Source organism: Nicotiana tabacum, chromosome 3, assembly GCF_000715075.1.
Source record: "Nicotiana tabacum cultivar K326 chromosome 3, ASM71507v2, whole genome shotgun sequence".
Classification (NCBI taxonomy): domain Eukaryota; kingdom Viridiplantae; phylum Streptophyta; class Magnoliopsida; order Solanales; family Solanaceae; genus Nicotiana; species Nicotiana tabacum.
In genome coordinates, this window is record NC_134082.1 from 211,532,889 (window position 1) to 211,604,977 (window position 72,089).

Here is a 72,089-nt window from a genome sequence, read left to right on the forward strand (position 1 = left end):
ATTCTCAAGCCCTAAATCCCCAAATTTCTAGCTCAAATCCCTAATTAGATGATGAATAAAGCCATAGATTCATGAAATTTGTACCACTATGGGTTAGAATCACTTACCCTAACGTTGCTCCTTGAAATCCTTCGAAAAATCGCCTCTCTCCCGAGTTCCTCAAGTCCAAAATTGAAAATGGAGAACCAGACCTCGAGCTGGGGTTTTTCTGCCCAGCAAAACCGCAGTTGCGGTCCTATTTCCGCACCTGCGGAACCGCATTTGCAAAGAGGGCTCCGTTTCTGCGGAATTTCATTAAAAAAAACAGACTCCGCTTCTGCGACCACCTGACCGCATCTGCGGTCATCGCAGATGTGGGGACCAAGCCGCACCTACGATCCAACTGCGCGCCTGCGCCTCAAAATCCGCTTCTGCAACCTCGCACCTGCCGTTCCCACTCCGTAGGTGCAGAAACACCAGCAACAACAGCTTCAGCTGCATTTTTCCAACTCCAAACACTCCGATCACTATCCAAAATCACCCCGAGGCCCTCGGGACCTCAACCAAACATACCAACATATCCAACAACATCATACAAACTTAGTCGAGCTTTCAGATTACTCAAAATAACATCAAAATGCCAAAATACCCTCGTATTCAACCTTAAGAACCTCTAAACTTCTGAATTCCACAAACGATGTCGAAACCCACCAAAACACACCTGAATGACCTCAAACTTTGCACACAAACACCACGGACCTACTCCAACTTCCAGAAATCCAATCCGACCCCGATATCAAAATTTTCATTGCTGACCAAAGTGGCCAAAATTCTAATTTTTGCCAATTCAAACTTAATTCTACTACGGACCTCCAAATCACATTCTAGACGCGCTCCTAAGTCCAAAATCACCTAATGGAACTAACAGAACCATCAAAATTCAAATCCGAGGTCGTTTACACATAAATCAACATCCGGTCAACTCTTCCAACTTAAACCTTCTCATAAGAGACTAATTATCTCAATTCACTCCAAAATCACTCCGGACCCTGAACCAACTAACGGTAAGTCAAAATACAGCTGAAGAACACAAAAGAAGTAGAAAATGGAGGAAACGGGGCTATAACTCTCAAAACGACCAACTGGGTCGTTACATCCTCCCCCTCTTAAACAAGCGTTCGTCCTCGAACGGGTCTAGAAACATACCTAAAGTCTCAAATAGGTATGGGTATCTGCTCCGCATCTCCTGCTCGGTCTCCCAAGTAGCCTCCTCTATGGGCTGACCTCTCTACTGCACTTTTACTGAAGCTATATCCTTTGATCTCAACTTCCGGACCTGATGCTCCAAAATAGCCACCGGCTCCACATCATAAGTCAAATCACCATCCAACTGAACCGTGCTAAAATCCAAAATATGAGACGGATCACCGATATACATCCGGAGCATAGAAATATGAAATACTGGATGCACACCTGATAGGCTAGGTGGCAAAGCAAGCTTATAGGCCACCTCCCCAATCCTCCAAAGCACCTCAAACGACCCAATAAATTGAGGACTCAACTTGCCCTTCTTTTCAAATCTCATAACACCCTTCATAGGTGAAACCTTCAGCAAAACCTTCTCCCCCACCATGTAAGACACATCACAGACCTTTCTGTCGGCATAACTCTTTTGTCTTGACTGCGTCGTGCGAAGCCGCTCCTGAATCAATTTCACCTTATCCAATGCATCCTGAACTAAGTCTATGCCAAAAAAGCCGAGAACTACACCGCCTCCCATATAAAGCCTCATACGGAGCCATCTGAATACTCGACTGATAATTGTTTTTGTAAGAAAACTCTGTGAGTGGCAGAAATTGGTCCTATGAACCCCCAAAATCAATGACACAAGCGCGTAGCATGTCCTCCAATATCTGAATAGTGTGCTCGGACTGTCCATCCGTCTGAGGGTGAAATATTGTGCTCAACTCAACCTGAGTGTCCAACTCTCGCTGCACGACCCTCTAGAACTACGATGTAAACTGCGCCTCTGTCTAAAATGATAGAAACAGGCACTCCACGAAAGCGAACAATCTCTCTGATGTAAATATCAGCCAACCGCTCTGAAGAATAGGTGGTGCTCACAGGAATGAAGTGCGCGAACTTGGTTAGCCGATCCACAATCATCCAAATAGCATCAAACTTCCTCGAAGTCCGTGGGATCCCAACTACGAAATCCATGGTGATCTGCTCCCACTTCCACTCTGGAATCTCTATCTGCTAAAGCAAACCACCCGGCCTCTGATGCTCATATATCACCTACTGACAATTGAGACACCAAGCTACAAACCCAACTATATCTTTCTTCATCCTTGATAACTAGGGATTCTATTCTATTTTATACTCTTTTTTTATTAAGTTTTGGATTAAAAGTGTGTACAAGTATTCCCAAAAACTAACTTATTGTGCTTGTTTGCAGTGTTTGGTCAAAAAAATACAAGAAAGTCAAAACCAACTAAAAAAAGGAGTGAAACCTGCACAAGTAAAAGCTGAGTCAACTGAGCGCTGACAGTGGAAAATCAATCGTGGATGCGGAGGGTCCACTACTGAGACGGTCTTGATCTCGTGGTTCGCGGTGGCATGGTTCAGAGAGCTACATTTTTGGAATTGCAAGTTACCGCTGCTCGTGGTGCTTTTGTGCTACAAAAGTGTCTTTACCGTGGCAGAGGTCCTTTTATCGCGGTCAGCAGAGGAGAGATTCAGAGAACTTATTCTGAAGCTAAAAGTTGAAGACCGCGGTCCGCGCTTGATTTTACACGGTCGCGGTAAGTCCAAGCGCTGCAACGGTCCATTTTCCGCTGTCACCGGTACCTCCGTAGGGGCATTTTTGTCCAAAAATTTAACTGTGTATAAATACTTCTTTTTTAGATTTTTAGGTCATCTACTATTTAGCTGAGCACTTGAAACCGCCGTTTTTACTTTTTTAAGTAATCTTAGAGCTTGTTTAACAATTAATCTTAGAGCCTCCCACTGCCATACCAGATCCTGCCTCCGGACCATCTACTTCTATGCCTTCATAAATTTCATCCTCCTCAGCATACCCATTGACTGCTCACAGGTTGAGCCAACACTCTCCAGCATCAACAACTGGATGCAGGCAGAACTTCTAAGGTGTCTGTGCTATCTAGTTCAGTGGCAGCCCAGTCAGTGCCCGCACAAGCCCAGGTCCCAGCTTTAGTAGAGAAGTCTCTCAAGGAGCTTCTGGACAACCAGAAAAAGCTCCTGGAGAACCAAAAGATTATCATGGATGCTCTTGCAGATCAAGGAAGAACACTAAAGGAGCTGAGCAAGCAGACAAAGAAGCTAACAAAGACTCGAGCCTCGAAGGAGTCTGTGAAGGAATTGAGGGTAGTTGGTCTGTAATGATGATACTATTTTTTTTCTTTATGCTTATTTTTCACTTTTGGTATGTATATAACTTTACCATTTATTTTACTTTTCGTTATATTTTCAATCATGGTATGTATATAAAGTTACTCTCTCATGTATATATTCATTCCCTCTTATGTATATTCATCTAAATCCCATATTGTACATATTTAGTTTACTTTCCACATTTTACTTCATATTTTATTTTGAAACTTTCCTTAATAGTATAGCTTCTTATGTCATTTAGTAGCTTCTTTTTTGTGGTTCATAGCTTTTTATTTTACAAGTTTTTTGCGATCAATAGGCCTTTGATTTTTTTAATGCCACGTTTCTTTCCAAATGTGGAGTTCGTGTGAATCGGGTGGCTCTTCCCGATGATGGATGACATGACAACCTTCTTAAGGGTTTGAGTCTGTTTTTCTTTTCGTTTTTATGTAAATAGTAGTTAGTGAGCAATGGTGCCTCAGACAAAGCTTCACTTGGGCCTGACAAATTTACCTTTAACCTTATGGTTAAAAACAAATTGTTGTGTATAGGATGATGATAGTGTGACCTTGAGACTCTTGTGTTGACTAAACAATCAACGAGTGGTTCCTTGGAACCATGTGTGTGCTTAAATCTTAGCTAAGGTTGTTGTGGGACCTCGACTCTGTCTCTTTAGCAATCATATAGCTTGTGTGGTGAGGTTTTGATTTGCAAGTCCAAGTCCCGTGCCAAAAGTCTAGAACTTGCCCTGAATGTTTGTCTAGGCGAAATCCTAAGTGTAGCTCGACTTGAGAAATGATTATAGGCTCTCCTTGATCCAAATTGAGACTTAAAAACATCCATATCCCACCAAGAATGATATCCCTAGTCAACCCTGTTGAGCAATAGATCTTATTCTTTCAATAACCATGATACAAGCCTTTATCCATTCTAAAATGATCCTTTCTTGGCACCCGATCTTTCCTTAACACAAGGCAAAAACATAAGTTTGGGGGGGGAGACGAGGAATAAAAAAGTTATAAAAGATACAAAATGAAGAAAAGGAAAGGAAAACAAAAAAAGTAAGAAAAAGCCAAAAAAAAATCAAAAAGAAAGTGAACAATGTAGAAGAAATGAAGGGATTCAATAAAAGCAAAAGATGAAAGGCTTGGATATATTAGAAAGGAGAAAAAGAATTGAAATGAACAAGAAAGAGTGACAATGTGTCTCTCTAACCCCAAAGGAAGAAGTAAATGACTCAAAGAGTCAAGAAAATGTGAGCCAAAATGAAGAAAATGAAGTGATTAAGGAAAGATGAAACCTTCATAGACCAATATATCATACCTTGAACCAAAAGCCTTCATTACAGTCCCGCAAAAGCCCTATATGATCTTGATTTGAGTGAGCTTACACTAGTGGTGACTCACTTAAGGGGCAAGCTTATGGTACTTAGAGTCAGACTTGTGACCTTCCTTTGAGAGAGATGAGTCTGTTTTCCACAATCCTCGTTCTGAGTGCTACAATTAAAAAGTGAGGTTTTCTTATAGAAAGTTGAGGAGTATGAGTTTGGGTTCCACAACGACCAATGTAACAGAAAGAGTTTCCTTGATAATTTAGGACAACTGAATTTTTCTTTCTTGTATCTTGAGGAGGTGGGAATTACTTTGTTTGCTTGAGGACAGACAAAAGCTTAAGTTTGGGAGAGTTGATAACTAGGGATTCTAGTATATTTTATGCTCCTTTTTTGCTTAAGTTTTGGATTAAAAGTGTGTACAAGTATTTCCAAAAGCTAACTTATTGTGCTTGTTTGCAGTGTTTGGTCAAAAAGAGACAAAAAAGTCAAAACCAGCTAAAAAAAGGAGTGAAGCCTGCGCAAGTCAAAGCTAAGTCAACTGAGCGCTGACAGCGGAAAATCAATCGCGGACGCAGAGGGTCCACCACTGAGGCGGTCTTGATCTCGTGGTTCGCAGTGGCAAGGTTTGGAGAGCTGCATTTTTGGGATTGCAAGTTCCTGCTGCCCGCGATGCTTTTGTGCGGCAGCAGTGTCTCTACCGCGACAGTCGTCCTTTTATCGCGGTCAGCGGACGAGAGATTCAGAGAACTTATTCTGGAGCTAAAAGTTGAAGACCGCGGTCCGCGTTTGATTTTACGTGGCCACGGTAAGTCCAAACGCTGCAGCGGTCCATTTTTCGCCGTCAGAGTACCTCCGTAGGGGAATTTTTGTCCGAAAAATTTAGATGTGTATAAATACTTCTTTTTCAGATTTTTAGGTCATCTTTTGTTTAGGTGAGCACGTGAAACCGCCATTTTTACTTTTTTTGAGTAATCTTAGAGCTTGTTTAACAATTAATCTTGGATTCTTATCTTGTAATTGCATTTTATGGCTTCTATTTCATCCCAATCTATGATTTCTTCTTCAATTATGAGTAGCTAAACCTATTATTTAGGGTTGTGGCTTAATCCTAGTGTGGGTATTTAATAGGTCTTCTATTTTAGCGCTTAAATATTTATGGGTGATTGATATTTGGCCTGATTTATGCTTTAAATGTTAAATTGGTGGTTGCAAATACTGATTTGTGCCTTTTTTACTTAGATTCTTCTTGAGAAAGAGAGACTAAGTCTAGGAAATTCAGGCCAACGAGGAATTGGGGTGCATTCAAGAGATTGATAGCCCCAATTAAAGGGTTAAACCTAGAGATAGTAATACCCGACTTGAGCCAACTTTGCTTGCACAATTTGAACACCCAATTGGGTTTGAGAAAGCCAATTAGGGAAAAGTCACTCAAACTACCGAGAGGTATAGAATGAGTAGCTACGTGCATTGGCGATATCATGATCCTAACTATAACAATATTGCCCTAAGTTTTAGATCTCGTTAGATACTCACCTAGGAGTAAGGCACTTCCCTAGTGCCTTTTTACCAATTTAGAAAACCTTACAAAAATATCTACTTAGCTTTATTTTGTGCATCATTAGTATTAAATTAGAAATAACAAATAAACAAAGAATAATTGAAAGTGCAATCAAGAGCACTACACATTGCTAGATTAGATAGGAATCCAACTCCAAATATATCTTAGCTCCCTGTAGATTCGATCCCCACCTTCTCGGGTAAAAGTTGCATCGACCGCTCTTGCCACTCTATAGTGGTGTAGGGTTGGTTTTGATCAATCCTCCTCCACCAATAGTGTTGTCTCAAATCCTGGTACATCTTCGCGACACTCAGATGGATGGAATACTGCGAGCTGTGGGCTTCCTCTAGAATCAACTTCCCAAGCCTATCTATATTGGGCACACATATCTGGCCTTGCATCCTTAATACCCCGTCATCACCAATAGTCACATCTCTAGCTTCATTATGCGAAACTTTGTCCTTGAAGACAAGCAGATGAGGATCATTATACTGGCGCTATCTGATATGATCAAACAAGAAAGACCGAGAAACCACACAAGCTAGGACCCGATTGGGCTCCGGAATATCCAATCTCACAAGCCGATTGGCCAAAGCCTGAACATCAACTGCAAGAGGTCTCTTCCCAACAAGCAGGAATGCAAGACTAACCATACTCACTACCTTCCTACTCAAGGTATCGGCCACCAGATTGGCCTTTCCCGGATGGTATAAAATGGTAATATCATAGTCCTTTAGCAACTCTAACCATCTCTGCTGCCTCAAATTGAGATCCTTCTGCTTGAACAAGTGTTGGAGGCTGCGATGATCAGTAAACACCTCACAAGACACACCATAGAGGGTAGCCAACTCCAAATCATGAATAGTGTAGTTCTTCTCATGGGGCTCAACCGACGTGAAGCATAAGCAATCACTCTACCCTCCTACATCAAAACACACCCGATACCGATCCGAGGCATCACAATATACTGAATAAGATCCAGAAGCTGATGACATAACTAACACTAAAGCTGTGGTCAAGACAGTCTTGAGCTTCTAAAAGCTCACCTCACACTTATCCGACCACTAGAAAGGAGCACCCTTTTGGGTCAATTTGGTCAAGGGTAATGCAATAGACAAGAAATCCTAAACGAACCGATGGTAATAACCTGCCAAACCAAGAAAGCTACAAATCTCTATAGCTGAGGACGGTCTGGGCCAAATCTGGATGCCTCTATCTTCTTCGGATCCACCTGAATACCCTCACTGGACACCACATGCCCTAAGAACACCACTGAACTGAGCCAAAACTCACACTAGGAGAACTTAGTTCAAAGCTTCTCCTCCCTCAATCGCTGCAACACAATCTGCAAATGCTGGGCATGCTCCTCCCGGCTACGAGAGTACACCAGGATATTATCAATGAATACAATAACAAACGAGTCGAGATAAGGCTGGAACACATTGTTCATCAAATGCATGAATGTTGTTGGGGCATTGGTCAGCCCAAAAGACATCACAAGGAATTCATAATGACCATATCGGGTCCTGAAAGTTGTCTTAAGAATGTCCAAGTCCCTAATCTTCCACTGGTGATACCCTGACCTCAAATTAATCTTGGAGAACACCCTCGCTCCCTGAAGCTGGTCAAATAAATCATCAATACGAGGTAAGAGATACTTGTTCTTGATTGTGACTTTGTTCAACTGCCTGTAATCAATGCACATTCTCATGGTGCCATCCTTCTTATTCACAAGTAGAACTGGTGCACCCCAAGGTGACATACTAGGCCGAATAAACCCCTTATCAAGGAGTTCCTGAAGTTATTCCTTCAATTCCTTTAACTCGTCCGGTGCCATACGATACGGTAGAATAGAAATGGGTTGAGTACCCGGCACCAAATCAATACCGAAGTCAATATCCTTGTCAAGCGACATGCTCGATAGGTCTGCAGGAAACACATCCAGAAAATCCCTCACCACTAGAACTGAATAAATAGAAGGAGTCTCGGTACTGACGTCCCTCACAAAAGCCAAATAAGAAAGACAACCCTTCCCAACCATCTACCGGGCCTTCCAGAATGAAATCACTCTACTGGGAACATAATCCGACGAACCTAACCACTCAATTCGTGGCACTCCCAGCATATCGAACATCACCGTCTTAGCGTGATAGTCTAGAATAGCATGACATGGAGACAACCAATCCATGCCAATATCACATCAAAGTCAACCATATTAAGCAGCAACAAATCCACTCTAGTCTTTAGTCCCCCAATAGTTACCACACATGACTAATATACACGATCCATAATAATAGTATCGCCCACCAGTGTAGATACATGAATAGATGAAACAAGAGAATCGCGAGGTGTATCCAAATAATGAGCAAAATACGATGACACATATGAAAAAGTGGAACTAGGATCAAATAATACAGAGGCATCCCTATGGCAAACTGAGATAATACGTGTGATCACAACATCTAAAGAAATACCATCTGGTTTGGAAGGCAGTGCATAAAAACGGGCATAACCGCCACTTGATTGGCCCCCCAGGGCAAACCCTAGGCGACTGACCTTCACCCCGAGCTGGCAGGGCGGGTGGTGAAGTAACTGGTGCTGAAGCCGAAGGATGACTCCTCTGCTGGGATGAACATCTCGTAAGGCGAGGACAAAACCTCTTGATATGACCCAGATCTCCACACTCAAAGCAACCTCTACCGGTCACTGGCAATGGGGACTGAATCACGTGCGGCCGCACTAGGGCTCTAAACTTAAATAAACGGCTCTCTGAAGTCGGGCAATGCGGACCGCACAGAATCGAGTGTGGTCGCAATGACTTCTATTGCGGTCCGCATGAAATGGAGCGCGGACCGCATTGGGCTTCAAACTTGGAACTGGCTACTCTCTGAACCTTGGCTCTGTGGACCACACTAAATCGAGTGTGGCCGCATTGATCCTAGTGCGAACCGCACAAAACCTCGTGCAGCCGCATTACCTTTTTACCTGAATAGCAGCCTCTCTGAACCTTATTTGTGGTGGCCGCACAGAATGGTGTGCGGCCGCACTGGCCCTATTTTGCCTGAGCTTTGTCTTGTCTTGATACTTGTGCAAGTTTCACTCCTTTTTGAGCTGATCTTTGACATCTTGTCACCTTGTTGATCAAACCTGCAATCAAGCACAACTTGTGAGCCTTTGGGACTATTTTGTACACATTTTTAATCAAAACTTAAGCATGAAAGAGTATAAAATGTATCAATCCCTAGTTATCAACTCCCCCAAACTTAAGCTTTTGCTTGTCCTCAAGCAAACAAAATAAGACCCACCCCTTAAGAGAAAATCCAAGAAAATTCAGTTGTCCTAAAGTGACCTCAGCTAGCATCAATTGGGACTAAAAATTGCCCTCAATACAAATGAATCATTAACAACATTTACTCTTTTAAACACCATGGATTAAGTGTGACACAAGAGCATGAAGAGTTGACTCAACACATCAAAGAACTCTTTCTATTATTTTGGTCATTATGGAACCCAAACTCACACATCCTCAACTCTCCATAAGCAAACCTCACCTTTAGGATAGTGGCACTCAGAACGAGGTTAATGGAAACACACTCATCTCTCTCAAGGAAAAGTCACAAGTCCGGCTCTAAGTACCATATGCTTGCCCCTTATGTGAGTCACCACTAATGTAAGCTTCATTCAACTCAAGATCATATAGGGCTTTTGTGGAGACATAGTGAAGGTTTTTGGTTCAGGGTAGGAAATGTTTGGTCTAAGTAGGTTCCATCTTCCCGTAGTACTTATTTTGTTTCATTTTGGCACATATTCACTTGACTTTTTGAGTCTTTTCACTTCTTTCTAAGGGGTTAGAGAGACACGCTGTCATTCTTTCTTATACATTTCAAATCTTTTCTTCTTTCTTAATTTTCCACACCTTTCATTCTTTGCTTTTCTTGAATCCCTTTTTATTCAATTCTACATTAAGCATTCTTTTTGTCTTTTTGCTTTTCTTTCTTTTTCATTGTCTTTCCTTTTCTTCATTTGTACCTTTTTATCATTTTGTTTCCATCCTCGTCTCTCCCCCCAAACTTATACTTTTGCCATGTGCTAAGGAAATATCGGTGCCAAGAGAGGGTATCTTTTAGAACGGGTAAAGGCATGTATCATGGTTCTTAAAGGAAAAAGGTCTAAGGCTCAAAAGGGTTGACTAGGGATTTTATCCTTGGTAGGCTATGGACGTGTTCGAGCTATCACTTGGATCAAGGAGAGCCTATAATCATGTCTCAAGTCTAAATTCACTTAGGATTTTGCCTTAACAAATATTCAGGGAAAGTTCTAGACCAATGGCTTGGGACTTGGACTTGCAATGCAATTTCTCACCACACAAGCTATGGGATCGCTAAAGACATAGAGTCGGGGCCCCACAACGACCTTAGATAAGATTTGAGCACACAATGGTCCCGAAAAACCACTTGATGATTATCGGTCAACACAAGAGTCTCAAGGTCACGACTTTCACCATCCTAAACACAACGTTTTGTTTTTGACCATAAGATCAAAGGTAAATGTGCTAGGCCCAAGTGAAGCTTTGCTTGAGGCACCCTTACCACTAACTACTAAAAGCAAAAAAAAAATGGACTCAAACTCTTAAGAAGGTTGTCACGCCATCCATCATTGGGAAGAGCCACCCGGTTCACACAAACTCTACCTTTGGAAAGAACCGTGACATTAAGAAAACCAAAGGCTTATTGCAACTCTTCAAAACAAGAAGCTACGAACATAAATAAGAAGCTACGGAAAAGAAAAATGCGGAAAGTAAAATGAATATTTACAAGAGAGGATTTACTCGAATATACAATAGAGGGGATGAATATTTACAATGTAACATAAACTTTATATACATGCCCAAAGTAAAAAGTACGAAAAATGTAAAAAAGTGCTAAAATTATATACATACCAAAGATGAAAAATAAAGAAAGCATAAAAACTGTCAAATATATACAATCATCCAACAAATCAATGTAGGGCCTACCCCCTCAAATGAAAGTTGGCATTATCCTTAATGCCAACTAAACCAAATAAGCACCAAAAATAAAAGGGAAAAGGATATAGAGACTCCCTATGGCCCGTCTGTCTGCATGGGATCCTGAGTGGTCCCTGGGTCCTCAATATGCTCGGGAACCTCAGATTGGTTCCCTATGGCCTTCTGCTTTGCTGCTGGGACCTGGGCCTGACCTGGACAATCTTGTGGGCTGTATCCTGTGGCTGATTGGAGGAGGTCTCCGGTGGGTCTGCCAACTGGATGACTGCATCATCTACTCGGGGAATCATCCTCTTCCTCTTGGGAGGCCTCTAGGACTGCTCTAGCTAGGGATGAGCTGCTGGCACAGGGTCCTGTAGCAATAAATCCAAAGGAAAATAATCTGCCTTCAACCTGTCAACCTCAACCCTCAACTCCTTCACGGACTCCTTGGAAGCCTGAGTTTTTCTCATCCTCTTGGCCTCCATAGCAAGCTATTTGAGAGCTTTTCCATGAGAACCCACAACCTCTGTAAGCACTTTCTAAGTGTCCAGGATCTTGTTCTAGTTGTCCAGGATATCCTTGAGGGCATCCTCAATAGACTGTGGGACCTGTGAAGGCGGAGGTGCCGACTGAGCTGCTACTGTAGATGTAAGGACAGACAACTTAGAGGAGTTGTCTGCATCTAGTTGTTGATGCTGAGAAGGGCTTGGCTCAGACAGTAGGTAGTCACTGGGTGGGCCGGGATAGAGGGTATGTCTGGAACTGCTGAAGTGGATGGACCAAGGGGCAAGTTTGCTGAGGTGGACGAAGGCTGAGTAGGAGCCACTACCGCTACTAGCTCTTTAGACTGGCCAGTTGCAGCAGTGGTTGTTCCCATGTAGTTCTTGCTTTTAGGGTTGTCATCACCCTGCATGCTATACCATGATAACAGGGCCTTTGCTTTCACTTTGATATCAAATGGCCGTTTTTCTACCTTTAGGTCCGTGAAGTACATGGTTAAGAAGGTGGGGAAGGGGTAGTTTCTGTCACCTTTACTGCCTACCTGTTTAATCACCCAAGACATCACATTCCCGATGTTAATCGAGTACCCCGCCATGATTGATGCTACCAATACTGCCCGGTAAAGAGGGAGTGAGTTGTCATGAGTAGTGGGGTCCAATCTTCTGCACACGGATGTTTCCCACCCATTGGCCTCGAAATTCAAACTTCTTCTCAAAATCTTCACTCCTGTATTCAACCAATCGGGGGTGGTACCTGGGATTGCCATATACTGTGCCAACCAAGGACAGACCTCCTCACCTAATTCCATCTTTGCCAAATATAACGACTCATCCTCCTCATCGAAGCCTAATTAGTCATTTTTTGTTTTCCCATCAAACAACACTTTCAAATTGCGCACCTTGGTCATTTTGGTGCCCTTCTTGATGTGGGCAACACTGGAATAGAATTACTTGACCAGGTGCTCGATTGCATCCTCACATTTGTTTAAGAAATACTCCCAGTCCACTCTCTCTCTAAAATGTCTTCTCACATTGGGGTTGTGACACAAGAGGTCTCGATCAACAAAACTCCTCTCCGGAATCAATTTCCTCACATGCCACCATTCTCAGAATTTATGGTAGGCAACCTCACTCACAAACCGGTCTTGCCACGCCTCCGATTACTAGTTCTAGCAATTCCTCCCACCCGAGGTTCACCCCCTTATCCTACTACCTCTTCTTCTCCTGCTGCCTCATCTTCTCCTACTGCACCCTCTCCGGATAATGAAGCTGTGGGAGAGGTAGAGTATTCATCCCCACTGCCTTCAGCTGAGCCCTCAGACGACCCAGAAGATACATTTACTGACACTTGGGCAGTGGGGGAAGGTGGAGGAGTGTCTCTTAATATGTTTCTCTCCGGCCAGTCAGGGATGTACTCTAGGATTGAGTCTGAAGATATATCCCGAGAGGGCTCGTATTCACTCCCAGACTGGTCAATGGCCCTATAAGCAGTTTTAATGAGCTTCCTCATGTTTTTAATGTTTTACCGGGCTCGGGGAGTCAATCTTAGCATCTTCTATTTCCCTCCCCAGGAGGATTCTCCTCTACCAACTTGTTTAGAACCCTTGCCTCTTTATTTTACCATATCTGCAAACATCATTCATTAAGCTTGTTAGTATCCAGAAAGACAGTGAAGTTCACAGTTGCAGGAAATAAAATATTGCAGACAATATCAAATGTTGCAGAGTGCGGACCGCATAAAATGTAGTGCGGCCGCACCGAGGCCAATGTGGATCGCACAAAATGCTAATGCGGTCCGCACAGAGGTGGGGTTCAAACTACCAACTCTCTGAACACTTGCTCCGCGGACCGCACAAAATGGTAATTATACCACGGTACTCGAAGATCAAGTTTCTAAACATTCTTCAATGCGGTCCACACAAAATGCCATTGCGGACCGCACAAATTCCTCCGCGGTCCGCACTGAGTACCCAAAAGCAACACTAACTTAGGGTTCAAGAAATTTTGATTTTAAGTCCAATTTTACACCTAAGAAAGGTCTGCAAGTGTTTGCCTAGTGACTTTAACTACCTAATTCTAACTTTAACAAGAAATTAACTACCCTAAGCTACCAAATTTAAAGAAATACGGGAAGAAAAAGAAAGAAACTAAGAAAACAAAAATTAAAAGACAATAATCAAATCAAACAATCAAAAAGAAGTAAAAGTTACCAGATGTGAGAGTTACTGATGATTAATCAAGGATATGCAGATGAATTTGTGCAAGATTAGTGATGAACAATGATTTTTTTAGGGTTCTGGGAGTTAAAAGATCGAAAAGTGTAAAAGGAGGGCCTTAGGTCCTATTTATAGAAAAGGACATAGGGCCTAGCTTACCTACCCCAATGTGGACCACACAAAATGCAATGCGGTCCGCACCACATAGTGTAATGCAAAACCACTACGGTCCGCACAAAATGTAATGCGTCGCAGTGGTCCACCGCGGACCGCACAAAATGTAATGCGGTCGTGGTGGCAAACTTTAGATAGCTGGTATTCTCATCCTTCATCAATGCGGTCCACACTGATTTTTTGCCCCCGCACTGAGTTTGTTGCGGCGGCACACAATGTAGTGCAGTCCGTATTGAAAACTTCAAAGACTTGAACAATTTTTCTACCATGTCCTGCACTATGTTAACACAAACCTATAACATCTCACAACCAGTCAGTCCAAAAATAAATCCTATCCTACAATGTAAATCAAAGAAAAACAAGAAGAAAAACACATGGGTTGCCTCCCAAGAAGCGCTTGATTTAACGTCGTGGCAAGACGCAGGTTACCATCAAATCATTTGAGACGAAGAAGTGCCACCACGTGGTTGTCATCAATCTTTCCCAAGTAGTGCTTGACCCTATGCCCATTCACTCTGAAAACTTCTCCATTTTTGTTCTTTAAATCAAGTGCACCAAACGGGGTCACACACACTACTTCAAAAGGTCCACTCTATTTGACTTAAGCTTTCTCGGAAACAGACGTAACCGAGAGTTGAACAAGAGAACCAAATCACCCACTTTGAACTCCTTGCTACGAGCATATCTATCATGAAGGTACTTCATCTTGTCCTTGTACAAGGAAGAACTGGAGTAGGCATGGAATCAGATTTCATCAAGTTCATTAAGCTGCTCCACACGAAGATTGGCGGTAACATCCCATTAAAGATTTAGCTTCCTCAAAGCCCATATGGCCTTGTGCTCTAACTCAACCGGTAGATGGAAAGTTTTACCAAACACCAACTGATATGGAGACATACCAATCGGAGTCTAGTAAGTAGTCCTATAAACCCATAGAGCATTATCCAACTTCTTTGACCAATCGGTTCTATTAGCATTGACCGTCTTTGACAATATACTTTTGATTTCCCTGTTGGAGACTTCAACTTGACCACTTGCTTGAGGATGATAGGGAGTAGAAACCTTGTGATACCATACTTCGCAAGCAAAGTGTCAAAAGCTCTATTGCAAAATTGAGACCCCCATCACTTATGATTGCACGAGGAGTACCAAACCTTGTAAAAATGCTCTTTTTGAGAAATGCAACAATACTCCGGGCCTCATTGTTGGGCAAAGCCACGACTTCAACCCACTTTGAAACATAGTCCACCGCTACAAGAATGTATGTGTTCCCACACGAGCTAACAAACAGGCCCATAAAATCAATGCCCACACACATAAAAAATATCAACCTCGAGGATGGTATTGAGAGGCATCTCATCTTTCTTCGAAATTCCACCCGCTCTTTGACATTCGTCACACCTCTTCACAAGTTCACTTGCATCTTTGTATAAAGTTGACCAATAAAACCCACAACTAAGAACTTTGGAAGCCGTCCTCGCCCCACCATGATGGCCACCATAGGGAGAGGAATGACAAACCTCCAAGATACTCAATTGCTCTTCCTCCGAGACACACCTTCAGATCACACCATCCGTGCAAATCTTGAACAAGTACGGCTCATCCCAATAGAAATCCAAACTATCCCGCTTGAGCTTCTTCCTTTGGTTAGAAGAGAGCTCACATGGGATTATACCAGTCACAAGGAAATTAGCAATATCCGCAAACCATGGCATATCATTCATCGACACTGAAGGGAGTTGTTCGTCGGGAAATGAATCATTGATCTCTAGGCCATCACAAGGCTTCCCTTCCTCCTCCAAGCGGGACAAGTGGTCCGCCACTTAGTTTTCACTACTCTTCCGATCCATAATCTCCAAATCAAACTCTTGAAGTAACAAGACCCATCACATCAGTCTACCTTTGGAATCCTTCTACGTCATCAAGTACCGGAGTGTGGCATGGTCGGTATGAATAATAACCTTAGCACCCATGAGATACGACTGAAATTTTTCCATTGCAAACACAATAGCCAAAAGTTCTTTCTCGGTCATTGTGTAGTTCACTTGAGCATCATTCATTGTCTTGCTCGCATAGTACACCGGATGAAACATTTTGTTCACTCTTTGACCCAAGACCGCCCCAACCGCAACATCGCTCGCATCACACATGAGCTCAAAGGGCAAGCTCCAATTAGGTGCAATAATGATATGAGTGGTGGTCAACTTATGCTTGAGAAGTTCAAAGGCATGCATATATTTTTCATCAAACACGAACTTGGCATCTTTTTCCAATAACTTGCACAAGGGATTCACCACCTTCGAAAAGTCTTTGATAAATCTTCGGTAGAACCCCGTATGCCCAAGAAAACTTCGAACTCCCTTGACAGATGTAGGGGGAGGGAGCCTTGAAATCGCATCAATTTTTTCTTTGTACACCTCAATACCATGCTTTGAAATTTTATGCCCAAGAACTATGCCCTCTTCCACCATAAAGTGGCATTTCTCCCAATTGAGAACAAGATTGGTTTCTTCACAACGGGCCAAAACTCTATCAAGATTCTTCAAGCATTCATCAAATGAGTCTCCCACAACACTAAAGTCGTCCATGAACACCTCCAAAATGTCTTCCACCATATCAGTGAAAATGGCCATCATACATCGCTGAAATGTAGCCGGTGCATTACACAATACAAAAGGCATCCTAGAGAAAGCAAATGTGCCATATGGACAAGTGAATATGGTCTTTTCCTGATCTTCCGGAGCAATCAAGATTTGGCTGTACCGAGAATACCCATCCAAGAAATAGTAGAAGGCACGCCCAACAAGTCGGTCTAACATCTGATCAAGAAAAGGCAAAGGAAAGTGATCCTTGCGGGTCACTTTATTCAACTTGCGGTAATCCATACATACCCTCCAACCGGTGACGGTTCTGGTAGGAATAAACTCATTTTGTGAATTTGCAACCACGATCATACCACCCTTCTTCGGTATACATTGTACCGGTGAAGTCCAAGAGCTATCAGAGATGGGGTACACAACCCCGACATCCAACCACAATCACCTCCTTTTTCACAGCTTCTTGCATTGCCTCGTTCAACCTCCTTTGATGCTCTAAGGAGGGTTTTGCATCATCTTCCAGAATAATTTTGTGCATACAGAATGCGGGGTTTATCCCCCGAATATCAACTAAAGTCCATCCAATTGCCTTTTTCCACTTCTGAAGCACCGCCAATATGGCATCAACCTGCATGTTAGTAAGGCAAGAGAAAAGAATAACTAGCAAAATAGAATTTGAGCCAAAGAACTCATACCTGATGTGTGGAGGCAGCGGTTTCAACTCCAACATCAAAGGCTCCTCAATTAAAGGTTTTGTTGGTAGAGTCTTACTATTTTCAAGGTCCAAAGATAATTTCCTAGGCTCATAAGAGTAAGATCCCATTCCATGTAAAGCGTTCACGCACTCCACTCGGCCCTCATCATCATTGACATTAAGATTCAACAATACAGCCTCCAATGGATCCTCCACATTAATTATTGCACTGGTGTCATCAACTATCACTGCTGTGACGAGTTCCACAAAAGAGCACACCTCGGTACTGTTGGGCTGCTTCATTTATTTGCAAACATGAAAGACCACTTTTTCATCACCCACCCTGGAAGGTGAGTTCCCCTGCTTCCACATCAACTAAGGCCTTCCCCGTAGCAAGAAAGGGTCTCCCAAAAATGATATGAACTTCATATCCACCTCACAATCCAAAATCACAAAGTCATCTGGCAAGATAAATTTGTCCACCCGAACAAGCACGTCATCAATAATACCCAATGGTCTCTTCATCGTTCTATCCGCCATTTGTAATCTCATGGAAGTCGGTCTAGGTTGCCCAATACCCAAAGTTTTGAAAACTGAGTAGGCAATCAAATTGATACTAGCCCCCAAGTCACATAGAGTCTTGGAAAAATTCGCACTCCCAATGGTGCAAGGAATGGTGAAAGCATCGAGATCTACAAGCTTCGGGGCCATTGAATGCACTATTGCACTAACTTGGTGAGTCATTTTTATAGTTTCACAATCCATAGACTGCTTCTTTGTCACCAAGTCCTTCATGAATTTAGCATAGTCCGACATTTGTTCAAGAGCCTCCACCAAAGGCTCATTAATGGATAAGCTCTTCATCATGCCAATGAACTTTTTAAACTGATTCTCATTTTTCTGCTTCGCGAGCCTTTGAGGATAAGGTGGAGGTGACCTTGGCAAAGGAGCCTTGGCTTTAGGCACAACCGGCTCCTGCATGTCTATTATGTGTTCCCTAGACGGGTTCACATCATTTTGAGTTTCCACCTCGGTATCTTGAATATCAATCCTCACTTCTTCATTCACATTGTCATCAATCATATTTTCAACCAACAAAGGAACTTCATTTTCTTGCAACTCAACATCATCACTCAAAAATTGCTTTTGTTTGGAGGCATTCACATCATCGCCTCATCCATTCCTTGTAGTTAACGCCATAACATGATTGTTCCCACCCTTCAGGTTTACTACCGCATCACTTGGTAGGGCACCCTTAGGTCGAGTGTTCAAGGACTGTGAAATTTGGCCCAACTGAACCTCCAAATTCCGAATCGAGGTATTGTGGGAAGAAAATGAGCATCGGAATCCGCACTCTTTTTCATCATCTGTTCGAACATCATTTCAATTCTCCCCATATCATTGCTAGAAGAACTGGGACCTTGAGTTAGAAAGGGGGTGGATTGTTCGGTTGTTGGTACATTGGGGGCCTTTGAAAGCCTTGCCCCTGATTTCCTTGGTTTCCATTATTCCATCCACCTTGATTGTTGTTGCCACCCCAATTGTTATTACCATTCCAATTTCCTTGATTATTTTGATTGTTGTTCTGATTACCCCAGTTGGAGTTGTGGTTGTTGTTCCCCCAATTACTATTGCCTTGTTGTTGTTGATTGCCCTAATTGTCTTGGAGTCTCCATTGTTGTTGGTTGGAAGAATTGCCCATTTGGCCTTGATAATTATTCAAGTATTGCACCTCTTCACTTTGTCCATCAAAACCATCATCTTGAAATCCACCACAATCATTGTCAAATTGCTCTGAATTCCCTTGGTTCTGTTGACCTCTTTGTCTTCTTTTGTTGACAAACATGTTAATACCCTCCATGACATTCACTTGGCGAGGATTTTGAACTTGTTGCAACTGTGTCTTTGCTAGTTGGTTAATTGTAGTTGTCAACTCAGCTATAACCTGCCCATGATCATGTAACTCTTTGTGCAAATGAGTGACTGTAGGGTCACCCTGGGGCACGTTGGCTCTACTTTGCCACGCAGAAGAAGTGTCAGTCATCTCGTCAAGAATGTCACAAGCCTCATCATAAGACAACTTCATAAAGTTGCCTCCAGCAAGTTGGTTCACTATGCATTGGTTTGTTGTGTTAATGCCCCGATAAAAGGTTTGTTGAATCATCGCCTCAGTCATATTATTGTTGGGATATTCCTTCACCATTGTTCTATAACGCTCCCAAATTTCATGCAAAAGTTCTGTGGGCTCTTGCTTGAACACCAAGATCTCATCTCTCAATGCAGCCATATGCCCCGATGAGAAAAATTTCGCAATGAACTTATCCGCCAACTCATCCCAAGTAGTGATGGAATGGTTTGGAAGTCACACAAGCCAATCAAATGCTCTCCCTCTAAGTGAAAATGGGAAGAGTCTCAACTGGAGAGCATCCTCGGACACGTTAGTTTGCTTGCTCCCCCAACATATATCCACGAACCCCTTGAGATGTTTGTAAGCATTTTGATTTGCAGCGCCCGTGAAATACCCATGTTGCTCTAGCAAAGTCAGCATCACATTGGTTATTTGAAAATTGCCCGCCCGGATTCGGGGTGGCACAATAGCACTTGCATAGCCCTGGTTCGGAAGCAGTCTAGGAGCCACTCTTGGAGTTGGCGGGGGAGGGTCTGGAATATTATCATTGGCCTGGCGGCCTCTCCTTTGTCCATGAGGCACAACAGGGACCTTATCTTCAACATTATCATCTACTTCCTCCCCGACGGGAGATCTCCAAGAGGTGCATTGTTTAAGTTTGCTGCCATTTTATACCTGAAGTTGTGACACAAACAAATTAGTAACAAAGAAGGAAAGAAGAACAATACACAAATCTATCTAGATAGATAGCCAAAACCGTTAGTTCCCCGGCAACGGCGCCAAAAAGTGATCGAAGTCAACCCTGCACTACTATTGAATATCGAGAGAGGTCGAAGCAACTTTTACCCGATTAAGGTCGGGATCGATTTCCACAGAGAGCTAGAAGTTGGAGTTGAGTGTCTATCTAAAGTGGAAATGTGTATTTGCTCTTACTTGCACTTCTAAACATTTTGGGTTTTGATTTACTTCTAATTGTATAGAACTACAATGATCAATTAAACTAAAATAAGCTAAGATTAAACTATTGCGAGTTGTTCAAATGGATAAAAGGCACTAGTGTAGTGACTTTCACCTAGGTGCTCAATTGACGGATACTTGAGTCTAAGACATGATTGTTACATTTGGGGAGTATGATATAACTATTGCACGATTCTACTCACTTTATACCTCTCGGTAGTTCGAGTGATTTTTCCCGAATTGATTTTCTCAAGACCAATTGGGTATGCAAATTTGCACAAGCAATCAAGGTTCAAGTCGGGTATTACTATCTCTAGGTTTAACCTTTTAATTGGGGCTATCAATCTCTTGAGCACGCCCCAATTCCTTGTTGGACAAATTTCAGAGACTTAGGCTCTCTTTCTCAAGAAGAGCCAAAATCAACTAAACAAAAGCTAGTGTTTGCAACTACTAATTCAGCAATCAAACATGAAATTAGTCCAAATATCAAACACCCATGGTCAATCAAGCCCTAAAACACAAGACCCATCAATTATCCACACTAGGGTTGAGCCACTACCCTAGCTTATGGGTCTAGCTACTCATAATTAGAGAAGAAAACAAAGAAATAGATGAAGAAAAACTCATATTAATTAATTGCTAAATTAAACTTGAAGATTCAATGTTGAAATGAAGCTAAAATTACTCAAAATAGCTATAAATATCGAAGTCACGAGCGCAGCCTTCAGTACAAACTATCTGATGACCTAAAAATGGGAAAAGAAGCTATTTATACTAAACTGAAAAATCTGGACAAAAATACCCATGCGGGGTTAGTGCGGACCGCACAAAATCACGTGCGGCCGCACTATGGCCCTGAATTTGAATAAACGGCTCTCTGAAGTCGGGCAATGCGGACCACACAAAATCGAGTGCGGCCATGATGACTTCTAGTGTAGTCCGCATGAAATGGAGCGCGGACCGCATTGGGCTTCAAACTTGGAACTGGCTATTCTCTGAACCTTGGCTCTGCGGACCGCACTAAATCGAGTGCGGCCGCATTGATCCCAGTGCGGACCGCACAAAACCTCGTGCGGCTGTATTGCCTTTTTGCCTGAATAGCAGCCTCTCCGAACCTCACTTGTGTGGGCCGCACAAGCCCTGTTTTGCCTCATCTTTGTCTTGTCTTGATACTTGTGCAAGTTTTACTCCTTTTTTGAGCTGATCTTTGACATCTTGTCACCTTGTTGATCAAACCTGCAATCAAGCATAACTTGTGAGCCTTTGAGATTATTTTGTACACATTTCTAATCAAAACTTAAGCATGAAGGAGTATAAAATGTATCAAAATCTCTAGTTATCAGGGCCCACGTCTCGAAATACGATAAAAGTTACAAAACCCAAAAGCCCATTCACTCACGAGTCTAACCATACCAAATTTATCAAAATCCGACCTCATTTAGTCACTCAAATCCTCAAAATTCATTCTCCAATTCTCAAGCCCTAAATCCCCAAATTTCTAGCTCAAATCCCTAATTAGATGATGAATAAAGCCATAGATTCATGAAATTTGTACCACTATGGGTTAGAATCACTTACCCCAATGTTGCTCCTTGAAATCCTTCGAAAAATTGCCTCTCTCCCGAGTTCCTCAAGTCCAAAATTAAAAATGGAGAACAAAACCTCGAGTTGGGGGTTTTCTGCCCAGTAAAACCGCACCTGCGGAACCGCATCTGCGAAAAGGGCTCCACTTATGCAGGATTTCATTAAAAAAAATAGACTCCGCTTCTGAGGTCGTCGCAGATGCGGGGACCAAGCCGCACCTGCGATCCAACTGCGCACCTGCGCCTCAAAATCCGCTTCTGCAACCTCGCACCTGCGATTCCCACTCCGCAAGTGCGGAAACACTAGCAATAGCAACTTCTGCTGCATTTTTCCAACTCCAAACACTCCGATCACTGCCTGAAATCACCCCGAGGCCCTCGGGACCTCAATCGAACATACCAACATATCCAACAACATCATACAAACTTAGTCGAACTTTCGGATCACTCAAAACAACATCGAAATTCCAAAATACCCTCAGATTCAAACTTAAGAACCTCTAAACTTCCGAATTCCACAAACGGTGCCGAAACCCACCAAAACACGCCCGAACGACCTCAAATTTTGCACACAAGTCAGAAATGACACCAGGGACCTACTAACTTCCAGAAATCTTATCCGACCCCGATATCAAAATTTTCACTGCCGACCAAAATCGCCAAAATTCTAACTTTCGCCAATTCGATCCTAATTCTACTATAGACCTCCAAATCAAATTTCGGACGCGCTCCTAAGTCCAAAATCACCTAACGGGACTAACAGAACCATCAAAATTTTAATCCGAGGTCGTTTACACATACGTGTCCCAATTCACTCCAAAACCACTCCGGACCTGAACCAACTAACCCGATAAGTCAAAATACAGTTGAAGAACACAAAAGAAGCAGAAAATAGGGGAACAGGGCTATAACTTTTAAAACGACCGGCTGGGTCGTTACATTTTGCTCCAAAATATATGTAATAACCGAGCATGCAATGGTGTCTATCTGAATTGATACTAACTTATATGGATCATTTTGTATTATTTGCAATTTATTATCAAAGCAAAGTTGACAGAAAATAATAGCTTCAATTTTTATAATATTGGGCCCGTGCTGGCACGAGCTACTATACCTCATAAACTAAATAAATTAAAGATGCAATATATTCAAACTTAGTTTGTTATCATTGTTTGATATGCTTTTTTTTTCCTTTTCAATAAACTAGTCAACGAAATGTACATATTCGATCTTTCACTAAAAGTGTATTTAAAGAAAAATTACAAGTAATAAGGGTCAAACTTTTCATACTGAACTTATACGCATCTCAAGTTCGATCGATACTCCTTAAAACCAAAGTGATTATCTTCTTATAAATTGTTGTCACTCAAATTACTGATTTACATAATAATAAATATTTTTATGTGATTTGAGTATATCCTGCTTTATTATTTCAATACAAAATTCTCATATCTAAAAAACCAGTTAGGGGTAGTCCGGGTTTTGCCCGGGCCCAATGTAAATAAAGCTATATTATTTTATTATACATTGTGATATCTTACGATTTTAATCGTACTATTCTATGAACTTTCACTTGTAAAAATATTTTACGAATTTTTTAAATTATTTGTCATTAGTTATAAGTACTAAAGTGAGATATAAAAAGTAGTGTCATTTTTATATAATGACAATAATAACTAAAACATTTCATATTTGCATCGCCAATTAGCTCTGCACCAATCCAAGGAAAACCAACATATTGGACTAAAACAGCATAAAGACACTCTTAATATGATGTGATATTGTTTAATTTTGTCCACGGTTGCATGATTTTCTCCAAAAAATCTCACATTATTAAGATTATTCAACTCTGCACTATCTTCATATTCGTCCCGTCAAATCATTCGCTCTAATACCAGTTGTTGAATTAAAACGGCCCAAAGATACTCATAACATGTGTGAATATTATCTGCTTTGGGATAAGCCCACACAGTTTTTTCCAAAATACCTCATCTACATAGTATGCTAAACAAAGGCACAGTAGTTTGTGGCGAAGCTTATGAAATGTTTAACACATATTTATAACTTAGAAATTTGGAAGCTATATAAACTCGATTCAAGTACTTTCCAATTTTCCCACTGTGGTTTAGTTTATGGCTCTAGGTGAAGCTTATGAAATGGTAAACACATATTTATTACTTAGAAATTTATAACTTATAATTACTCGCTAGTTCCCCGCCAATTCTTTGTTATTATTACTATTTGGAAATCAAAGTCATTTCTTTAACTATGTTTTCTCGGATCATTTTTAATTTTTTTTAACTATAATCTTGTTCTTGCTTTACTTGTGATAACTGTATAAATTAATTTATTTTGGGTCGAAACTCGAAATACCATAGGAGGATAAAATGATAGATGTAGGTGGTTTGAGGGGGTGATTGGGGGTAAATAGATTTGGCCTAATGTGGGTCCCATAGCTTGCACTGGTTTTGGTCTCTTATTTCCAATAGCCTAAGGTCAGGGGATCAAATTCCCTATCAACCTTTTGGTTTAATTTTTTTAAAAAAGGTAATGGTGAACCCATCCTCCGAAAATCCTGAATCCGCCTCTGGATTGTCATTGTTATCCGTAATGCTATACTTCTTTGGTTTGAAAGAAATTTATTTTTTATTTTTATTTCATATAGTGAGGAGGAAAAAATATATATTAATATTCAAAATAATTATTATTATAATTACTATATTCATATAATTTTTTAACACTCTTTATGACCATAAACTTAGAGATCTTGGTACTTGGTAGATACTAGGGATATGATTTGGTGCCTTTCAGAATTTTATTTTATTTTTTAGTTGTTTTTTTCGTAGAAAAGAGCCCCTCCAATTTAATGGGAAAAGGAAAAAAAAAAGGTCAAACGAGGGACTTAAAATTATAATCTGCAAGCTTCAGCATGGGTTGGACATAAGAACAAACTTAAGGAACTAAAAGCGAACATCCCAACTTCTAAATCTAACGTTCCCTTTTCCCCGCGTCGCCCCCGCGTGCGGTGTGAATCTAACAGCTATTAAATCCCGCCATGGCTAGGATTTCAAAGAATTGGCTCCAGAGGTGCGAATTTTTTTTTTGTATTGTTTCCTCCCATTTATTTTAGGTTTTGAATTACATAGTGTCTACTTCTTTTTTCAGTCTTAGGTCATTTTTCCGTTGCAGGTGGATGAAGATTTTGGTATGTGTTTGTAATGCAATTTCGAGAGAGTTCTTCATCGATGTCGTGAAAGGTTTAAACGTTTTTTAAAGTATCTTCCATAAGAAATAAGCTTGCGGTGAGTGATTGTTGCTTTTGTTTATGATTCAACTTGATAGGTAATTAAATGAATTAGGAGGATACAGTTTTACGCTGTTAATCACTAAATATGTTCCAATTTGGACACTCTATTGAATTTTGCTCTTATATTTTCCTAATTGGCATGTTTTATTTTATCTGCATTACAGAGTCATTGTTGCCTGTTGGTGAAAAAAAGAGAGTCATTGTTATGTTAGGGATCACGTGCTGTATTCTGTCCTTTTAGCTGGAGTTGTCTGTTGAAGTTGTGATACTTATAACAACAAACTAATGCTTGCGTAATGTTAAAACCTTGCTCTTTTTGAAATACCTTTAATCCGCTGTGCTTTCAAATGGCATTTGTTGGTTTAGAGCCCACCTGTATATTTTTCCGAATGGGAATTTTTTTTATTGTTTCTAGTAGAAAATGCAACTGGATAGAGCGGAGTGATTACATCGAATAGTAACCGACGCTAACTAATTTAGGATTGAGGCAGAGTTTGTCGTATAGTGGAAACACACTATAGCCTTTTAAGTTTGATTTGAGAGGTTATAAAAGAAGTTACTACAGTATACTTGAGGAAGCTTAGACCGTTTGTATTGATAGTTGTCTTGCTAGGAGAAACTGTTTCAGGTCTTCCTTCTTAGTGTTAACTGTGGGTCATGGAAAGTAAGTTATAAATTTTCTTTTGGTGGGGGGCAAACTAATACTTACTGTGTGGCGTAGTTGGGTTGGTTCAGTGCTCTGATCTTTATATTACTGGAGTTGTCATTGAGAAGTTGCCACCATGTATTTGATAATTAAAGAATCCCTAATACTGTAATACAATAAGATTTCACATTGTGGACAAACTTTTGTACATTATTGAGAACTTGAATTGCTGAAAAATCTTTTCACTTACTTTTCTCGAGAACTTATGACTTTGTATTATGTAAAGTCATGATCATCTTTTATCATCTTATTTGGGTGATGGTGGCTTGCTCTGAGAGGATTTACCAGTGATGGCTTTCTTCACCTTTGCAATTGAGTGCTTGACTTTTGATCCAACTCCTGACAATATATTCTGATGTTTCTTGTGAGGAACTCTGATATCAGCATCTCTCGAGACTTCTACAATGACTGGACCTTCAGAACATGACTCTTCTCTTGTTTGTTGACTTCCTTCCTCATCTTTGTCATTGTCTTTTTCCTTATCAGTTATTTCTTCTTCATCTTCAGACTCTTCAGTTTTGTGTGCCTGCAGGTCTTCTTTATTGATCATTACCGCTTTTTCTTCAGTCAAACTTTCCTCCATTTTTGATGTCTCTTTTACTGATTCATGCAGAAGGTCAGAAAGTGCGGCCTTAGCTTGTGTCTCTCTTGATCTGGATTCCTCTGGTGCTTCTTTTAAATCACATTCCACACCTTTCTCGTTTTTGTAATTTTCCTGATCCTCTTCTGTTTCTGAAGTTTTGCATTTTCCCTGCATGTGCTGGTTACTTTTGGCCATTGCACCCAGTTGCGCTAGTGGGGTAACGCTGTCTTTGGGCGTGCCATTGACATCCGTGCTGCCTGTTGGTTCAGTTTCCACCCTCTCCAATGCAAGTAAAGGATATGCTGCTTGCTCTTGTATCTGCTTAGTTACATTGCTCACCATGTTATCCGTTGCTATCTCCTTTTCGGAAACCTTAACGAATTCCAATGATGTGAAATGTTCTGTTATTTCTTCCCATTCATCTCTTGTTTTTTCCTCTTGTTCACATCCTACTTGGGCACTTGGAATATTTTCAGTCTTTTCTTCTTTCTCTGTTTCTTTTGTTCCATTGCTTGTTATCATCTCTTCAAGACCTGCTGCTGGTTTTTGTTCTGATCCAAAAGGTTTCAAAGTTCCTTTTTCAGGTTCACTTATTGTTGTTCCCTTCTCTTGTTGCACATGTGTTGTGTTGTTGCTTGAGGAATCTTTGCCAGTGCTCTCTCTTAAATCTTCTTGTTCCTCCTGTGAGTTCATATTTTACCGTCAGGAATCTTGATTGAATGTGTACATTGTAAAGTAAACAGGGAAGGAGGCAGGGGGGAGTAAGCAAAGATTGGAAGAATGTATTTTTGCTTGTACCTTTTAGCTTTTTTATTTTTTTAGTTTTGCCTTTTCCATCTTTGACATCCTGGACATCGGTTGGCTTCAGTAGACTTTTCTTTAGCCAGCTGTGGCAGATGGGGATTTCATCTTAGTGATCTTTCCTAGAGTAGTTTTATTGACTGTCCTTATAATGTCTGTATATTTTAAGTTAGTCTGTATCCAGCGAACAATTTACTATATATGATTCAAGTTTTTTATTTACATCAATACTTTGTTTTCTCTCGTTAACCTATGTGCTGAATATTTTATGCAGTTTGAGTTCAGTCATTTTCTGCCAGCAACCTCCTTACAGGAGGGAGTAAAACAGATCAAATCATGCAGGTAAAATATTGAAATGGAAGATAGATGCGCTATTTAATCTGACCTCTATAATTGGAGTCTTGATTTCCATCATAACACATTCGCCCTTTGATTCCTTAGCCTCTTCTGGGAGGTCTATCTCAGTACTTCCATGATTAACATTGTTGTTGTCATCGATATTAATTTTTCCCAGTTCTTCTAGTTTTTCGGATGTTTGTTTTCCAGCAGGTGAATCTTCAGTGTGCTCTTCTGTATTCATGACTGCACATATGTTGTACTTTATATGCTGCTTGTAATCATCCATTTCAGCTCCTTCTGACATCTACAGAAAAAACATTTTTTCTGATATAGGTAACTTCCACACATTTTTAAGAAGATGTATGATAAATGCATCCAGTTTCTAACCATTATGCTTTGGTTTTCCTCTCTCTTGTCAAAATTTTCATCTGTCTTCACTTCTGGATTTTCTTCCTGTTTTAACTTCTCCTGTTTGGTGCTGATGCTATTTTCTTCTTCAATGCAATCCGCACAGGAAACATCCTCTGTTTCTGATTTGTCAATAATCTGGAATTTGACCAGTCAACATTAGCAATTTTTTATGAAATACAGGAGAAAAAGGAAATGGTTAACATTTAATCAATTGATGCATGGTACAAAAAGCTTAATTACAATTTACCTCCTGAACAGGTGCACTGTAAGGCTTCTCATGGTCTGCAGACCTTTGTAAAGAATTGGTGTCTGCTATTCCCACTGCCTGTTTCTCTTCACATACCTCAGCTAACTGATGCTTCAGTTGTTCCTGTGGATCTGCACAGCTTTGTAACATATTGGTGTACGTAACTACTGCTGCTTCGTTATCTTCACAAATCTCAGCTGCCTGATGGATAAGTTCTTGTGTGGATTCAGATATCTTTTCACTGTTTCTTCCATTTGTTTCTTTTTCAACCGGAGTATCGAACATATGGCCAATATCTGTTTCTCTGTTTTGTATCTCAAGCTTATCTGCGGCTGTGTTGTCCTTATTATGATTTTGGAACCCAATATCAGAGCTTTCAACCTGTAGAATGAGTCATTTCTAATTTGGTTGGTATTCAGAAATAACTGAAAGGGTGAGGAAATAGAGAAATTTCTGGAGACTGCTAGCAGGATTGCATGACGCGACTTAACATGATTGCAGTGCATATGCTGCCAACTTGAGATAATTCGTAAGTTCTATTCATGCTTCTTTAATGGTTGTATTGGAGGGGGAAACATCAAGTTCTGTTTTGCTAGTTTTTCTATAACTTATTTCCTCTACTGTTATAATTTAGTTCCAACTTTTAAAATTTAGAATTGCTTGTTTCTTGTAGCAGGTTGCAAATCGACATTCATGTCATACTCTGCCTGCTTATATGAAATGTTTCATGCAGTTGTCTGTACATAGTGCTCTCACAGCAACATCTCCTCAATCCTCTCGTTGCAGAAGGGAACATAAACTGAGAATAATATATTCCTCTAGGGATTTGTGACATTAACTAACTTGGAGTTGTGGCTTAGTTGTTGTTGTTCTGAAAATATCATGCAGCAGGAAAATTTAACTTCTAGGCTCATAAGCATGCAACAAACTCATAGATTCCCAGTAGATGCTTATCGGCTAATTCCTTGTAAGATCTTGCTTGTTTACCTTTTCTGTAGAGTCCTCCACCCTCTTTTCTTCTGAAGGAAGTGCAATGAAGTTCTTTGCTCCACTCGTGTCTTTAACCTCTTCTGGGGTTAGATTGTCTTGCTGAAAGTTCTTCACAATTAAAAAAGAGCAATCCAGTGATTTTAGAAAAAAGAGAGAATCAAGCATTTTTATTTTACCTTGCTTGGGTTAGATATATGAATTTGAAACAGGCTTATGTGATCATAGATTCTCAGTAGGTGCTAATCAGCTAATCTATTGTAAGGTCTTGTTCATTTACCTTTTCAATAGAGTCCTCCACCCTCTTTTCTTCTGAAGAAAGTGCAATGAAGTTCTCTGCTCCATGCGTGTCTTTAACCTCTTCTGTTGTCAGATTGGCTTGCTGAGTGTTCTGCAGAAATTAAAAAGAGCAATCCAGTGATTTAGAAGAAAGAGAGAAAGCAAGCATTTCTGTTTTACCTTGGGGGTTAGATATATGAATTGGAAACAGGCTTGTGTGGTCACTTAACCTCTTGATTGGGGGTTTCTGAAACCACTTTGCCTTCTTCAAAGTTATTTGCTGCCATCTCTTCTTTGGCTGATTTTAGAAGCTCATCTGGAGTCGTTTCTTCTTTTCCTAGGACATTCTTATTTGTCCCATCACCAGCATTGACATCTTTAAGTTCTTTTATCTGTTTGTAGGAATAGGTTTTGTTATGACCAGTTTAGGCACGTGAAAGATTATCAAAGCATTGATAGAAGGCCACTTAATACCTCAGTTTCAACTTCTTCGCAAAGTCTCGTTGTTTCTTCGACAAACAATTCTGTCTGTTTTCCAATCAAAGCTTTTTCTTTCTCTACTATATGTGTTCCAGATTCATCAATTCTTTCTGTGGCAGCTTCAGTATCTTCCCTATTTTGTTCTTTGGGTTCTTCTCCAACTGGTGGTTCTTTAGGTTTCTCTTCAACTGCTTGGTCGTCGGGTTTTTCTTCAGTGGGTGCTTCTTCAGTTTTTTCCTTAACTGTTGGTTCTTCAGGTTTCTCTTCTACTGCTGCTTCTTCAAAATTTTCAACTGCCGATTCCTCAGGTATTTCTTCAACTGACGGTTCTTCACCTTTTTCATCAACAGCTGGTTCTTCAGGTTTCTGCTCAACTGTTGGTTCCTCAAGTTTTTTGTCAGCTACTGGTTCTTCAGGTTTCTCTTCAACTGCTAGTTCCTCAGGTGTCTCTTTCACCGCTGGTTCTTCAGGTGTTTCTTTCACTGCTGGTTCTTCGGGTTTCTCCTCAACCGCTGGTTCTTCCGGTTTCTCCTCAACTTTTGGTTCTTTAGGTTTTTCTTCAACTGCTGGTTCCTCATGTTTTTCTTCAACTTGTGGTTCTTCACGTTTTTCATCAACTTCTGGTTCTACATGGTTTTCTTTAACTGCTGGTTCTTCAGGTTTCTCCGCAACTGTTGGCTCTTCAAGTTCTTCATCAATTGTTGGTTCTTCAGGTTTCTTTTCAACTGTTGGTTCTTGAGGTTTCTCTTGAATTGCTGGTTCTTGAGGTTTCTCTTCAACCGTTGGTTGTTCAGGTGTTTCTTTCACTGCAGGTTCTTCAGGTGTCTCTTTAACCGCTGGTTTGTTAGGTTTCTCCTCAACTGCTGGTTCTTCGAGTTTCTCCTCAATGGCTGTTTCTTCCAGTTTCTCTTCAACGATCCATTCCTTGGGTTTCTCTTCAACTGCTGAATCATCGAGTTTTTCTGCAACTGCCGGATGGTCAGCAACATCATTGTTGGTATCGCATGAAATTTCACCGTCAGTCTTGTCATTCGAGTCTACAACTGGCATATTCTACAAGAAGAATTTAAAGTTTCACTTAGTCTTTCAATAGCTAAGTAGATGTGAATTCCTTACACATACGGAACTAATAGGATGGTGAAATTCTTTTGGTTTCATCTCGCATAGGATTACTACACATGCTCAACTGTTCTGCAACAATGATCGTGATTGCTCAGAATATTTTGAGTGCTACCATTGTTTAGTATGTTTCATACACTGGTGAGAAAAGGACAAGGAGTTATGCATTTAAGAATCATTCTAACGAGAGAAGAAGGTGTTCATATCTTAATCTCCAGGTGGTTTTAGTAATTGTCAACTGCCGAGCACTATATCAAGTTAACAGATATCTACATGATGAGGTTTGGGACTTATAATTTTAGCAAGATTCCTGTTTATAACTGAAATACAGTTACCGTGGCCTAGTGGTTTAAGTCCTTGGTTTCTAGCTTAACGTCATGTGAATTCTCTTAAGGTCATATTTTGGAATTTCTCCCAGAAAGAGTTTCCACTGCCTCTTCCTTTATTAACTGATAATTCTCCAAGAAGAATCTCTTTCTTTTTGTCAATGTTAAAGAGTCTGCCGAAGAAAACCAATAAAATGATTAGAATAAATGCATGAAGGCATCTAGCTGCAATATTTGAAATTTGCTTAAACCTTCCCTTGCAACTTATTGTTTCAAAGACTCAAAGGAATACTCGATTTGCAATGTCAATGGTCAGTTCTTTTTCAGAAAAATAAGTCATACCCATTTGTCAGCATTTGGCTAATTTTTGTTTCGGCTTATTTTTCAAAAGTCGCACATAAGAATCCCAATGATACTAGGATGTCTCACTTGTTACAGCCTCGAACAAAATAAATAAATAAACAAATAAAAGATCAAAGATGGTCTACATTTGTGCAATGGAATATACTCTATCAGCAGAGAATTAATTTTCTATTTCTTGTATATATCATCTTATCATGCATTGCTTCCCATTTTATGCAATAACTACAAAATAAACAAAAACTCTGGGAAAGGAAGTGAAGACTTATTTTGTTTTGTACGGAGAACTTTAAATTTATAGTAGTTAGTAGTTACTAAGAACTGTATACTTCGAATACTTTCAGACTTGAATTTCAATGTTTCTTCCAGAAAGACAAGGTGGCACGAGAATTCATATGCATGCAATAAACTTAAGACCCTCAGTGAATGGTTGCCATATGAATGCCTTGATGTTAATTGGCTGATTCATTCTCAGGTTCTCATTTCGTTTACCTTTTCAATAGAGCCTTCACAGCTAATTTCTTCTGAAGAAACTACCATGAAGTTCTCGATTCCACGCTCATCTTTCAATAAAGCTTCATCTCTGATTAAATTAGCTTGTTGAAAGTTCTGCAGATTTGAAAAAGAGGGTATTTAAGTGATTTTAGTAGAAAGAGAGGACGCATCTTTATATCTGCGAGTTACATATATGAATAAAGAACAGGCTTCTATGGTCACTTAACCTCTTGACTGGGAATCTCTGAAAGCACTTGGCCTTCTTCAGAGTTCTTGGTACCAATTTCTTCTTTGGTGGACGTCAGAATTTTGTCCAGGGTCTTTTCTTCTTTTTCCATAATGTTTTTATTTGTTCCATCACCAGCATTTATATCTTTAAGTTTGCTTATCTGTTTGAAGTTATAGTTTTGGCTATCATTAGTCTATGGACAGGAAAGATCAGAGTATTAATAGAAGCCAGATCATTTAATACCTCTGTTTCAACCTCTTCACAAGATCTCATTTTTTCTTCAACAAACAGTTCTTCCTGGTTGCGAACAGAATCTTCTTGCTTCTGTACTATACATTTCCCCCTTTCATCACTTTGTTTTGGTACTTCTGGTCCTTCTGGATGCTCGTTTACCTGCATAACCAAGTAGCTCATCAAGTTTAGAACAATAAGGATGAAGAGCAACTAAATTATTTGCTTAACCAAGTCTGCTTGATCCTTCTCTATTAGCAATATCACTTGCCTCACTTTCTGTTCCTTTACTTGAATTTGGATTTATCTCAGATTTTGTGCTTCCTGAAATTTCTTGCCTGATTAGATCCTCTTGACTATTAATGTGCACAGCTTCACCTTCAGCGAACATGTTCTTATTTAAGAAACTATCCCCTGTCGAAGTATTTTGATTTTCATCACCTGCAATATGTCGGTAGTAGATGTTAATACCACATCTAGTCATTATTGAAGTGACTAGAAATCTTTGAACCCCCAAAAAGGTGCTTGTTACATTCATATAGCAATTTACGACTTAATGAATGCTGCTAGTCCTAATATCTTAGCAACAGCATATCATAGGATTTCTTTATTATATCCATGTAGTAATAAATTAATTATGTTCATGTATGTAATGATAGATGATCATTATTGCTAAATACTGTGGATGTGCATTCTATTTTTTCAAGGTTTCTCCAAACCAGAAAGGCGCTTGTCTCTGGTGCTTCTCTCCATTTCAGCTTCCTTTTAGAGATTGGTTCCATTTTTATAATTGTTTTTTCTACTTTTTGCGAGTGATACTATGGTTAAATCTCTTGGATCTGTTCTCTAAAGAGTATCACCATTTTCCATTGCAAATAAAATCAATTGGATAGGGAAAGCATGTCTGTGAACTAGTATTACTCACTCTGTGGTGTAAACTTCTGCTCTTCAGTGAAAGAAGCCTCATCCTTCTGCTTTATGTTATCTTCATCTCTCTGCATTGCCTCATCAATTTCTGATATTTCTTGAGAATCTAGCTGTTGCACGTTTTTAGGTTTGTCAATACTAATTGGTTCTCCCAATATTGGGTTGGTCATTGTTGTCCCTTGAGCAGGCGGATGGCTTAGAATAGCTGTTGGCAGACTGCTGCTTGCTTCATTTGCATTCTGGTTAAGCTTTGCCTCTTTTATGGGAGCTTCAGTTACTTCCCTGCTTTGTTCTTCCGGCTTTTCTTTAACTAATGGTTCTTCAAGTTTCTCTTCAACCGCTAGTTCTTCAGCTTTTTTGTCAACTACTGGTTCCTCAAGTTTTTCTTCAACTGGTGTTTCCTCAGTGTTCTTTTCAACTGCTCGTTCCTCAAGTTTATCTTCAACTGCCAGTTTCTCAAGTTTTCCTTCCATTGCTGGTTCTTCAGGTTTTTCTTCAAGTTTTTCTTCAACTGGTGTTTCCTCAGTGTTCTTTTCAACTGCTCGTTCCTCAAGTTTATCTTCAACTGCCAGTTTCTCAAGTTTTCCTTCCATTGCTGGTTCCTCAGGTTTTTCTTCAACTGTTGGTTCTTCAGGTTTCTCCTCAACTTCTGGTTCTTCATCCTCAACTGCTGGATTATCAGCAACATCTTTATTGGTGTTGCATGTAATTTTACTGCCAGTCTTACCATTTGAGTCTACAACAGGCATATTCTACAAGAAGAATTTAAGGTTTCACTTAGTCTTTCAATAAATAAGCATATGTGAATTCCTTGCACATACAAACTATTAGGATTGGCAAACTTTGTGGTAGTGCTTGATCCTCACCTTTTCGCAGAAAGTTACCTTTTCAGGTTTCTCTTTTTCAGTTGCTGGTTTATCAAGTTTTTCTTCAACTACTACTTCTTCAGGTTTCTCTTCAACTGTTGGTTCTTCAGGTGTTTCTTCCAATGCTGGTTCTTCAAGTGTTTCTTCCCGTGCTGCTGGGTTTTCAGGCTTCTCTTCAACTAGTGTTTTTTCAGGTGTCTCCTCAACTGCTAGTTCTGCAGGTTTCTCCAATATAACTGCTGGTGGTTCTTCATATTTTTTTTCAACGGATAGTTCTTCAGGTTTTGCCTCAACTGCTGGATAGTCAGAAACATCATTGCTGGCATTGCATGGAATTTCACTGTTAATCTCGTCCTTTGTATCTACAACTGGCATATTCTGCAAGAAGAATTTAAAGTTTCACTAAATCTTTCAATAGATAAGTAGATGTAAATTCCTTGCACATATAGAGCAAGGAATCCCTGTGACAGTGGTTGATCACCTTTTCCAGGAGAGTTACGGCTTCAGGTTTCTCTTTTTCAGTTGCTGTTTTTTTAGATTTCTGTTCAATAGCTAGTTCTTCAACTGTCTCTTCAACTGCTGATTCGTCAGGTTTCTCTTCAACTGCTAGTGCTTCAGGTGTTTCCTCCCCTGCTCGCTCTTCAAGTATGTCTTCAGTTGCTAGTTTTTCAGATTTCTCCTCTATCACTGATTTTTCAGGTTTATCCTCAACATTCGGTTCTTCAAGTTTCTCCTTAGCCATTGGTTCTTCAGGTTTTTTCTCAATGGCTGGTTCTTCAGGTTTTTCCTCAACTGCTAGATAGTCAGCAACATCATTGTTGGTATTGCAAGGAGTTGAGCTGTCATTCTTCTCGTTTAACTCTATAATTGGTATATTCTGCAAGAAGAATTAAAGTTTAACTTAATCTTCCACCAGGCGGATGTGAATTGTTGCACATACATAACTAATAGGATGGATAAAATTTGTGATTGTGCTTGATCCTCACCTTTTCCAAGAGAGTTACTTTTTCATGTTTCTCTCCGACTGCTGTTTTTTCAGGGTTCTTTTCAACTGCTAGTTCTTCAGGTGTTTCTTCAACTGCTGGTTCTTCAGGTGTTTCTTCAACTGCTGGTTCTTCAGGTTTCTCTTCAAATGCTAGTTCTTTAGGTGTTTCTTCCCATGCTGGTCCTGCAGGTGTTTGTTCAACTACTGGTTCTTCTGATTTCTCTCCAACTGCTGGTTCGTCAAATTTCTCCTCGACTGCTGGTTCTTCAGGTATCTTTTCCACAGCTGGTTCTTCAGGTTTCTCTTGCACTGCTGGTTCATCAGCTTTTTCCTTAATTGCTGGTTCTTTAGGTTTCTCCGTAGCCACTGGTTCTTCAGGTTTCTTTCCCACAGCTGGTTCTTCAGGTTTCTCCTGCGCTGCTGGTTCATCAGCTTTTTCCTTAATTGCTGGTTCTTCAGGTTTCTCCGTAGCCACTGGTTCTTCAGGTTTCTTTTCCACAGCTGGTTCTTCAAGTTTTTCTTGCACTGCTGGTTCATCAGCTTTTTCCTTAATTGCTGGTTCTTCAGGCTTCTCTTCAATTGCTTGTTCTTCATGTTTTTCTTCAACTGCTAGTTCTTCAGGTTTATCTTCAACTTCTGGATAGTCAGCACCATCATTGTTGATATTGCCTGGACTTTCAATGTCAATCTTGTCCTTTGAGTCTACAATTGGCATATTCTGCAAGAAAAATTTAAAGTTTGACTTAGTCTTTCAATAGATTAGCATATGTGAGTTCCTTGCACATATAAAGCTAATAGGATGGATAAATTTTGTGACAATGTTTAATCCTGACCTTCGTTTGGAGAGCGTCTGTTTCAGGTTTCTCCTCTTCAACTGCTGGGTTTTCAGGTTTCTCTTCTATAACTAGTTCTGCAGGTGTCTCTTCAGTAATTGGTTCTTCTAGTTTCTCTTCAACTGCTAGTTCTTCATGTGTTTCCTCTCCTGCTAACTCTTCAAGTTTCTGCTCAATATTTGGTACTTCAGGTTTCTCCTTAATCGCTGGTACATCAGGTTTCTCTTCAACCACTGGTTCATCAGTTGTTTCCTCAATTGTTGTTTTTTCAAGATTTTCCTCAACTGCTGGATGGTAAGCAACATCATTGTTGGTGTTGCATGGAATTTCACAGTCAGTCTTGTCGATGGAGTCTACAACTTGCATATTCTGTAAGAAGAATTTAAAGTTTCATTTAGTTTTTCAATAAGCAGATCTGAAAGTCTTGCACGTATAAAACTATTAGGATGGACAAACTTTGTGACAGTGCTAGATCCTCACCTTTCCTAGGAGAGTTACCCTTTCAAGTTTCTCATCTTCATTTGTTGGTTCTTCAAGTTTCTCATCTTCAATTGTTGGTTCTTCAAGTCTCTCTTCAACGGTTTGTTCTTCAGGTTTCTCCTCAACTGCTGGTTCTTTAGGTTTCTTCTCAATTATTGGTTCTTCACGTTTCTCCTCAATTGCTGGTTTTTCAGGTTTCTCTTCAACCGCTAATTCTTCAGGTTTCTCCTCAACTGATGGTTCTTCAAGGTTTTCCTCAACTGCTACGTCTTCAGCAACATCGTCGTTGGTATTGCATGGAATTTCACTGTCAGTCGTATCATTGAAATCTACAACTGGTATATTCTGCAAGAAGAATTAAAGTTTCACTTAGTCTTTCAATGGATAATTAGATGTGAATTGTTGCACATACAGAACTAATATGATGGCAAAAATTTGTGACAGTGTTTGATGCTCACCTTTTCCAAAAGAGTTACCTTGTCAGTTTTTTCCTCTTCAACTGGTTCTTCAGGTTTCTCTGCTTGTTCTTTAGGTGTTACTTCCAGTGTTGGTTCTTCAGGTGTTTCTTCAATTACTGGTTTTCCAGGTTTCTCTTTAAGAGTTGGTTCTTCAAGTTTCTCCTCAGCAATTGGTTCTTCAGGTTTCTCTTCCGTTGCTGATTTTGCAGGTTCCTCATTAACTGCTGGTTCTTCAGGATTTTTCCTAACCGCTGGTTCTTCAGGCTTCTCTTCCACTGATGGTTCTTCAGGTTTTACCTCAACCGCTGGTTCTTCAGTTTTTTTCATAAATTCTGATTCTTCAGATTTCTCTTCAGTTGCCGGTTCTTCATGTTTTTCCTCAACTACTGGTTCTTCAGTTTTTTCCTTAACTGCTGCAGAGTCAGCAATATCATTGTTGTTATTGCAGGGAGTTGCATTGTCAGTCTTGTCGTTTGAGTCTGCAATTGGTAAATTCTGCAAGAAAAATTTAAAGTTTCACTTAGTCTTTCAGTGGATAAACAGATGTGAATTCATTGCATATGTAGAGCTAATAGGATGGATAAACTCTGTGACACTGCTTGTTTCTTACCTTTTCCTGGAGAGTTACTGTTTCAAGTTTATCCTCTTCATTTTCTGGGTTTTCAGGTTTATCTTCAAGAACTAGTTCTTCAACTGTTGGTTCTCTAAGTTTCTCTTCAAGTGCTAGTTCTTCAGTTGTTTCCTCCCCTGCTAGCTCTTTAAGTGATTCTTTAGCTGCTGGTTCTTCAGGTTTCTTTTCAGCCGCTGGTTGTTGAGATTTCTCCTCGACTAGTTCGTCAGATTTCTCCTCAATCATTGGTTCTTCAAGTTTCTCCTCAACCATTTGTTTTTCAGGTTTCTCAACCACTGGTACATCTGGTTTCTCTTCATCAACGGGTTCTTTAGGTTTTCCTTCAACTGCTGGTTCTTCAGGGTTTGCCTCAACTTCGGGAAAGTGGGCAGCATCTTTGTTGGTATTGCATGGAATTTCACTGTCAGTCTTGTCGTTCGAGTCTACAACTAGCATACTCTGCAAGAATTTTGAAGTTTCACTTAGTCTTTCAATAAGTAAGCAGATGTGAATCGTCGCACATACACAACTAATAAGATGGATAAACCTTTTGACAATGCTTGATCCTCACCTTTTCTAGGAAAGTTACCCTTTCAGATTTCTCCTCTTCAATTAGTGGTTCTTCTGGTTTCTCCTCAACTACTGGTTCTTCAGGTTTCTTCTCAACTATTGGTTCTTCATGTTTCTCCTCAATTGTTGGTTTTTCGGGTTTCTCTTCAACTGCTAGTTCTTCAGGTTTCTCCTCAACTGTTGGTTCTTCATGTTTTTCTTCAACTGCTGGTTCTTCAAGGTTTTCCTCAATTGCTACATATTCAGCAACATCATTGTTGGTATTGCATGGAATTTCACAGTCAGTCTTGTCGTTGAAATCTACAGCTGGCATATTCTGCAAGAAGAATTTAAAGTCTCATTTAGTCTTTCAATAGATAAGCAGATGTGAATCGTCGCACATACAGAAATAACAGGATGGATAAACTATGTGATAATGCTTGATACTCACCTCTTCCAAAAGAGATACCTTTTCAGGTTTCTCCTCTTCAACTGCTGGTTCTTCTGGTTGCTCTTCAAATGCTAGTTCTTTAGGTGTTTCTTTCCATATTGGTTCTTCAGGTGTTTCTTCAATCAGTGATTTTTCAGGTTTCTCTTCAACAGTTGGTTCTTCAAGTTTCTCCTCAACAATTGATTCTTCAGGGTTCTCTTCCATCGCTGATTTTTCAGGTTCCTCATTAACTGTTGGTTCTTCAACTTTTTCTTCCACTGCTGGTTCTTCAGGTTGTACCTTAACCACTGGTTTTTCAGGTTTCTCCATAACCGTTGATTCTTCAAATTTCTTTTCAATTGCAGGTTCTTCATGTTTTTCTTCAACTACCGGTTCTTCAGGTTTTTCCTCAACTGTTGCATAGTCAGCAATATCATTGTTGGTATCGCATGGAATTTCACGGTCAGTCTTGTCGTTGAAATCTACAGCTGGTATATTCTGCAAGAAGAATTTAAAGTCTCATTTAGACTTTCAATAGATAAGCAGATGTGAATCGATGCACATACAGAAATAACATGATGGATAAACTATGTGCTAATGCTTGATACTCACCTCTTCCAAAAGAGTTACCTTTTCAGGTTTCTCCTCTTCAACTGCTGGTTCTTCTGGTTTCTCTTCAAATGCTAGTTCTTTAGGTGTTTCTTCCCATATTGGTTCTTCAGGTGTTTCTTCAATCAGTGATTTTTCAGGTTTCTCTTCAACAGTTGGTTCTTCAAGTTTCTCCTCAACAATTGGTTCTTCAGGTTTCTCTTCCATCACTGATTTTTCAGGTTCCTCTTTAACTGTTGGTTCTTCAGGTTTTTCTTCCACTGCTGGTTCTTCAGGTTTCTCCATAACTGTTGATTCTTCAAATTTCTTTTCAATTGCAGGTTCTTCATGTTTTTCTTCAACTACTGTTTCTTCAGGTTTTTCCTCAACTGTTGCATAGTCAGCAATATCATTGTTGGTATCGCATGGAATTGCATTGTCAGTCTGGTCCTTTGAGTCTGCAATGGGCAAATTCTGCAAGAAAATTTGAATTTTCACTTAGTATTTCAATAGATAAACAGATATGAATTCGTTGCACATATAGAACTAATAGGATGGATAAACTCTGTGACACTGCTAAAGGAGAGTTACCGTTTCAGGTCTCTCCTCTTTATTTGGTGGTTTTTCAGTTTTATCTTCAACAACTAGTTCTTCATCTGTCTGTTCAATCGTTAGTTCTTCAGGTTTCTCTTCAAGCGCTAGTTCTTCAGCTGTTTCCTCCCCTACTAGCACTTGTTTTTCTTTAGTTGCTGGTTCTTCAGGTTTCTCTTCAGCTGTTGGTTCTTCAGGTTTCTCCTCAACTGGTTCTTCAGATTTCTCTTCAACTGTTGGTTCTTCAGGTTTCTCTTCAAGAACTGGTTTTTCAGTTTTTTCTTTTACTGCAGGTTCTTCAGGGTTTTCCTCAACTTCTGAAAAGTGAGCAGCATTATTGTTTGTAATGCTTGGAGTTTTACTTTCAGTTTTGTCGTTCGGGACTACAACTGGAATACTCTGCAAGAAGAACTTTAAAGTCTTACTTAGTCTTTCAGTAGGTAAGCATATGTAAATTGTATCGTATACACGACTAACAAGATGGATAAACTTTGTGACAATGCTTGATCCTCACCTTTTCCAGGAGAGTTATCCTTTCATGTTTCTCCTCTTCAATTGTTTGTTCTTCAGGTTTCTCCTCAATTATTGGTTCTTCAGGTTTCTTCTCAAATGCTGGTGTTTCACGTTTCTCCTCAATTGATGGTTCTTCAGGTTTCTTCTCAACCGTTGTTTCTTCAGGTTTTTCTTCAACTACCGGTTCTTCAAGGTTTGCCTCAACTGATACATAGTCGGCAACATCATTGTTGGTATTGCATGGAATTTCACTGTCAGTCTTCTCATTGAAATCTACAACTGACATATTCTGCAAGAAGAATTTAAAGTTTCACTTAATCTTTCAATTGATAAGTAGATACGAATCTTTGCACATACAGAACTAATAGGATGGATAAACTTTGTGATAGTGCTTGATCCTCACTTTTTCCAAGAGAGTTACCTTTTCAGACTTCTCCTCTTTAACCTCTGGTTTTTCAGATTTCTCTTCAACTACTAATTGTTCAGGTATTTCTTCAGCAGTTGGTTCTTCAGGTTTCTCTTCAAATTCTAGTTCTTCCGGTGTTGGTTCTTCAGCTTTTTCTTCAACTACTAGTTCTCTAGGTTTCTCTTCAGCTGCTGGTTTTTCATGTTTCTCCTCAACCTCTGGTTCTTCAAGTTTTTCTTCCACAGCTGGGTTTTCCTCAATCGCTGGTTCTTCATGTTTCTCCGTAACTGCTGGTTCTCTAGGTTTCTCTTCAACTGTTGGTTCTTCATGTTTTTCTTCAACTGCTGGTTCTTCAAGTTTTTCCTCAACTGCTAGATAGTCAACAGCGTCATGATTGGTATTGCATGAAATTTCATTGTTCGTCTTGTCGTTCGAGTCTACAACTGGCATATTCTGCAAGAAGAATTTAAAGTTTCACTTAGTTTTTCAATAGATAAGCAGATGTGAATTCCTTGCACATATAGAACTAATAGGACAGAATAATTATGTAACAATGCTTGATCCTCATCTTTTCCAGTAGAGTTACCTCTTCCTTATTGTCATCCATGTTGCATTTTCCCTTCAAACCACCATGGATATCTTCTGAACTGGTGGCTGTATCAAGCTTATGGTCGGATGTTGTCTCTATAAGTTCCCCGAAAGATGAGTTTCCAATCTCGTCACCAGTGACATGCAAGAGTTCAGTGAGATTCTTTTCCACTTCATTTTCCAAAAGGATGTCATTTGACTTGTTATCTTTTGGAATTTCAGCAATTTCCTGCCCTTCTGCTGCAATTTCTGATGCTTCGTCATCTCTACTTTCTCTTTTTGAGCCTTCTGGCATGTCCAGCTGGTCAGTTTTCCTTTGCACATTTTCCTTGCACGCTACCTGTGAATCATCAACAATTTGGACATGGTTTTTTTCAGACTCATTTGCTTTACTTGCTCTGCGATCAATTATAGCGGCATTCTCAAACATCTTGGTTTGGTTTTCTTCTTCATGCCGGCTCGTGTTGGTATCATTCTCTGAGACAGTTCTGATGACATCTCTTAATGGTGCAGAATTGGTATCTTCTTTGGGGGCTATGTCCTCTCTTTCTTCTGTAAACGAAGATACCAATATGTCTGAGCTCTGAATATCATCAATGTCCTTGGATGTTGTATTTATTATTATTTCGTTAAACTGATGTGCTTCTTGGTTTCCATTCTCAATTGAGTTGTCCCCATGTTTCCTGCTCGTATCTGATTCAGCATCATCTAACCTGGTTTCTTCTACAACATTAACAAATGGGTTAACAAGCAGATTCCTTGCACCCTCTCCATCTCCTGTCACTTTTTTCTCATCCTCTCCTGTTTGGCACTCTGTTTGGGGGGAGATGAAAATACTTCTATCATCATCGTAGTCTTTCTCATCTTTGAGTGCTTTCTCATCCTTCGTGTGACCAGGTGATTTTATTGCTTCAGCGTTTGTCCCTTCTGTTCTTTCTAAAATGGATGACATTGTCTCTTTTTCTTCTTTTCCTTCAATGATTGTTTCACATGAATCTCTTCCTTTGTCGGTATCAGGTACATGCTTTGTGCTGTCATCTTCATGACAAACTTTTTCTTTTTCTGTTGTATCCTCTAGTAAATGTCCTGTGGTACTCTCTTCATAGCTTAGCATGTGTACAATCTGACTTGAGATTGTCTTTGTCAAATGTCCATTGGGTTTTTCTTGTGTCATGCATCCCTCATCCTTGTCCGAGCTAGTTGCTGATTCTTTTACATTTTGTGTGTATCCGTCTGAAGAAATATTTTCATTTGAGCTGATTTCTACTTTTTGGTCTTCTGTTTTCTCCCCAAAGTGGAATGAAATCCCTGACATCTCTTCGCCTGACTTGTTTGGTGTATCGACTGACACATGGACTTCCATTGAACTGCTAATTTCTTCAACAGCCTTGGCAACTGAGGGTGATTCAAAAATATTTTCACCCTCAGCTTTTCCGTTGCTACCTTGAATGGGATCCTTAACATTTTCAACCTCTGAAGTTCTTTCAACCTCAGGTATTGGATGGACTTTGTTGTCTGCCTCCATGATCAGTTTGTCTGATACTACATATGCTTCGCCTAGCAAATTCTCTTCTTTTTTCTGCATGAAGTAAAAATGGTTTTGCTTTATTGTAGCTAAATTAAAAAAGAAATGTGTTTATCTAATATTGACAGAGCAGCACTCAAACATGAATTTTGTCAGGATAACCATAGCATATTAAACTGCATATATTAGCTGGATTCCTGTTTATAATTGAAACGGAGTTACTAACCCTGGCCTAGTGGTCAAATCCCTATTGCTCTAGCCTTTAAGTCCCAACGTATGACCTGCTCGCTGAACTTTCTTTGCCATGTTTGAGAATTCCCATAGAAGTAGTTGCTACTGCTACTCCCTTTATTAACCAATCAATATCCAACATGACCTATTTTCTCTTTGAATAATGTATCAGATATTTTTCTTTGATGAAGTGACTTCCATAGGAAACAATAAAACAATAGGAAATGCATGAAGACTTCTATATACGATATTTGAAGTTATCTTACTCCTAATAAGAGACAAGAGGGGTTGCTCTGATGGTAAGCAACCTCCACTTCCAACCAAGAGGTTGTGGGTTCGAGTTTCCCCAAGAGCAAGGTGAGAAGTTCTTGGAGGGAAGGATGCCGAGGGTCTATTTGGAAACAGCCTCTCTACCCAAGGGTAGGGGTAAGGTCTGCTTACACACTACCCTCCCCAAACCCCACTAAGTGAGATTATACTGGGTGGCTGTTGTTGTTGTTGTTGTTACTCCTAATAAGCTTTGGAAGGCACGTGCAGTACTGTTTATTTCTTGCAAGTGATTTGGTAGGGTCTCCTAAAGAAAGATACATTGTGGTTTTTCAGTTGGCTTACTTGCAGATATGACCTTGGAACAAGTTCCTTAACTTCTGAAATTGTACACACAAATTACCGGTAGGATCTCGTATTTCAATATTAGCTTGATCTGACAAAGAATTTTAGCTATCTTATTTGAATCAAATTTTTCACTGTGCATTGTCACCTATTGAGAATTTTAGAGGTCAATGACAAGTACTCATGCTACACCATTTATCTCCAATGTTCTTATAAAGTTTCAAGAATAGGAGAAGACTGATTTGAAAAATGTTTTCATAATCTCCTCCTGGTATGTGCTGAAGTGTGCAGCTTTCTTTCCAGGATAAGAAGTTTGTCTCACCCAATTAAAATGAGGAACGAGTTTTGGTTCTAAGCCCTTTTCCCTCCTAAAAGACCACACCTTAGACCATAAGAACCTTCTTTTTAAAATATACAGCAAATGGAAAAAGAAAATAGGTATCAATTCCGCGTTGTTTACATGTCACTGTGCATAACTTAAATCACTTGTGTATATTTCGAAGGTCAAGAGGTTTCTCAATCCCAAAACTGGAGTTAATTCGTATTTTACCCTTTTTTTGATTTTAAGTATACTAAGGCCGGTTAGCTGTATTGAAGAACCCCTTTCTTCATCCTTTTAGTCACATCAAAACATCTCTCTAATTTGTTGCAAAACCACATGTTTGGGGATTTGGTTTCTCAACTAATATGGGTCCAAATGGTGTGTCAGAGATAGAACTGAACCAAGTTTTCATGCATAGTTTTTTTATTTAATAGCACTTTTGGATGAATAACTATTGTCCTTTGGAGAGAGTCAAGTTTTTCAATACTATTTATTTAAGAAGAGTTATTTTTGTATCAGATTGCATTGATTCATTTCCGTGCTAATTCGAAGTTTTTGAATGATATTCTTTTATGAGTAACTATGGTCGTTTGGGGAGAGTCAAAGTTTTTCAGTACTAATTTATTCAACAAAATCTTGTTGAGCACAAAAAACTGCATTGCTTTGTTTCTGCACTAATTCTTTTAGGATCATATTACCTTCATACACATATCTGGATCCAACCCTTTGTTGCCTAACAAGCGAATCACAACTACTGTGGAGTGTATCAAGAATGAATCTCATGTAGAGCTAAAGTTGTTCGCGAACCTTTATATGAACATACAGCTTGGTCAGGATACTCTTCAATTAGCAGGGTTCTAACTCCTAAGTCCCACATTAAGTTGTGAGTTCTATTGCAAAAGAAACAATTCGAGCAGTTGAATATCTACTAATTTGTAGACATAATCAACATACAGTTCCTGGAAGCATGAAATCTCTACTAGGTGATAGGGAAAACTATAAAACACACTTTCTTTTGTATTCAGGACTGCATGACAATAATCATACATGAAGATGGATACCCTTAATTCCGGTTCTTTAGTGACAAACTTTGAACTTTGAAGCAAATGGTTAGTGCTCTAGTGAATAGAATACTTCATACAAGATCTATAGTTGATCAATAGGATACGTACTACCCTCTATTTATACTTCTTAGGGACTTCGTAATCCTGTAAATCCTTATGGAACAAACGTAAAGGTTCCTCTTTCAAATTTTTTACACATAAAGCAAGCTTGACTACTGCCATATGTTATAGGAGAATCAGTAACAGTTGCGGCTACATGAGAATGATAAACACACAAGACGATGAAGTTGCATGCTCACATAAAGTAAAGCTGGTTGACAAGTGAGTTTAACTTACACTTTTGTTCTGTAGAATTTCAGCTTCGATTTCCATTCCTTATGCAGCCGATCACGGAATTGTAGTATTAAGCTTTATTTTCCCCTCCTTAAAGACTACAAGAGAGTGTTTTGTTTAATTCGACTGGATCGGAAATTCTCATTGCTATAAGTAAACATTCTCTCAATATGTTAATGTAGGATTATAATAGCTATATAATCATCAATTGATGACCATGTTGTACAGTAGAGAGAAAATGACAAAACCCCACTTGTTAATCCTACTAATATTGTGAGTTGGACATAGATGGGTGGTCCTTTTGAGTGATGAGTAGTCACATGCCCCTCTAGTATAGCTTTAGTCATCAAACAGTCGGATAATTATTTCGCAATAACTGTTAAGGATTATGCAGTTGACAAGGAGAAACTGCCAGGAGCACATTACTTTTTACTTTGTCACAAGTCTGGTTATAAATTCCTTTATAGTACAACATGTTATTTTAAAGAGAGTAATGCCTTCATAAAATTCCTTAGATAGGTGGTCAGCTGTCTTATTGCCAGAGTTCACAATGGTTTGAATCTGTTTTCCTAAAAATTGGTTCGGTTGAATTACTTGATCTTGGAAAACTTTAGCTTGAATTTTAATGCAGTTGACAATAGCTTAAATTCCCCTACAAGTCAATCTAAATTTGTTTGGATTTGAGTTGTAGTTATTGTGTTTGAGCTGAGAAGGCGAGAACTGTGATGTATCAAGTGAGTCCTCTGTCCTCGAACATCATGACAAATTTCCCAAAACAGATGACGAATGGAAAAGGTAAGTGATACAGGGAAAGAGGAGTAAGGGGGGGGGGGGGGACAAAAAGGAACTAGGTAATAAAAGGGCATAATCATCTTTGCGCTTAAAAGATGTCAACTAAGGTAAAAAGGCAAAACTTTGCTAATTTTACTCCTGGTCTCAAGGTAAGGGAAATCCTTTGGAATGGGAAACTCGATAAATAATGGGTTACCATGTTTTTGTCTGAGGTAGGATTTTTTTTAATCCCTCCCAATTCAGGAGGATTTATAGTGTTTCCACACTCCCCTCCAGCGTGACTCGAACTCAGGATCTAACGGTCGTGAGTGAAAGTGCTTTACCAACTGAACAAGTCTCACTTATCATGTGATAGGATTCAAACCTGTGACGTGCGTCTACATTGTGCCTATGCCCTCATCACTATATCAAAGCCGGGGGCCACACCTCCAAATTCTTCTTAGAACTGAAGCCTTTTTCTTTTCTTATTAAGCTTAATATAATCAAAATGACAGATTGATGATGTGTACTAAGAGGAAAGTCCCATGTTCCATGTCACTCATCGACGTGGAAAAATTATTTTATCGTACATATTACTATTACATAAAATCGAGAATAATAATTGATAAAGTTTAAAAATATGACTAGGATCAATGAATTGGAACGGAATGCATCATGCATGTGTAGAGCTGGTGCAAAATTGCAAAAGTAATTGGTTTTAAACAACGAACGGTCTCAATCAAACCGATCAAAAACAAAATAGATGGTTTGTCTTTTTTCGCCGCCCCTTTAGGTGGATAAAGGTAAGCAAATAGCAATATTTCAGCTGTTTGTGTTTTATTCTTTTTTCTTTTTCCCTTCTTCCTTAAATATGCAATAATGCATAGAAGAACAAGAAAAAGTGAGAGAGACATTTCACCACTTTGATGATTCAAAGATCGAATAAGTACATATCATAATGTATTGAGTTTATGTTTTATATACTTATGTTTTAAAAAGTATTTACACAATTGGATAACTTAAAAAATAATTACAGAAAAATCTCAATGATATGTACTAATTGATAACTTGATAAAATGGTGAATCGTCTAAACTTTTTTTACTCTAGCAGTAGAGGCGGAGTTAGGATTTGAAGTTTATAAATTCTGAAATTGCTACCGAACTTATAGTATTACTGGTTGAGTTTGTAATTGGTGCTTTACGTTTTGGTAATGCACTGCTCCTTGACTTGTTTAGTGCTACAATTAACTGATTTAGGTAGTGATATCTTGTTGATATTATCTTCTAAGCTTACGGAATTTCTGACTACGAGGGCTTGAATAGCACTCGCACACCAAAGGTGACATTCGATTGATATCTAATGTTTCCAATTATTTACCTAGCATGTGCTTCTATCTTTGTCTACATTTTCCACCTATTTTCGAAATTCATATGTTAGCTTACTTACGGGACTAATCCTACTATATGTAGTAAAAATGAAAATGAAATATAATAGGGTAGGGGAAGGAAAATAGGGCTGCTAATCAATCATGCCAAAAGGAGAAAAACTTATCCGCAGCCCCTACCCTGACTCAAACCAAACATTCTACTACAAAAATAGGCAACCATATCCAAGTAAAGTCATGAAGTATGTCCAGTTCAGAAAAAGACGTTAGTGCCTAAGTGTCACGTTCAGCAGGCCGCGCAATTTTAGATGGACGGCTTGCAACTTGATAGTTGATACGACTTGTTTTTGTTCCTTTCTTCTTTTGAGATTTGAGCTTTTATTTTTTACCATCTATTAGTAAATTCATTGATCGGAATGAGTATATCTTTTATAGTACAAACAGTATAAATCATCTTTTCCATCCAAGTTGTAGGGAGATGGATAAGATTCTTCTACCTTAGTTAGAGGTCACGGTTCGAGCCTTAGGAATAAAAAAAATCTGCTTTCTATTTCAATGTGCCTTAAGCGAATCTGGATTACTCAGTGCCTCAAAACAGATACCAAGCACATGCGAAACAAAAGAAAATATAAATTATCTTTGATTACTAATAACTAATCACTTAAGAATATTTAGGTGCATTAGAACAAGCAAGGGAAAGCCCCACAATTTGGTTATTTTCTCACCCTATCACTTTGTAGTGTCTTTTTTATATTTTTGTTTTCTCGTTCAATCGAATAATTTAGAAAAGTATATGCAATTGAAGATAGTCAAAGAAATTTAAATTTGAGTTTTGACTGTCTTTAAGAATAAGTGGAGATGATAGGCTGATTCATCCATTTAAAGTTATCCTGTCAGCAATTGTTGATGAGAAAAAATGGGGGCCCAAAAAGAATCTTAAGGTCAACAACATTGAGCTGGCGCAGTGTCATGTGGTCGTTTCGTATTGGGTGGTCCAAAGAAGGCCGACTCACCGCCCATTGGACCGAGGCCCCCACCACTCTGCTCCAATAATATCGGGTGAAATTCAAAAATACCCAGATTTATAAGTGATAATTGAAAAATAGCCATAATTTCAAAAGTAATCGAAATTTAACCACTTTTCATATGAAGATAAATTTGAACAAAAATACTGTTCAACATCCGGAAAATATTCTAGCATAATATACTATAGCATGAATTTTTTACATGTGAACTTCCAGCATAATATATTGGTCCAGTATAATATGCTGAAAGTTCATACACATGTGCTCCAATCTCCAGTATATTATATTGGAACTTTCCTTGTGTTGGAGTTCCAACATAATATGCTGGAAGTTCATACATAGGTGCACCAATCTCCAGTATATTATGCTGGAACTTTTCGTGTTGCAGCAAAATAGTTATTATTTTTTAATGACTTTGCAAACGCTAACTATTTTTCAATTACCAGTCCGGAAACTAGCTAGCCCGTGCTATTTTCACCCCAATGGCCATCTATGTATTGCCAAGAAATTTATTTGCATATGTTCCTTCCTGTCCATTTTATTAATTTTTTGGCTTCTTTTGTAGTTCATAATATTTGATTTTTCTGAATATCAAGCAAGAATTAACTTTTTTTTTTCTAAAGTTGCCCTTAGAGTAAAGAGCTTAAGAGTATTTGTTATATTTCCAATGAATAAATTAAGGTTAATATAATCAATTTCATTGTTAATTAATACCAAAAAATGAAGTCCTTAATATATATGAAATAGCCACAAAATTAATTAAAGTGGACCGGAAAGAGTACATTAATAGATATATGATCAAGGGTGGGGCTACAACTGGCTAAGAATGATCAGTTTAATGAATACCTTTTAATTTTTCAAAAACAAAATTATTAAATATATAAATCATACATAGGTTTGCCCCAGTTGATAGGTGTTTGTAAATAAATTTTTAGCGTTTAACTATGATTAATTAATAGATATTATTTTATGGTTCCAAATTTGACCGACCTCAACCTATGACGAGCACGACAAACGACCAAGTACCTTCGAATCGGCATCCCAAGGGAGACGACCTTAGGGCGAAAAAAGAAACTGCACGACCCATGTAGTAGTGTAATCCCATTAGGGGCCATTAAGAATATTCCGCCGAATTTTCCCTGTATTTGGTTGCTTACAATTCCGAAGGGTTTTTCTCTAGTATATAAGGGGGAAAAAAGACCTTGTAAAGCGGGACTCTGGGAAACTTACCAATCTTGAATGAAAAGAAACTTTGCAACTCTCTTCTTTTTACCTATTATTATTCTAGAGATTATTAGCTTCAGCTACAATTTACCCCTTCATCTTCGATTGATTTGTTCAAAAAGGTCTTAACATCTTTTGAGTAAAATAATTTGGCGTTGTCTGTTGGGATTTTTATAGCTGAAATCATAGTTCTCATCTAAATTCCTGAAAGTGATAATTACTTTTCTTCAAACCTCATAAAAACCAACAATGGTGGGAAAGGAAGCGAGGCTGAAGGCGGTAGCAGATGTCTTGAATAATCTCCTAAACTCCCTCAACGAAGCCGTTAGAGAAGACAATGAGAATACAACACCAAGAGCTACACCGGAGGGGGAGATCTCACCTCTTCCACACGGAGATCTAACGATCTTGCGCGAAAGGGGAGCCTCAACATCCACGGTGGGGGAAGCACCACCAACAGTCAAAAAGCTACTTGAAGAATGGTTAACAAGTGCTTTGAGCAACATGCTCGAGAAACCCACTCAAGGAGATGTCGAAGACATATCACCTACAGAAATCTCAGCTACCGCCGATGAGCCAAGCGCTACACGAGCAGGTGACACACACACTGTTACTAATGCAGGTGACGGTGCATTTATGGCCATCCTAAAGAAAATGGAAGAGATGGAAAACAAGAACTAAACGTTATGCGACCAGATGAAGGAACATCAGGAGAGGGTCAACAAAATACCAGGTGCTCCGAAGCTATTACCAAAACGCGATATGGGCCGATTCGTCGAACAGCTTTATAGCGAAGGGGCTGCTCCACACTTTATTCCAAAGACCTTCAAAATGCTGCTATACTTAAAAATATATGACGGGACCACGGACCCGGAGGATCACTTAATCCATTATGTTACTGCAGTAAAGGGCAATGATTTATCAAAAGAATAGGAACCGTCTGTGCTGCTAAAGAAGTTCGGTGAGACCTTGACAGGTGGAGCATTGACATGGTACTCCCAGCTACGAGCGCGATCGATATCGACGTTCGAAGAGATGGCGGATAAATTCGCTACCTCTCATGCATGAGCGAAGAAGGCTAAGGCTAGGGTCAATGATATCTTCGCCGTCATGCAAACGACGGGGGAGGGACTTCGGGATTTCCTGGCCCGATTCAACAGAGTAAGGATGAGTCTACCGAACGTGTCAGAAGGGATGACATTAGCAGCCTTTCAAAATGGGTTAAACAGGAATGGGTCAAAGGCAACCAAAAAACTGCTTAGTAGACTCATGAAGTACCCCCTACCACATAGGAAGAGATCCACAATGCCTATTGCTCCGAGGTGAGGGCAGACGAGGACGACCTGAACGACCCACTTCAATAATTAACATCAGTCCAGACCAAGACGAGGAGAGATCGACGTAACAACGGGCGAAGAGATCAACCACCACATTTCAATTGCGAAAGGCATCAGCCCTATATCCGAACATCCAACCCGCCCCTTCCACGGCATGCGGACGCCATGCCACGACATGCTTCACCCCTCCACAACGAAAGAGGTATGCCTCCACTACTATTTGCTCATAATTTTTGTGTTTCCCCTTTAGAGATAGTGTACACACTGGAGAAGTTGGGCACGAAGGTGCAGTGGCCGCAAAAGATGAAATCGAATCCAAGCACCAGGAGGTCGAACGTCCTTTGTGAATTCCACCAAGAAAGAGGACACAAGACCGAAGATTGCATAGGTCTGCGGCAAGAAGTAGTTAGGATGTTGAACCAGTTGTACCTGAAAGAACTGCTAAGCGATAAAGGAAGGGCCAACTTCGCTCGAGGGCGCGACCCATCTCAAGGGCCTCCAAAGCCACCATCACCAGCCCGTACCATACAAATGACCATTGGGGGTGGTGATGACATGGTAATCAACCATGTGAAGTTCACCACCACGCACAAACTCAAACAGATAGTCGCCCACGAACGGTATGATGACCTTGAAGATAATATCATCTTCGATAAGTTAGATACTGACGGTTTGTCTTTCCCTCACTATGATGCTTTAGTTATAACTTTACGCATTGCTGATACCTATGTAAAAAGAATCATGGTGGATGACGGAAGTGGCGCGTGTATTGTTCACCCGCGAGTTCTCATGCAAATGAGGCTCGAGGATAAAATAATACTGTGTTACATAACACTAACGGGTTTTAATAATGCATTAGAGCGGACATCTGGAGAAATAGTGCTACCTGTCCTGGCAGGAGGGGTCTTCCTAGAAACAACATTCCGCATCATGAACCAGGAAACGGCCTACAACGCCATCATAGGACGACCATGGATGCACGCCATGCTAGCCGTCCCCTCAAGCTTCTATCAAGTCATCAAATTTCCCACCGCATGGGGGATATTCAGTATCCGAGGCGAGCCACGTACCGCCCAAGAATGCTACGGATCGTCCAAGATTGCACACACACAAAACAGCTAAAAGGGGCAAGTGCAGAAGCAAAGCAATCGGCCATGTCGGGCACCAAACCTGACATACAAGTAGAGGCCATCAAAGATCCGGACCTTGTAGAAGCTTGCAAGGAAACATGGAAGATCTTGACCCCGTCCAGCTAGAAAACATCGACTACACCAAAAAGGCATATGTTGGGCATAACCTCTCGGAGCCAGGTGAGTATCGTGAGTTTTTAACTAACAACGCCGATTTGTTTACTTTTTCCCACTCAGATATGCCAGGAATCCCAAGGGAGATCGCCACACATAAGCTGAATGTCGACCCAATCTATCCGCTGATACGACAAATAAGGAGGAAGTTCAATGCCATAATCAATGAGGCAGTCGGCGAGGAAGTTGATAAATTACTCGCCAACGGTTCCATCAAAGAACCAAAATACCCCTAGTGGGTCGCCAATGTGGTCATGGTCAAAAAGAAGAACGGGAAGTGGCGAATGTGTGTCGAATTCACTGAATTAAACAAAGCATGCCCGAAGGACTCTTTCCCATTACCCCATATCGACCAACTTATCGATGCAACAGCGGGACACGAACTGCTGAGCTTCCTGGACGCGTACTCCGGTTATAACAAAATTCTCATGGCTGAAGATGATCAAGAAAAGACTACTTTCATCACTCACCGAGGTACATACTGCAATAAGGTGATGTCGTTCGGGCTTAAGAACGCAGGGGCCACGTACCAAAGGTTAGTCACTAAAATGTTTAAAGAGCAACTCGGTAAGACAATGGAGGTTTACATCGATGACATGCTAGTGAAGTCGGCAAAGAAAGAAGATCACATTGGTCACCTGAAGGAAGCCTTCGAAATACTAAGGCAGTACGGAATGAAACTGAATCCTGAAAAGTGCGCCTTCGGCGTGACTTCTAGAAAGTTCCTCGGTTTCCTAGTGTCACAAATGGGAATCGAGGTCAACCCGGATCAAATCAAGGCCATCGACGCAATACCGGAAATACTGACCAGCAAAAAGCAGGTGTAGAAACTGATAGGACGAATAACCGCCCTATCAAGGTTCATTTCATGATCCTCGGATAGATGCCATAAATTCTTCAATGTACGAAGGAAAGACCACGGGCTGCAATGGAATGAGGAATGCATCGGCGCCCTGAAAAAGCTGAAAACATATCTATCCTCACCACCACTATTCGTCAAAGCGGACCCAAGTGAATGCCTACTTATGTATCTAGCAGTTTTCGAAGTTGCGGTAAGCGCAGTCTTAGTCCATGAAAATAAAGCTACGCAATCTCCGATTTACTATATCAGCAAAACCTTAATCGATGCCGAGACGAGGTACCCTCACCTTGAAAAACTAGCTCTGGCATTGGTCATAGCTTCATAGAAGCTTAGACCGTACTTCCAAGGTCACCCCATAAAAGTGGTGACAACCTTCCCTCTAAGGGGTATCCTACACAAACCCGAACTATCGGGTAGATTAGCAAATGGGCCATAGAACTAAGCAAGCACGACATAACGTACCAACCATGAACTGCCATCAAGTCGCAGGTGCTGGCAGACTTCGTCGCTGATTTTAGCACGAAAATATTGCCCGAGGTAGAATAGGAATCACTCAGCACTTCTATGCATACCGACCTCTGGGTCCTCTACACCAATGATGCCTTTAACGCCTCGGGATCGGGACTAGGACTCTTCCTCAAGGTCCCTACATGCGAAGTAATTCGCCAATCCATACGATGCCCCGAGGTGACTAACAACGAGGCCGAGTATAAAGCTGTGATTGCAGGTTTGAAGTTAGCCCTCAAATATTGCGCTCGACGACTCGTCCTCCACTGTGACTCCCAACTCGTGGTGAATCAGGTCACCAGGACTTTCCAAACAAAGAGCAGAGGCTGCAAAGATACCAGTCAGAAATCTACAAACTACTGCCAGAATTCGATGAATGTCGTCTCGACCAAATACTTAGGGCACAAAATATTGAAGCAGACGACCTCGCTAAACTAGCTGCGGCCACCAAGAATATCAACAAAGAAAATGTGGTCACCCTCCTTCATTCCGCAATAGACCACATCGAGGTACATTCTATAAACTTAACTTGGGACTGACGTAACCGCTCCGTAGCCTATTTGTAGAATGGAACGCTCTCGCAAGACAAAAAAGAAGCCAAAAAACTCCAAGTGCAGGCAGCCCGGTACAACCTAGTAAACGACGATCTCTACAAAAGAACGTTCGGCGCCCCCCTAGCCAAATGTCTTGGGCCACATCAAACAAGGGGAGTACTGGAAGAAGTGCACGAAGGGCACTATGGCGCCCACACGGGAAATCGCACCCTCGTCCGATGCCTCATTCGCACCGGGTACTACTGGCCCACCATGAAAAACGAAGCCGTCGACTATGTCAGGAGATGTGAACAATGTCAAAAGTACGCCCCTATGATACATCAAGCAAGAGAACTCCTTCATTCCGTCACTTCGCCATGGTCGTTCATAAAGTGGGGAATGGACATAGTTGGCCCCCTCCTAGCATGACGAGGTAAGGTACGCTTCCTTTTGGCCCGAACTACTACCGGAAGTATTATGGGCATACCGCACTACGCCAAAAACCAACACAGGAGAAAAGCCATATTCATTGGTCTACGGGACCGACCAAGTTATACCCGTCGAGGTCGGGGAACCCAGTTTGAGATACTCCAATGATAGCGGAACAGACAACGACGAAAGTAGGCTACAAGATTTGGATGAAGTTGAAGAACAAAGAGACATGACCCACATAAGAATGGTAGCCCAGAAGCACCAAGTAGAAAAATACTACAACAAGAGAGCCAAGGTGCGACCACTCAAAATTGGCGACTACGTCCTCAAGGCCAAAACACAAGCGTCAAAAGACCCTAATGAGGGAAAATTGGGAACGAACTGGGATGGACCGTACAAAATCGTAGCAGCAACAAACAAAGGAGCGTTCCAGCTAGAAACAATGGAGGGAAAACTACTCCAAAACAACTGGAACATCGCCATCTCAAGTACTTCCACTTCTACAAGAAGGCGTCACCTAAGTCGTACTCTTTTTCCCTCACCCGGGTTTTGTCCCAATCGGGTTTTCCCGGGGAGGTTTTTAACAAGGCGGCAAGGGGGGACACCTTAAGGAACGACATGCTGTTCATTACCTCGACCCTTCGATATGACATCCGGACCGAAGTAATGAAGGGACTACATATAGATAATCAAATCCCCATTGTATTTACGGAATCAAATCTCCATTGTATGTACAGAACTGGATCTCCACTAGTCGGCATGTGATGTCTTCCTACGGGAATACGATCAAATCTCCAACAATGAAAGTTCGACCTCGTTCGAACCACGACGAGATTCTACTTCGACAATGTAGACATGTAATTTTTGACCCTCCCCAAGATTTTTCATATTTTAGCACGTAAATATTTAATTTAGGCCCGATATAGCTATTTCAACTCATTTTCACTCTTTTACTCTATTTTATTACAAGAAAATGAAAATTACAAAAAATATTTTATTTTATGTACCTTTCATAAAGTAAAGGTAAAAAAAATACAAAAAATAGTATCTTATTTTTATCTTTATATAATCTTGAAAAATACAAAAAATATGTAATAGTTTCATGTTTTAATATAGTTTAGTTTAATTAATTAGAATTTATTTTTGCATCATGTAGTATAGTTATTTTATATTAAGGGAATTTAGTTATGGTTTTAAATAATAATTTTTGGAGTCTTCTTAGCCCAGAATTGAGACACAAAAAGACATGGTCCAGCCCAATTACCCTTAGCCTATTCTTCCCAACCCATTAGCCCACTTAAGTGCAAGATTTAATCCTAGCCATCTATTTCCTTCTAATCCAATGACCATCATCCCTTCCCACTTCCATATAAAATACCAATTATAGAAACCCTACCCTAAGTTTTCAATTCCTAATCTAGCTTACAAGACTAAAAACAAAAAGGAGAGCCACAGAACCCCAAAAACTTCCCCGTTTTTCTTTCACTTGAGACAAAAAGAGAGGTCAGCCACAATTGTTCCATCTCCAATATGGAGTTTGTTAAAATTATTACCTGAGGAAAGAAAAATGATAAATTTGAAGCTGGAACTGAACTTTTGAGATAAGGATTGGGTCGAGAAATTAGAAAGGTATTATCGGACAATTGAACTGCATTTGATGATATTGTCAGTGCCATTTTGAGCTATCAGCCCTTTATTTACTCCCTAGTATCTGGGATTTCGTCAATTAATTTGGTTTTCCGGTCAGTCCGAAGTTCCGTCTGAGGTCCCGACACGATTCATGTTTGCCGATTTTATTTCCCGTCGAAGGTCCCTGTGACTTTTCTCTTTGGTGAGTTGTTCGTTGGAGGATTTGTATTTATTTGAATATTGAAGAAAGTGTCAGACATTCAAGGTCCACCCTTTATCCATGTTATCTCATCAGGTTGATGAATGCTTTTTTTTGTTTGTGATAATATACATTTACGTTGTGACTCACTTAATTTATTCATTTTTCTTGATATTAATTGCTTCATTATTTGATCTATGGTAATGAATGTTTGATAATGGGATTTGGACCTAGTTTGTCAGATTAGTTTGGCTCTTAGTGTGAATTTGTTTGTCTTGGTGAGTGTAACTGAATTCCAATTTGGATATGACGATCTTTTCCTATCACGTTTTATAGTTTACGTTAGAAATTGGAGTATTCAATTTATTTCCTAAATGCCTGAACAATTAAGTATGATAAAAATATATGTTGAGTAGTATAAAATGGAATTTTAATATGATTTTAGTTTTCTTTTACTTTAAGTAGTTAGGTTGTTTAGGAAGGTGAAGTTTGTTGTTGTCAAGTTATATCGATGGGTTAGTTGAAAGAATGTGAGCCAAATTGAACAACCTCGCCTTACAAATATATCCTTATAAGATAAATCCTTTTGCTCTCATAATTGACTTCCATAACTCTTGGCCTCAATAATCTCAAATTAGCTTAGGAAAATAATCATGAATATCGTAGCTTGCTTTAGGCGCGATTAATAAACCATCGTGATTATGGGTACGGTTCCCGTGGCATAGTCATGATGCCTAATTATTAAACTCGGGTGTGCATTTATGTGACCCAAATCTAAATCTCAACAATGTTAGATAGAATATGTCAAGATCTACGGGTGCATTTATGTGACATGGTTCAAAACATATTTTAAATGACATTGAAATTTTCTTTAAAAATAAATAAAAGCGGTTAAAGGTTTAAATTGCACCATAGGTTAAAACATGTACTAAAATCAGATAATAGGCCAATTATAACAGTTGAGCGACCGTGCTAGAACCACGGAACTCAGGAATGCCTAACACCTTCTCCCGGGTTAACAGAATTCCTTACTCGGATTTCTGGTTCGCGGACTGTGATACAGAGTCAATCTTTCCTAGATTTGGGATTTTAAACCGGTGACTTGGGACACCATAAATTATCCCAAGTGGAGACTCTGAATTTTTAATAAAATAATCCCGTTTCGATTGTCACTTTAAGTTGGAAAAACTCCCTTATACACCCTTCCCGGGGGTGTAGGTAAAAAGGAGGCGTGACAGCTCTAGCGACTCTGCTGGGGAAAATAACCCAGAACTTCTGGTTCAGGGTTCAGAATTCGAGCTTGGAATAATTATTATGGTTGGCTTTGTTTATTATCTGATTTTTACGTATTTGGGCCTAATGTGCTAAGTGTTGCTTTTTACCGCTTTGATATTGTCTGAACTATATATAAATTGCTACGAAACCCTTCTCTTTGCAACTTCGGGGATGTGCACGCTGGCATGACTCCCTATTCTGTTAGTGTCATACTTTGAAACAAGAAAGAGGCTCAGACAATTTACAAAGCCGGATGGCCTTTTGGTTCCCGGTACGTAACCCCCTCCTCGGCTCGAGTTGTCCGCTCGGGTACACAAGTCTAGAACAATATACCTAGGTTTTTAGTTTAGAATAACTCAGCCTCATGCCGGATCCCTATTAGGAACATTTGTTTGTATCATGTGCATTTGACTTTGGGGACTCAACACAGGGGTTGAGTCCATCTAGGACAAGTGTACCCAAATTAAAAGACCATCCTGATGTATCTTACGTGCTACTTGCGTATCTGTCTGTTTCGGCTTGCATGTTGACTGGCTTCTAGAATAGGGAAAGAAAATGAACAAAAAAGAGAAAAAAAAGAAAATCAAAAAAAAGGAGAAAAAAGAAAAGAGAGTGAGAGGTAGGTATTCGAAATATCCTGAAACTCTGCCGAAATTTTAAAAAAAAAAAGAAAATTCATTTCAAAATAAGTCATATTTTTCTGTTCCACCAAAATGGGCGAACTACGCGGGTTTGATTCTCACTGGATGTGAGATACGTAGGCAAACCTCATCGGTTCCGGCCCATAAATTTAAAAAAATCCAAAAATATTTTTCTTTACTTCCTCTCTAGAAAAGTCTTTTTTCTTGAGACCCCAATTTTCAAAAATCCAAAAAAATATTTTTCATTACTTGCTTCTTTAGAAAGCCTTTCTCTTAGACCCTAATTGTTTTTTTTTTAAAAATATACAAAAATATTTTCTTTTAGTTTCTTCCAAAAATCCAAAAATATTTTCATTCTTCTTTCAAAATTGAAAAGAAAATTCAAAATTCAAAAATATTTTATTTTTTTAGAAGCATTTCTTTCATAAATTCAAAATAAAATTCCAAAAATATTTTTTTTCTTCTTTAGAAGTTTTTCTTTCGAAATTCCAGAAAAAATTCAAAAAAAAAAAATCTTTCTTCTTTAGAAGTCTTTCTTTGCAAAAATGCTGAAGAAAAATCAAAATCAAAATATTCCCTTTCTTCTTTATAAGTCTTTCTTTCGAAAAAATAAAAGAAAAAAATCAAAAAAAGTTAGTTTATTTACTTTATTCATGATCTTCCCGAACTACGCAAGATCTGATTCATGTTCCCACATGATACGTAGGCAACCCACATCAGGTTCGATCAACCATTAAAAAAAATGATGAAAAAAAAATGAAAAATGAAAAAAAATGATGATAATAATAAGGACCGACTGAGTCCATTCTAACATGTCTTTTGTTTTGAATTGTGAAGAAAGTTTGAGGTGGTCGGTTTGTGGTAAGCGGCCAACACAAGATCCAAGAAAAAATGATAACTGACATCGAAGTTGTTACAAGTGCTCAAGAGACTCAGGGTCAGAGGGTTCAACAAGAGTCTACTTTGGTTGAGGAAAATAGAATACTGAAATAGCAAATGACTAAAATGTGCTAAGCATGGGCCAATGACCAAAGACAGCTTTGTCATGAGTCACAATTTGCTACCCGGCAAGAGCAATACCACTCTCCTGAGTACCACTCATACCTATTTGATCTTCCTGCAAACATTGAGAAGCCTGCCCAAGAGATGGTACAGGAAAAAATGACCCAAAGAGTGAAAAGCTTAGAACAATGGTTGAAAAACATGCAAGGGTTGGCAGGTCAAAAAAGTGTTGCCTTCAAAGATCTATGTATGTTCCCCGATGTCTACTTGCCGCCTGGTTTCAAGACTCCCAAATTTGAAAAGTATGATGGACATGGAAATCCCATAGCCCACCTGAAAAGGTATTGCAATCAACTGAGAGGTGCGAGAAGAAATGAAGAATTGTTGATGACTTATTTTGAGGAAAGCCTTACGGGAGTAGCCTCCGAATGGTTTATGGATCAAGATACGTCTCGCTAGTATGTCTGGGATGACATGGCATAGGCTTTTGTCAAACAGTTCCAATACAACATTGACATTGCCCCAGACCGCAATTCCCTTTCAAACTTGAAGAAGAAACCAACTGAAAGTTTCAGGGAATATGCCATTAAATGGAGAGAGCAAGCTGCCAAAGTTAAGCCACTCATGGATGAGCACGAGTTAATCACTGCCTTCCTTCAGTCTCAAGAGCCAGATTACTTTCAAAACATGATGTCGGCAGTTGGAAAATCCTTCTCGGAAGCAATCAAAATGGGAGAAATGGTAGAGAATGGTCTTAAGACAGGCAAAATTATAAGTCAAGCAATTCTCAAAGCCGCAACTCAGGCTGTCCCGATTGAATCCGATAATTCCAGTGGCATGAATGAGAAGGATGAAGAAACCATGACGACAGCAGGTTCGAGAAGAGGTCCCAGGAAAACACCTCGAAGGTATGCGCAGCCTCATCAGGTTTCCCATGACTCCCCTGAGCATCGCTATCCACCTCAGAACCCACAATACTCTGTCGCTCCACATCAGTATGTTGTCCAGCCACCAAAATACCCCAGAAGGCGAGCGCGAGCATCACAAAATCTCCCACCAACTTCCACAAAATTTTCAAATACCCTATAACCCGCATCCAGGCCAGAGGTATAGAGGGGAACAAAAGTTGAAAGATAATTTTACACCAATAGGAGAGTCCCATGCAAGCTTGTTTGAGAAATTAAAGCATTATGACATGATTGCACTCATTCCTCCAAATCATGTGGACCCCCATGCAAGAAGCTTTGACCCTTCTAAAAGGTGTGAATACCATTCCAATACCCAGGGGCACAATGTTGAAAGCTGTCGGGATTTGAAAAGAGAAATAGAAAGGATGATCTAAGAAAACCTGATTGTGATCCAAGACAGTGACACCCAGAATATTGCGCAGAATCCTTTAACTGCACATGATGATGCACACTTTGTGGGGATGATGCGTGGTGACATGGAGTATGAGAATCCTCTCGGGAATTTGCTAACTGAAGTTAATGATTTTGAAATTGGAGAAGGCTCTGCTGATTCTGATGAGCAAATTTGTGGCTAAATATCAAGCCTAACAATTGAAAAGTCATTCCCTCCTCACTAGGAAGGAATCTTGGTAGCTTGTTTTGATGTTTTTTCTATTATCTGGGTTATTTCAGGGTTGTGATCCAGATTTTATTTATTTTATTGAGTCAAACCCTTTTATTCCTCCATTCTGTTTGTGTGAGTCTTGTCTGTCTGTTCTGTTGTTATTTTCATTATTCGGGTTATTTTAGGGTTGTAACTCGTATTTTAGGTTGCTTGTTTAGTTGTAAAACCCTTTCATCCTTTACTCAATAAAATACAGTTTGCCCTTTTGTGTCATTTTGTTCCTAGTTCTTTTCTCGCTAGTTCTAATGACATGACATGCATACGGAAATTTTGGCCAGATCTTAGGAACTGATTTAATCTGGAATCTGATAAATAAATAAAAAATACTTTTGAGGATGAATAAAGAGTTGGAATACTTTGGAACTAAGGTCGAGTAAAATTCACCTTCAAATCATTGTGAAGATCGGGCTTGAGGATGTTTAATCAATTGATGTTTGTTGGAAAGTTTGTCACTAAGGGATGAAAAAATGTCTTGTGACCATGGCACACCAAGAAGACAGACATGTTCGTCAATGTTGTGATCGCGAAAAGATACCATGTTTGACGTTCTTGAGGTTGGGAGGCCCTTTTTCTACTACCCAAACACTTTATGTCCTTTGTTATCCCTTTTGAGCCTGTATTATTTTTCTTTGACTACCCTCTTTGGGAATCAAGTTTAGAGTAAAAAAAAAAAAGATAAAAAATTCATGTCCCAAGAGTACAAACTGGGGCAATTCTTAGAAAATTCAGAAAAAAAAAAGAGTTGTCAAAGGTCCATGCCCTCAAAAATAGAAGTTGGGGCAAACAAAAAACAAAGAAAAAAGAAAAAAAACAAAGAAAAAAAAGAGAGATGAAAAATAGTTTAGGTCAGATGTTTGAACTACGTTAGACCTGATTCCTTTAAAATAAGGATATGTAGGCAGCCTCACGGTTCGGTCCAACCAAATAAGAATTTAGAAGAAAAAGAAAAAAAAATAGAAAAAATAGAAAAATCCAAAAATCCCCAGCATCTGAAACTGGGGCAAAGATTTTATTTCATTTTTTGAAAGAGTCGATTCCAAGAGTTGTAAGTCTACAACCCCTCATTTTGAGTTTATTTTGAACTTCATGCCGACCTCTTTCCAATCCTATCAAAAAACCTTCCAAATAAAAACCTCCCAATATGCCTTTAAGAATGCCAAGAGACGCATGCAATGAGCAACAGTTATCACACAACGTAGAACATCATCGAGTTGCTCACAAAAAAGAGGAAAAGAAAAAGAAAAAGAAAAAGAAAAATGAGAGAGCCTTATTAGTAAAACCCTCACGGGCACTGTAAGGCGACGGTAAGCAGAGATGAATAAATGAGAGAGACTTGTTGGTGAAAACTCCTCGGGGCACCACTAGTCGGAAGTGAGTTATAAAACTGGTGCGAAGAATTGGCATAAACAAGCCCGACTTCAAAGGTCATAAGAATAGTAAAGGGAAGAGTGAATTAGTTTGATAGATCAGGCCCTAAGTCCAAAATGCATGTCATGACCATTAAGGCTAGTTATTGAAAAAACAAAGTAGAAAAAAAAAGGAAAAAACTCTTCCTTCTGTCCTTTCGACAGGGACATTTCTTGTTAATACTTGTTTCTTTACATCATTTGTGTCCTTCCCTCTGAGTCAGTCCTTGTCAAAACAAGCAAGAAAAGATTTCAAAATCTGCTACCAGCTTTTCAGTTGCACAAAGTGAATTTGGCCAGCACACTCAGTTGTTACTGTCAACATGCCTTGAGGATTCATGCAAAGGTTCCCCCCAAAAAAGACTCTTGTCAGCCTACTTGACGCAAGCAAAGATGACTGGTGATTCTCTCTGACAGAAAAATTGCTCAAAAAGCAGGAAGTCATTCAAGATATCAGAAAAGGTCACATAAGCAAAGATCTCTAGTTGGGATAAGATAGATCGAGCCGCAAATACAAATGGTACTGGGTGTGAAGCAATTAGGGTTGATGCAGAGCAAAAGTCTCATGAAGCTGACTCAAGTTGATTGAGCAGAAGCCAAGCTGCCCAAAGACTCAAGGCCACAAACCGACCACCATTTTCAAAATTGACAAATTTTCTTTGTATGAAATAGGAACAAAGCGGTGCAAGGAAAGTGATTCAAAAAGAGAAAAAATAAAAAAAGAGAAGAAAAAGAAGAGACGAGAAGAGCCGACAAAGGGACAAATCTTTGCCTTTATTTGTCTTGCTATTGTGCATAAAATCTTTCCATTGATCTCACATTTTTCCTCCTAGGATAAAAAGTCCTAGTCTGATGGATTTTCCTCCCAATATAAATCTTAGTCTGATGAATTTTTCTCCTAAGATAGAAAACCTAGTCTGATGAACTTTCTCCTAGGATCACAATCTTAGTCTGATGAATTTTTCTCCTAAGATAGAGGACCTAGTCTGATGAATTTTCTCCTAGGATTAAAATCTTAGTCGGATGAATCTTTCTTCTAAGATGATAAATTAGAAGACCTAGTCTGATGACTTTTCTCCTAGGATCAAAATCTTAGTTTGATGAATTTTTCTCCTATGATAGAAGACCTAGTCTGATGAATTTTCTCCTAGGATCAAAATCTTAGTCTGATGAATCTTTCTCCTAAGATAACAAAAAAAGGACCTAGTCTGATGAATTTTCTCCTAGAGTCAAAATCTTAGTCTGATGAATTTTTCTCCTAAGATAAAAAACCTAGTATGATGGACTTTCTCCTAGGATAGAAATCTTAGTCCGATGAACCTTTCTCCTAAGATAGAAAACCTAGTCTGATGAATTTTCTCCTAGGATAAACGTCTTAGTCGGATGAATCTTTCTCCTAAGATACCAAAAAAAAGGAACCTAGTCTGATGAATTTTCTCCTAGGATTAACGTCTTAGTCTGATGAATCTTCTCCTAAGATAGAAAACCTAGTCCGACGAATTTTCTCCTAGGATAATAATTTAGAAAAAAAGAAGGGGGAAGTCTGAATTTGAAAAAAGAAAAAGAAAAAAGGGGAGTCATTTTTTTTAGTTTTCTTAAGATTATCAATGTTTAGTTTTCCTAAAATCAGGGGGGCCGCCTGGAGAATAGGGTCAGTTTTTACTTTAGTCAAGCTTAGTTTATAGTTTTCCGCAAGCTCAATCACGTTTAGGAGACGCACATCCTAGTCGAGTCATTAATTTTACTCTCATCATTGCATCCTTCATCAGCAGTGCAGGTGATTTATAGTTTTGTTAACACTCACAGATATTCCCAATATCAGACTAGGGCAAAACAAATTTCTTTTGTTTGTTTGTTTTGTTGTAATCAGGTTCACAAGCAGCAGTTTCAGAGGGGTCGGTTCAAGTGTTGGAAATCAGGAGCCCACCTGGAGAACAAAGGGAAGCAGTTCAAGTTTCGAAGGAAAGACAGTTCAAGTTTTAAGGAAAAACAGTTTCGAAGGAAGACAGTTCAAGCTTCAAGGGAAAACAGTTCGAGTTTCAAGGGAAAGCAGTCCAAGTTTCAATGGAAGTTAGTTCAAGTTTTAGCAGTCAGGCGCCCACCTGGAGAACAAGGGAAGTTATTTCAGAATTCAATTCAAGTTAGAAGTAGCAAAAGCTCGTGGCAAGAGTGCGAGTCAACAATCCGAGATGATTAATAGAAGTAGTCTCAATCCAAAAAAAAAAAGAAGAAAAAAGTTTAAGAAAAAATAAGTGAATCCAGAGTGCAGAAGCGGAGAAAGATGTGGACTACTCAAGACGTGATTGAAGTCACAAGCTTTGCATATCCCGTCTTGATCCGAAAATCTGAAAAAGATTGAACCAACACCTGCAGCCAACAAGCATCAAGATTCAGATCAGAGTCTGCATGAAGAACCAACCAAGACTCAAGATCAAGCTTTAGAAGACTCATAGATAGGAATCTTGTAACTCATAGTTGATAGGCTTGGTTAGTCTTTTTTATTTTTGATTTTGATGTAATATCGGGACGACGGAACGACACCTCGACCGACTCTTCACATCGGCATACTCCATCATCTTATTCACCTCAGAACTACACGTGGCCTGATTCCTTTATAGCCAATGATATGTAGGCAGCTCAGATACTAGGGTTCGGTCACATTCTCCTTCCTCTTAGTTTTTAGTCTCCTCAAATAAAGGTCGGGTCAAAAAACCTGTCTAGTCATTCTTTGTCTGAAAACTCTTCGTGTTTCCAGTCAAAGAGGGGCAACTGTAGACATGTAATTTTTGACCCTCCCCAAGATTTTTCATATTTTAGCACGTAAATATTTAATTTAGGCCTGATATAGCTATTTCAACTCATTTTTACTCTTTTACTCTATTTTATTACAAGAAAATAAAAATTATAAAAAATATTTTATTTTATGTACATTTCATAAAGTAAAAGTAAAAAAAAATACAAAAAATGGTATCTTATTTTTATCTTTATATAATCTTGAAAAATACAAAAAATATGTAATAGTTTCATGTTTTAATATAGTTTAGTTTAATTAATTAGAATTTATTTTTGCATCATGTAGTATAGTTATTTTATATTAAGGGAATTTAGTTATGGTTTTAAATAATAATTTTTGGAGTCTTCTTAGCCCAAAATTGAGACACAAAAAGACATGGTCCAACCCAATTACCCTTAGCCTATTCTTCCCAACCCATTAGCCCACTTAAGTGCAAGATTTAATCCTAGCCATATATTTTCTTCTAATCCAATTGTCATCATCCCTTCCCACTTCCATATAAAATACCCAATTATAGAAACTCTAGCCTAAGTTTTCAATTCCTAATCTAGCCTACAAGACTAAAACAAAAAGGAGAGCCACAGAGCCCCAAAAACTTCCCCGTTTTTCTTTCACTTGAGACAAAAAGAGAGGTCAGACACAATTTCTCCATCTCTAATATGGAGTTTGTTAAAATTATTACATGAGGAAAGAAAAATGATAAATTTGAAGCTGGAATTGAACTTTTGAGATAAGAATTGGGTCGAGAAAATAGAAAGGTATTATCGGACAATTGAACTGCATTTGATGATATTGTCAGTGCCATTTTGAGCTATCAACCCTTTATTTACTCCCTAGTATCTGGGATTTCATCAATTAATTTGGTTTTCCGGTCAGTCCGAAGTTTCGTCTGAGGTCCCGACGCGATTCATGTTTGCCGATTTTATTTCCCATCGAAGGTCCCTGTGACTTTTCTCTTTGGTGAGTTGTTCATTGGAGGATTTGTATTTATTTGAATATTGAAGAAAGTGCCAGCCATTCATGGTCCACCCTTTATCCATGTTATCTCATCAGGTTGATGAATGTTTTTTTTTATTTTGTTTTGTTTGTTTGTGATAATATACATTTACCTTGTGACTCACTTAATTTATTCATTTTTCTTGATATTAATTGCTTCATTATTTGATCTATGGTAATGAATGTTTGATAATGGGATTTGGACCTAGTTTGTCAGATTAATTTGGCTCTTAGTGTGAATTTGTTTGTCTTGGTGAGTGTAACTTAATTCCAATTTGGATATGACGATCTTTTCCTATCACGTTTGCAGTTTACGTTAGAAATTGGAGTATTCAATTTATTTCCTAAATGCCTGAACAATTAAGTATGATAAAAATGTTTGTTGAGTAGTATAAAATGGAATTTTAATATGATTTTAGTTTTCTTTTACTTTAAGTAGTTAGGTTGTTTAGGAAAGTGAAGTTTGTTGTTGTCAAGTTATATCGATGGGTTAGTTGAAAGAATGTGAGCCAAATTGAACAACCTCGCCTTACAAATATATCCTTATAAGATAAATCCTTTTGCTCTCATAATTGACTTCCATAACTCTTGGCCTCACAATAATCTCAAATTAGCTTAGGAAAATAATCATGAATATCGTAGCTTGCTTTAGGCGCGATTAATAAATCATCGTGATTATGAGTACGGTTCCCGTGGCATAGTCATGATGCCTAATTATTAAACTCGGGTGTGCATTTATATGACCCAAATCTAAGTTTCAGCAATGTTAGATAGAATATGTCGAGAGCCACGGGTGCATTTATGTGACGTGGTTCAAAACATATTTTAAATGACATTGAAATTTTCTTTAAAAATGAATAAAAGCGGTTAAAGGTTTAAAATTGCACCATAGGTTAAAACATGTACTAAAATCAGATAATAGGCCAATTATAACAGTTGAGCGACCATGCTAGAACCACGGAACTCGGGAATGCCTAACACCTTCTCCCGGGTTAACAGAATTCCTTACTCGGATTTCTGGTCCGCGTATGTGATACAGAGTCAATATTTCCTCAATTCGGAATTTTAAACTGGTGACTGGGGACACCATAAGTTATCCCAAGTGGCGACTCTGAATTTTTAATAAAATCATCCCATTTTGATTGTTACTTTAAGTTGGAAAAACTCTCTTATACACCCTTCCCAGGGGTGTAGGTAAAAAAGAGGTGTGACAGACGATAGTTCTAAACAACATCTCAATGGCCAAGGCCATTGACGACAATTTAAGCTCGACCTCGTTCGAACCACGACGGGATTCTACTTCGACGACAGTTCGAAGCAACATCCCAATGGTTAAGGTCATCGACGACAATGTAAGTTCGACCTCGTTCGAACCACGATGGGATTCTACTTCAACGACAGTTCGAAGCAACATCCCAATGGTCAAGGCCATCGATGACAATGTAAGTTCGACCTCGTTTGAACCACGACGAGATTTTACTTTGACGACAGTTCGAAGCAACATCATAATGGCCAAGGCCATCGACGACAATGTAAGTTCGACCTCGTTCGAAGGCCATCGACGACAATGTAAGTTCGACCTCGTTCGAACCACGACGGGATTCTAATTTCGACGACAGATCGAAGCGACATCCTAATGGACAAGGCCATCGATGACAATGTAAGCTCGACCTCGTTCGAACCATGACGGGATTCTACTTCGATGACAGTTCGAAGCACATCCCAGTGGCCAAGGCCATCGACGACAATGTAAGTTCGACCTCGTTCGAACCACGACGGGATTCTACTTCGACGACAGTTCGAAGCAACATCCCAATGGCCAAGTCCATCGATGATAATGTAAGTTCGACCTCGTTCGAACTACGACGGAGTCTACTTCGACGACAGGTCGAAGCAACACCCCGTTGGCCAAGGCCATCGATGAAAACATAAGTTTGACCTCATTCGAACTACGATGGGATCCCGCCTCGATGATAGTTCGAAGCAACATCCCAATAGCCGAGGGCGTCACTGATATCATGTGTGCAATGAATGCAAAAAAAAAAAAACAAGCCGACAAAATTAAATTTTACATTACAGCAAAACATCATTTACACTGGCCCCCTACAAACCGGCCCAAGTACGACCCATGCAAAAATCCCTAAACAAAAGCAAATACAAACTAAGACTACACAGCATCCCAGCGGGGTAAGCATCTTCGTACCACGAATCTGAAGCAAGGCGATTTGCACCATTAGAGTTGATATCATCCCCGTCAGGTGTGAGGGGGTCGTACCCGCATGACTCACGAGCTTCGGCGTGCATAGCCTGAACCTCCGCCTCAGTAGCCCTTCCCTCGGTATGAAAAGCCTTATACACATCAAGTCGAGCCTCTACATAGACCCACAACTCGTATAAACAATGGGGCACAACTGGATCGGCTGAGGCGCGAGACGTAGAAGGCTGAGAACGTCGACATGCATCCTCCTCCCTCAGCGAGGCCATTTGTCCGTTTAGTGCGGTCAGCTCCGTCTCCAGTTCTTTGACACGCCCTTCGAGCCCTGCCACCCGATGACTAAAGTCTTCCTTCTCAGTCAACTCCGACCTAGAAATATGGAGGGCATCTTCCAAAGATACCGATTCAGAAATAGCTACCGCCAGCTTATCAGCGCTAACGTTCAGCTCGCCCTTAAGCCCCTCAATCTCCGCTACCTTAGTACTCAACTCAGCGGTCAAGTCGACCACCTTTGCCTGTAAGTCGGCATTCTCAGCCGTCACCCAACTGCTCAACTCGAGCTCGTCCTCTTTTGCCTTAAGGGAGACCTCCAACTCACTGTTACGGGCGACAACCTTCACGAGCTCTTTGTCTCTCTCCCTCAGCTCCTCAATCTTGCGCTCCAACTGGTCCTCCGTTGCTTGAGCCCCTTACGAAAAACTTGAAACCAGGGTCCTGATGATAAATGTCGAACATCGCCCGATGCTTAGCTCGATACAGATGATATTTGGACGACATCTTCTCATAAAGGCCCGTCCTTTTCCTCCCTCGACGCTCTCTCTACCTCCATGACGAGGGTCTGACAAAAAAGAAGGGAAGAAGTCAGAAACAAAGTATAAAATGACGATTATCGCACCAACCCAACGACGAAAAGAGAAGGAAAGACACCTACTTGCAGGGCCATACCAACGACCTTCTGAGATAACTCCATGTCGTTCATCACCCTAAGCATCTCGCTTTCAGGAGCGGCACATAGAGAAGCTAGGGCCGATGCTACTTGCTCACTGTTCAGCAACAAGTTGTAGTTCCGCAGAACGACCACATGACAGTCGGATCCGTCTATCCTAACCTCCACATGGGTATGGCGACCCACAAATTCATTAACATCAACAGAGCGCATTGAACCAACTCCTAGGCTAACTCCCTCCACTTGGGGAGATCTCCCCGACAAAATGGCATCGGCCATGAACACAGGCACAGGGGCTATCCGGGATGCCCTGCTGCCATCAACGTCTGTAGCCACGCCTTTCCCCAGCTCAAGCCTCCTCCTTTTCCTCGACCACGGCTCGTCCCCGTTAGAGGATTCATCCAAAGGATGTAAGGCCAGTACCGAAGACACCTCTTCCCTCAAGACCACTGTGAGCACGTGATTTTTGCCCTATGAGAACTACTCCCAAAAATTCAAAATAAAATGGTTTTGTGTTGTTTGTGATTTATTTGTATTTTTGCCTGTGCATGTTTATTTATACTTTAATTAAGAAAAATACAAAAATATGTGTTGCATGTGCATTTAGGATTTAATTTTACAATTTAGGACTTAATTAAACAATCAAGTTTGTTTTACAAAACGGAAAAGTCACAAAAAATATGTACTTTGCATTTTTAGCATTTAATGTCCAAATTGTGTGATTGTCTTTAATTTTGGGTAACAATTATTATTAAGGGTTAATTACTGTTATTTAAAGTTAATTTTGAGTTTTGGTAATTAGAAATCAAAAAGAAAATAAAAGAAAAAGAAGGAACAAGAGAAGAAGAGTTAAAATCGAATTGGGCTGGTTTTTAAAAGAAAGTTTCAGGCCCAATGTCACCCCAAATCAGCCCAATACCCACCCCAGTCCAGTCCGTCTCCAGCCTCAGCCAAAACGACGCCCTTTCAGGCGTTTCAATCTGGACCGTTGAAATTAACTTGATCTAACGGTCCCAGGCTTCCCCCATAACCCGGACCATTTCACCCCGGATCGACCCCGCCCCAATACTACTCCAAATGACACCGTCTCCTTTAAATGAATTGATCTAGGCCATTGATTGTGCTTGATCCAACGGCCAGGATTAAAACACCCCCCCTGTATATAACCCTGATTCCTTACCCCCACGCCTCCTAAACCAAAACCCCCCACCTCTTCGTCTCTGAGCTTCATAGACCAAACAGATCCCCCGCCTCTTGCCACTGTGCACCACCCACAGGAAATCGCCTCACGGCAGTTCTGGTGGTCCAAACGACCCCACCTTTTCACCACTGATTCCCCTCGACCTCCCCATTCCGAATCCCTAACTCTTATCCCTCTAATCCCAGCCGTGTGCTTCGAATCTTAGATCGAAATCAGGCCGGAACCCTATCTCGTCCAATAGCCTCCAATTTCACACCACAGCTTCCCCAAGACTTCCTCGGTCCAGTCCCACGCTCAGTTTCCTTCGAATCACCCCCGAGCTCCTCGAATCTTAGGTCAAAGGAACCGACCCAAACCCTAATCCGTTCATATGCCACCAAACTCACACCCTGCCACCCCCTAACCTCCCTCGTTCCCAAACCACCCTTAGTCTGCATCGAATAACCCCGGAAAGTCTCGAATCAAGGGTTTCAGAATGGTGATCTGAAGCTAGTTCAGAGACTGAGGCCAAAACGGACCTTAGTCGAATGTGTTCTCGTTCAGGAACACTCGAATAGGGTCCGTCTTGGCCCCAAGTCCAAAAGGCATCGGAGGTTCGAACCCAGGCCCTATTTAATTGGTAGGTATTCATTTTACCTTCTTTTTCTATTAGTTTTGGTTCAGTAAATTCATCCTCTACTCCTTTCCTATTTTTTGTTTAAATTCGAATGTTTTGTGCTTACTCTGTATTTTGTTTCTTCTTTGTTTTCCTGAATGATTCGAATCAGTCAGTACTAGTAAGTTTTGTATAAACTGTAGCTATTCCCGTAATTGCTCGCTATTACTGTAAGTTCAAAGTATGTCAT

General features: G+C 39.9%; 1 protein-coding gene and 2 long non-coding RNA genes across 12 annotated transcripts; 2 read left to right on the plus strand and 1 right to left on the minus strand.

Annotated features, from left to right (window-relative positions):
* The first annotated feature begins 25,037 nt into the window (after positions 1-25,037).
* Positions 25,038-27,925, plus strand: LOC107830502 (uncharacterized). The gene is made up of 3 exons (XR_001658162.2): positions 25,038-25,204; positions 25,307-25,419; positions 27,789-27,925. It is a non-coding gene; the product is annotated as an uncharacterized LOC107830502 (long non-coding RNA).
* Positions 26,191-46,197, minus strand: LOC107830500 (uncharacterized). Of its 10 annotated transcripts, none has more exons than XR_012708151.1 (28): positions 45,932-46,186; positions 41,840-43,420; positions 41,269-41,706; positions 40,849-41,136; positions 40,335-40,745; positions 39,768-40,217; positions 39,177-39,653; positions 38,748-39,062; positions 38,177-38,635; positions 37,567-38,061; positions 37,109-37,453; positions 36,629-36,997; positions 35,797-36,513; positions 35,292-35,687; positions 34,811-35,188; positions 33,943-34,696; positions 33,289-33,458; positions 33,030-33,179; positions 32,785-32,946; positions 32,555-32,671; positions 30,252-31,310; positions 30,008-30,169; positions 29,779-29,889; positions 29,499-29,600; positions 28,505-28,892; positions 28,241-28,399; positions 27,900-28,157; positions 26,191-27,394 (listed from the first exon to the last, which is right to left on the minus strand). XR_012708151.1 is itself a non-coding variant. In XM_016658077.2 (28 exons), exons 1-28 carry the CDS (start codon positions 45,965-45,967, stop codon positions 26,378-26,380), a joined length of 11,670 nt encoding a protein of 3,889 aa, XP_016513563.2. In that variant the 5' UTR covers positions 45,968-46,141; the 3' UTR covers positions 26,191-26,377. The 10 variants fall into 10 exon arrangements, 8 of the variants coding, with proteins under 8 accessions (XP_016513563.2, XP_016513561.2, XP_016513562.2 ...); XR_012708150.1 differs by having other exon boundaries at positions 29,499-29,609; positions 45,932-46,184; XM_016658077.2 differs by having other exon boundaries at positions 28,608-28,892; positions 29,499-29,609; positions 45,932-46,141.
* On the plus strand, positions 40,402-45,910 carry LOC142179601 (uncharacterized). The gene is made up of 4 exons (XR_012708152.1): positions 40,402-40,531; positions 40,628-40,774; positions 40,905-44,269; positions 45,827-45,910. It is a non-coding gene; the product is annotated as an uncharacterized LOC142179601 (long non-coding RNA).
* Positions 46,198-72,089: the final 25,892 nt, after the last annotated feature.

Bases quoted from the DNA above. Each gene is read 5' to 3' on its own strand.
- LOC107830500 (XM_016658072.2), bottom strand. From the start codon at position 45,967: ATGGAAATCGAAGCTGAAATTCTACAGAACAAAAGT. The intron at 30,170-30,251 runs GTATTAAGTGGC...TCCTACAAACAG, and splicing joins GCGAAGAAGTTGAAACTGAG to ATAAAAGAACTTAAAGATGT. The intron at 29,890-30,007 runs GTTAAGTGACCA...TAATTTCTGCAG, and splicing joins CAGAAACCCCCAATCAAGAG to AACACTCAGCAAGCCAATCT.